This window comes from Cetorhinus maximus, chromosome 19 (genome assembly GCF_964194155.1).
Source record: "Cetorhinus maximus chromosome 19, sCetMax3.hap1.1, whole genome shotgun sequence".
NCBI lineage: Eukaryota > Metazoa > Chordata > Chondrichthyes > Lamniformes > Cetorhinidae > Cetorhinus > Cetorhinus maximus.
The window spans coordinates 67,288,006-67,360,094 of record NC_135897.1 but is presented as its reverse complement, the minus strand read 5'-3'; the positions used below and the strand labels follow the sequence as shown (position 1 = coordinate 67,360,094).

Below are 72,089 nucleotides of genomic sequence, written 5' to 3'. Positions count from 1 at the left end.
CAGAATGCTAATGGTATTGGCGGGGGGGGGGCAGATGTGTTTGGTGCTGGCATCATGCTGGAGTTGGCGGAATTGGTGGAGGATGATCCTTTGAAGGCAGAGGCTGGTGGGGTGAAAAGCGAGGACAAGGGGAACCCTATCATGGTTCTGGGAGGGAGGGGAAGGGGTGAGGGCAGAGGTGCAGGAGATGGGTCGGACATGGTTGAGGGCCCTGTCAACCTCAGTGGGGAGAAATCTCGGTTAAGGAAAAAGGAAGATATGTCAGAAGCGCCATTTTGGGAGTTCGCATCATCTGAACAGATGCGACAGAGGCGGAGGAGCCTAGAGAATGGGATGGAGGCCTACAGGAAGCGGGGTGTGAGGAGCTGTAGTCAAGGTAGCTGTGGGAACCGGTGGGCTTGGAATGAATATTGGTGGACAGTCTATCACCAGAAATGGAGACAGAGAGGTCAAGGAAGGGAAGGGTAGAGATGGTCCATGTGAAGGTGAGAGAGAGAGGAAATTGGAAACAAAATCTATAAATTTTTCCAGGTCCAGATGAGAGCAAAGGACTCCATTTCATCCCCTTACACACTCACCTCAATGAATTTCAGGCTCAGCACAATGCTGAACTCTTCTTCCATTGCCTTCATCTCTGTGCTCACTTCTTTGGGCAGGTGTCCTCCCCTTGTTCAATGGATCCTTTCACTCGCCTCCAGCATTCTCCCTCTAACTGGACCCCTCCCTTTGGCTTCTTACCTGCTCTTGATCTTTTCATGGAGAACTGTTGGCGTGACATCAGCCATCTTAATTTCTCTGCTCATCTCACCCACTCCCACCTGTCTCCTTCTGAACTTGCTGCCCTCCATTCTCTCAGGTCCAACCCTTTGTTATCAAACCTGCCGACAAGGATGGTGCTGCTGTTGTCTGGCGCACTGACCTCTACCTTGCAGAGGCTGAGTGCCAACTCTCAGACACTTCCTCCTACCTCCCCCTGGACCAGGACCCCACCTGCCGAACAGCAAGCCATTGCTTCCAGGGTAATCACTGACCTCATCTCCTCTGGAGGTCTTCCCTCCACAGCTTCCAACCTCAGTCTTCCAACCATGCATAGCCCGCTTCTACCTCCTTCCCAAAATCCACAAACAGGACTGTCCCAGTAGACCCATCATGTCAGCCTGTTCCTGCCCAACAGAACTCATTTCTTCCTATCTTGCCTACATTTTCTCCCCCCTTGTCCAGCCTCTTCCCACCTACATTCGTGATTCCTCTGATGTCCTATGTCATATCAACAATTTGCAGCTTCCTGGCCCTAACCACCTCCTCTTCACTATGGATGTCTAGCCCCTCCACACCTCCATCTCCCACTAGGTCGGTCTGAGGGCTCTCCACCTCTTCCTTGAACAGAGGCGTGAACAATCCCCATCCACCACTCTCCTCTCCCCACCTCCACGGTCCTAACAGACTCCTCCCTATTCTCCAGGGCCTGCCACCTTTCTTCCTCTAAAATATTTAACTATTTTTACCCCTCTCAGGGCAATTTCATTTTAAGGAGCCCTCGCGCTCTCAGGCCTATTTCTCCCATTATAGTTTATATTAGGAGAAATACCAGGGAGGCTATATTTGTCTCGGGTAACTTTTGGTATCCCAAATTGATAATATAAGCAACATTTATCAAAGAAGGAACTGGCAAAGGGGCACTTGAAACATGCAGAAATACTGTTACAAACAGGTGAGAAGGGATGGCTTGATTCCTTTATTCAGCCTCCTTGGTTGGTCACAACAAGGGCTTTGTCGATTTCTTTTCCCTATAGATGCCTTTTTGTAATTTATTTTCTAATAAGGAGCCGATCAAACCAGGTTTTCATAAGTTAAGTAAACAGCAAGTTTATTAGCTACTAAACCCATGGAAAAATAATAAAAGTAGTGATCACACACACACACACACACACAGTCCAGATAAAAGTTAGAAGAATATACAATTAAGTCCTTTGCTTGTCCTTCACGAGCAGATTGTTAAATGTTGCGGCCATTTGAAGTTAGCTGGTTCCCTTTAAAATTTTGGGGCTGAATTTCCTGCCTGGCCGGGAGTTGGGGGGGCGGGGGGTGGGGTGGGGGGAGGGGTGGGCGGAGTGGGAGCGGGCACGGGTGGGCCCGGACTCAAACGCCGCTCGTGATCGGGTCCACGTCGCCGTTTTACGCGGGCGGGCCAATTAAGTCCCGGCCAGCGTACTTCACGACTCCCGTGCATAACGGGAGTGGGCGGGCGCGCTCAGCCCGCCAGGTCCAATGGCGACCCGGTGGCCTGTACAAAGAAGGCCTGACAGCCTTGGAAAGGCTGCTCGCAATGGCTGGGTGAAGGACTCTGCAGAGGGTGACGCAAGTCCGGAGAGTAGGCCATCGGGGCAGGCCAGGGGCCAGTGCGCCCCTCATTTTACCGATGACTGACTTGCTGCCTTCCCTGAGGAGGTGGCAGCATGGCAGGAGGTGCTGGTTCCCCAGGATGGGAGGAGGAGGCCCCCCCACATGATAAAACGTGCCTGGGAGGAGGTGGCGGAGGTGGTGAGCTCCTGCAACGTGGTGCTGTGCACCTGGATCCAGTGCCACAAGCGCTTCAACGACTTGTTGCGCTCTGGAAGGGCGAGTACCATGTTGGCATTGGTCACTTAACCCAGCAGGTCGGCTTTCCCCCCCTGCTGCCCCTCCCCCTCCCCCCCCCCGGCCAAGTCTGAGTGCAGTGACTGCATTGAATCATAGACAACATGTGTCCTTCTCTGGATGGACCAGCAGATATTGCCCATGCCGAGGTCAGCCTGAGAGGATGGTGAAGAGATGGGTTCTGCACCTGCAGCATGTGGTACACTGAGACCCACATTACTGTTTTGGGGGCAACCTGGAAGAACTGCATCTAGGCGCAGTGCTGGAACTCCAGGACATGTCCAAGTCAGGGTGATGAGATGGTGGGAGGGGAGCTTCAAGGTGTCATGGCAACGAACCATCTGCTGCTCTCTGTGCTCTACGTGCTTGCGCCTCCTTGCTGTGGAAGGATATACCGTGTGGTGCCTATTGTGATGTAGGCAGCATGTATCCGGGGGGGGCGGGGATGGGGGGGGCGGGGACAAGCCCAGCATCTTTGTGTGAGTGTTCGGCAGCGGCAGGGTGAAGAGGCTCTGGAGCCCTGATATGTCCCACTCTGGTTGGGCTGGGCCATGCGTGAAGAGAATCCAGGTACAATTTACTCAAATCAATGCTCTTCTCTCATTTTCAGGATAAGAATGCTCAGAATACTGCAGAGCATACGAGGACTGGCGGCGGCCAGGTGCAGTTAGCCATTCTCAGCCGGTTTGAGCAGGAGGCCCTGGATAGACTCATAGGGGTCTACAGCACAAAAAAAGGCCCTTTGGCCCATTGAGTCTGCGCCAGTCAAACAAGTACCTAACTATTCTAATCCCATTTTCCAGCACTAGGCCCATAGCCTGTATGTCATGGCATTGCAAGTGCACGTCCAAATACTTCTTAAATGTTATGAGGGTTTCTGCTTCTACCACCCTTTCAGGCAGTGAGTTCCAGATTCCCACCACCATCTGGGTGAAAACATTCTTCCTCACATCCCCTCTAAACCTCCTGCCCTTTACCTTAAATCTAAGCCCCCTGGTTATTGATCCCTCTGCCAAGGGGAAAAGTTCCTTCCTGTCTACCCTATCTATGCCCCTCATATTTGGAGAGGTGCCGTGCGCCCAGGTCCACTGGTGTCGGTGAGGCTGGGGTGCCACGGCCAGGTATTTATGCCCAGCAGTGAGGTCAGTATTGTTCTCCCAACAGCCATAGCACTGCTGAAAGTGATTTCATTTTGCAATATGGCTTGACCATTGCTTATGGAAGGATGAGCGCATAATGATCCGGGGGACAGGAATGCACATTGACATTGTCTCCACGTTAACTGATCCAATGTCCTTGTTCTTCCTTTCAGCATCAGCGGAGCAGGGCCGGGAGGAGGAGCAGCAGAGGCCCCCTCTCACATCTGAGGGGCCTGAAGTCTCACCAGCGTCACACCATCTCTGCCAGGCAGGCACCAATGCAGATACTAGCACCTCGGTGGGAATTAGAACATCGGTTAGTGTCCCAGGGCACAGCAGTGAGGGCACCTCACATTCGCTGGAGGAGCTGGCAGAGACAGAGAGTGCCCAATGCACCAGCAGTCAGAGGACTGCAGGGGAACCAGGCACATGCTCAGTCGGTGCCTGATGATGTGCCTCTGGAGACGTCCGCGACGCAGCAAACGCAGGAAATGCAGCCGGGTGTGCGGGAGCATCTGGGGGAGATACATGAAGCTATGCTTGGCTTGGTCTCCATGGTGGAGGAGTCAATGCAGACGATCGCTGAAACAATGAGCCACATGTGCAAGCGCCATGCGTCCTCCATGGAGAGAGTGGCAACTCTCGTGGAGAGGCTCCTCCAGGAGACCCATCAGGGCTTCCTGGCGATGCGCTCGGACCAGCAAGCCCTGACATCAGCGTTGACCTCAGATGGTCAGTGCCAATGTGGGAGATAGTCTGGGCACCAAGTTTCCCAGCTCGGTGCCCATCCATCCACGGTGAGCAGGGAGGTCTGAAGCGACTTCACGTCGGTTCAGCAGGTGCTTGTTGTCTCTGCGGGCTCCTCTCAGGGTGCTCTGGATGAGGGCGGCAGTTCCTCCGCCCCTCTCCCAGTGACTGTAGCATCCAGTGAGGCTGTGATGACTGGGGAGATGCCAGCTAAGGAACTGGCAGATCCCTTCCAGGCAGGGCCAGCACAGGCTCCACAGGCCAGAGGACGGCCGCCAAGGTCATCGAGGCCAACAGGACAGCAGAGGCAGCAGGCTGTCTCAGATGCCACTCCCAGCGATGGGGCAGCGCTAAAAGGGCACAGCACCTGGAAACATAAACATAAGGCACCTTAGGCACACCATGGGCTTATCACTGATGCTTTTGTGTTGGCCCGAGATGAAGTCTTTATAAGTTGCTTTGAATTGGAACATCATTGTCATTTTTTTAGCTCAAGTATCTTTGCTTCTGATATTAAATTCAGACATGTGGCCATGGCTGAGGGTGCCTCTTTTCTTCTGCATGTGTATGGTTTCCAAAAATGTTATGAGTGCTTTGTGAGACATTCAGCTTTATTAACAAGGCCCTTAGTTACTGTTCCTAACCTGGCAGATTTTGCACTTAAGCATCAAGTATGGAGCCCACAGCCCAGGCTTGTCCTGGAGGTCCATCTGTGGTGTGCTAGCTGAAGGTTCATTGGATTAAAGCCTCCCGGGTGACCCTGCCTCCTTGCAGTATGCCCAGGTCAGCGTCTACTCCCTCAGCATTTCCCTGTGCATGCTCATCCTCGGACTCTCTGCTGGGCTCATTTCCAGCGCATGATTGTGGAGAGCGCAGCATGCAACCACTATCACCGACACATGATCTGGGGGTACTGGAGTGCGCCCCCTGAGCGGTCCGGGCATAGGAAGCGCATCTTGAGAAGACCAATGGCTCTCTTCACCACAGCCCTTGTGGAGGCGTGGCACCTATTGTATCGCTGCTCAGCTTCTGTCCTTGGATGGCGGAGAGGTGTCATGAGCTACCTTCTGAGGGGATAGCCCTTGTCACCCAGCAGCCATCCATCCAGCCGGGCTGGAGCACTGAAGAGCCCTGGCACCTGGGAGTGTCTGAGGATGTAGGTGTCATGGGAGCTGCATGGGTACCTTGCACAGACTCGTAGAATCAGCATCCTGTGGTCACACACGATCTGCACGTTCATGGAGTGGGAGCCCTTCCTGTTGACGAAGGCACCGGGCTCACCTGCTGGCGCCTTGATGGCCACATGTGTGCAGTCTATAGCACCCTGGACGCAGGGGAAGCCAGCAATGGCCGCAAAGCCTCTAGCTCGCTATGTCTGGCTTGCCTGGTCCCAGCGGAAGTGGATGAAGGTCAATGCACGCCTGAACAGAGCGTCTGTAACCTGCTTGACACAAGTGTGGACAGCTGATTGGGAGACACCGCAAAGATCACCCACCGAGCCCTGGAAGGAGCCAGAGGCATAGAAGTTGAGAGCAGCTGTGACCTTCAGAGCCGCTGGCATGGGGTGTCCACCCATACAGTTAGCGGAGATCTCAGGCCCAATCATCTGACAGATATAGTTGACTGTCTCCCTTGAGAGACAGAGCCTCCTTCAGCACTGCACCTCAGACATATTGAGGTAGCTGCTTTGCCATCTGTATACCCTGGCAGCAGGATAGTGGCGTCTTCTGTGGCCTCTTCCGCCTTGGTCTACCTCTTGGCCCTGCATCCCTTGTGCTTGAGCCTGTCCTCGCAAAGGTGACTCCCCTGGAGACTGAATGGGCACTCCTGGCCTCCTCCCCCTTCTAGCCCTCCCTTCCTCCTCAAAGCAGGTGCCTCCAGTGGAGAGTTCAGCTCCCATTCCCAGGCTAAGGGAAGGCTTCCTGAAGCCTGCAGCCCCAAATGCAGAGTGCTGACCTGAAAGTTAAGAGTCCAGACAAAGCAGCTGGTGTGCGTTTTGAAGTATTGCAGATCACACAGGGAAGTTTCAATAACTTTGAAAAATCAATAGAGAGAGCACACTCGCGACTCCAGTGAGCCCTCTTATCCCACCCGTGGATGAGGTTTATACAAATGTGTCCTACCCGCCTGCCTGTTGCGCCCGTGCACCGACCCGAAGATTGCACAGGCGCCGAAAAATCGCAGTCAATTGGAGCGTCAAGGGCCTTAAGTGGCCCGTTAATTAATGGCGGGCACACATCAGAGAGCATCGCACGCCCGCCCAACGAAATATCGCGATGGCGCGTGGTGACGTCGGGATGCTCGCCTAACATCACCGCGCGTCATTTTATGCGCATGCATGCAGGGCCCACCCCCACACGCCAACGGGAAAATTCTTCCCTTGGAGTTAAATTGAAGTCCAGGTAACTGCACTTTGCTGGAGATAATTTCCTTCCTTCTAATTCTGTGATTGGCCTCCCAGAAATCGATGGGTTTCTCCTGAGGCTTTTTCCAATGGATAGTCACTATCTCTTAGTTTGGATTTTTATACTGTAGAGATAGAGCTTTTCTTAACTTAAGTGAGACAAAGAGAGAGAGAAAGAGACTCACTGCTCCCTTCAGCTGTTTTTCCAGATGACATTGATGACTTCTCTCTGTGTCTGCCTTTGCAAAACCAGTTCTTAAAAACCTCCTATCTATGTATTCCAAAAAAGGAACAAGTAATCACATTTTGATCTTTCATCTCAGAAACTTTTGACACATTTCAAAATAGTAGCAACCAACAGGGGATGAGGTTATTTTCGCAGATGGGTTTTGAGTGTCTGTTGAGTGTACCTGGCTGATTAGCAGTTCCCATTCCCTTTACTGATGATTAGAATTCAGCACTTAGCATTTTTAATCTCACTCTTAATTAGAGTGTTGGGTTTTGATGTCTGTAGGTTTCCTTTGAAATGTTTCTCTCTTCACACTTCCTTTCGGAGGGAATTCTTGTCTGCTTTTCTGCCCTGAGTTCCTTAACCAGCAACTGCACCATGTCCACCTTTCGCAAGGGGATTCTACAACTTGCCCAGTCGGCCAATTGTTCTGCTTTTCTCACCTGCACCATGGAAGGTGACTGCACATTTTAAAGCAGTTTGCTGTCTCATTTTTTAAAGGCTCAAATTTCCAGTCGGTTGGAAGTTTTTTTATGAATAATTTTTCAAGAGTAAACAAGCATTTTCATGATAATACCAGTGAAAACCAAGTCAATAGTAAAACTAAATAATTTGTCCGAAATTATCCCATTCAGAAATCTACCGCTGTTGTCAAAGATATATTTTTTAATTCATTTATGGGGTGTGCGCATCGCTGGCTAGGCCAGCATTTATTGCCCATCCCTAATTGCCCTTGAGAAGGTGGTAGTGAGCTGTCTTCTTGAACCGCTGCAGTACATGTGGTGTAGGTACACCCATCGTACTGTTAGGGAGGGAGTACCAGGATCTTGACCCAGTGACAGTGAAGGAATGATGATATATTTCCACGTCATGATGGTGAGCGGCTTGGATGGGAACTGCCAGGTGGTGGTGTTCCCATGTGTCTGCTGCCCTTGTCCTTCTAGATGGTAGTGGTCATGGGTTTGGAAGGTGCTGTCTAAGGAGCCTTGGTGTGTGTTGCAGTGTATCTTGTAGATAGTATACACTGCTGCCACTGTGCGCCGGGGTGGAGGGAGTGAATGTTTGTGGAAGGGGTGCCAATCAAACGGGCTGCTTTGCCCTGGATGGTGTCAAGATTCTTGAGTGTTGTGGGAGCTGCACTCATCCAGGCAAGTGGAGAGTATTTCATCACACTCCTGACTTGTGCTTTGTAGATGGTGGACAGGCTTTGGGGGGTCAGAAGATGAATTAGTCACCACAGGGTATTTTCGGTTTTCGGATGTGATATACTGTATAACCTAAGCGTAGGCTGCTATAATCTGTTGCTTCTCCATTTGCCAACACTCTCATACCTTAATTCTTATCTGTTAATACTTATTACCCCTGTAATATAACATTATGGTGCTTTATTAACATACAAGTTAACTGCATAGCCGCTCAAAACAAGGTTCGGTTTTTGGATGTACAGATAAAGGACATTCGACTTGTGCAAAATGCGGTACAGTCGCCATTGCCTAAAGGGGGCAGGTCGGTGTCAACTTGGTTTGTCTGCTACACGTGGTGCCTAGTGTAACCAAAACATTTTTGAAAGAGCTCTTTACAGACATGTGGCTCAACAAGCAGGCAAAATCAGTTCACAGGAGCTTTAGAATCCACTGAGGTAGTAGAAAGCAGCAGAACTGCACTTCCTAACCGCTTCCCAAAGTTCTTAAAGGTGCAAGAAGCTAGTTAAAACTGTCTGAAGTCTTTATCAGCTGTTCACTGTTAACAGGGGGCAATGGTGACCTTGGGCAGCTTCAGTCAGTTAATATGTTTAACTCGAGGCCAGGTCAAATTCTGGGAAAACAGCTTAAAGCTTCTTCTGGCTCTGTGGTTCTGCTTATGGCTCTGTTGATTGGAATCAGCCATAAAAACATCAGTTCTTCAAAAAATTGCTAAGACTGAATCCGAAAGTCACCTTTGTAACTGATGCCTGTGGATAAGATTAGTGCTATTTTCTCGATAAAGGCTGTTTGAGATAACAAAGATCTATGTAAATAGTGAGGATTGTAATAAGAAATAAGCAGTAGAGACACTCCTTGAGAGTGCAGCTGAATCAATCTCCACTCTCGGGTATGTTGGTTTAGAGATGTTTTTAGCTATGCTCACTGGACTGCATTGCCTCCTGATCACACAACAGGCAGGCTTTTACAGGGGGCAAGGTGGCGTGGGCTGAAGTGAAGTCGGTATCAATCGCTCCCACCCAGTCCCTTCTTCCCACATTAGCCATGTGCTGGCTGCCCAACTAATGACCATCCGGTGGGAATCACAGTGAGAGGGGTGCAGATTGGGCTTGGAGGGAGCGACAGGGGTGGATTCACAGGCAGAAGCAATTGCCCATGGGAGTTTTAAAAGGGGCACTGTCAGTGAGCTTCTGCTCAAGAAGGGGCCTGGAGGAGAAGGACAGAGGGTAGAGCAGAGGCAGGCAGTGAAGGGCAGCTGAAAGCAGAGGGGCTGTCACCATCCTGCCAGCCCCATTGCACCTGATTCAATGTGAGCCATTGCGGACAGAAGTTCACACACCACAAGGGATTGCAGGGAGTCAACCAGAACCTTCATTGGTCAGAAATGGCACAGGAACATGTACAGGCGACCCTGTGGTTTAACGATGATTCCCTGCATACCTTCCTCTAGGTGAACAGCAGGAGATTCTCCTCTCACAGGATGGCAAGAAGTGATCTCCCCACCTGACAAGGAAAGCCTGGGTGGAGACAACAGAGGCGATCATGCATAGGATTCCTTCCATTTCGATTCCTTCACCCCACCCCACCCCCTCTAGGGCTATCTGTACCTTGCTTGTCCAGCTTTCTACCCTTAATTAGCACATTCCTTAGATAATATCACCACCTTCAACACCTCTTTGTCCTTTTGTCTATGACATCTTTTGATATCTCCACCTATCAGTGGCCCTCTATCCAGCTCTACCCTCCCCCTGCCCTTAAACCAGCTTATATTTCACCTCTTTTCTATTTTTACTTAGTTCTGTTGAAGAGTCATACAGACTCGAAACGTTAACTGTGTTCAGCTCTGCAGATGCTGTCAGACCTGCTGAGTTTTTCCAGGTATTTTTGTTTTTGTTTTGGATTTCCAGCATCCGCAGTTTTTTGCTTTTATGCAAAGGACCTGGCTGCTGTGCAGCAAAAGGGTGAATGTCTTTCTTCATCCTACACGGACGAGTGGCAATTGTAACTGTCAATGTGTTCGCACAACTATGGGAGGGTATGCATGTGGCGTGTGTCAGAGATACCCATTAGGGATGTGGATGTATGGTCTCCACATGCCCACAATGCCAACTGAAATCTTGACTCTCGGGCTGGGGCATGATGGTTGGGAAACTCAACTATGAGGGAGAAAACTGTGATGTGCAGTACGGAAGGACCAGAAATAACAGATACCTCCTGAAACGTTGATCTATTCAAATATGGAATTCAACATTCTGCCATTGGCATCACAGGAGAAGAAGGCCCACAATGCCCATGAAAGGTCGATGACACGTGCTGAAGTGCCATCTTGGCAGTGCTGACAAAGATGCAGAAGGGCATCCTGGGCCTGACCAGTCAGCAGGGGTGGGGCAGAGCGGTTCACAGAGGAGAGGCCGGAGTTAGTGCTGGGGGTGGTGGGTTTCATATGGACCCTCTCTTGACAGTGGGGCTGACAGATTCTGGTAGGTACGGGCTATGGAGGTGGCAGGCAGGGCAGGGGTGAGCAATGGAGCCCGCGTCTTGATGGGGATAGGGGGTTGGGGGGGTGGGGATGGGGGAACAATGTAGCCCCAGTTTTGGCAGGGTGGGGTAAGAGCAGTAGAGCCCGAATTTCAGTGGTGAGAGGGGCAGTGGAGCCCCAGTCTGAGTGGGGAGGGAGGAGCAGCATGGGGGGTGGGGGGTGGGGAAGAATGGAAGCCGACTCTCAGCAGGGGTTGGGTGGTGGCAATAGGTAGCAGTGGTGCCTGAGACTCGGTGGGGGTGAGGGTGTGCGGTGAAATTGGCGAGCATCATCACATCTGAGCCATGTGTCACATGTTGCATAACTGTGTTCGAGATAAAGCCACTTTAACTCAGTGTTCCTCCTCATTCACCTGTCTTATTCCTTTAGCAGGTCACTCAAAGCCTGGGCAGACATCAACCCCAAGGAACCGGCATTACCTCTGAGAAAGAAGGGAGAACCTCAGAGAGTGCATTGTTCCATTGCTCCACGCCTAGCACCAGCTCAGATACTCGCGCATCAACTGAGGGGGTTGCAGCTATTGGTTTGAGCACCACAAACACACCAGACTACTGTCAGAGGCAGTGACAACCCAGGCCTCTGGCTCTTGGAGTGTGGGAGACCAGGGAGATGCTGAGCCCCCGGCAGATGCTGAGCCCCTGAAGTCATCCGCGAGGCAGCAGATGCTGGATGTCCAAAGGGAGGTGCAGAACAGTGGTGTCCGAGGAGTGGAGAGGCAGGGTGGGCTGGGGTGTGTGCTGAGAGGTGTGGGGGGGAAGGGAGGAAGCAGTGGAGCCCGAGTCTCGGTGTGGGCAGAGCAGTGGAGCCCGAGTCTCGGTGTGGGCAGAGCAGTGGAGCCCGCGTCGCGGTGTGGGTAGAGCAGTGGAGCCTGAGTCTCGGTGTGGGTAGAGCAGTGGAGCCCGAGTCGCGGTGTGGGTAGAGCAGTGGAGCCCAAGTCTCGGTGTGGGTAGAGCAGTGGAGCCCTGAGTCTCGGTGCGGGCAGAGCAGTGGTGCCCGAGTCTCGGTGTGGGCGGAGCAATGGGGCCCGCGCCTCGGTGTGGGTAGAGCAGTGGAGCCCGAGTCTCGGTGTGGGTACAGCAGTGGAGCCCGAGTCTCGGTGTGGGTAGAGCAGTGGAGCCCGAGTCTCGGTGTGGGCGGAGCAATGGAGCCCGCGTCTCGGTGTGGGTAGAGCAGTGGAGCCCACGTCTCGGTGTGGGTAGAACAGTGGAGCCCGAGTCTCGGTGTGGGCAGAGCAGTGGAGCCCGAGTCTCGGTGTGGGTAGAGCAGTGGAGCCCGAGTCTCGGTGTGGGTAGAGCAGTGGAGCCCGAGTCTCGGTGTGGGTAGAGCAGTGGAGCCCGGGTCTCGGTGTGGGTAGAGCAGTGGAGCCCGAGTCTCGGTGTGGGCAGAGCAGTGGAGCCCGAGTCGCAGTGAGATTCGACAGGCCAGGGCTGGGAGAAGTTTTTGTCAAAAAGGGCTGCTGAGAGACTGAGTGAGTGGACAAAAGGGAGGCTGGGGAAAGGGGCGTATGTGTGTTGTGGGTTTGGTAAGATGGGCTGTTGAATGAATGAGTGGGAGGAAAAGTTTTGGAAGATGAGGAAGATCCATATAATGACGTTATACAACCAGCTGCTGGGACAATTTGTTCAGGGATGTTGATTAGAGTGATCGCAAAGGGCTTTCACATGAAGTGTTGCAGTTAATGCATTATGGATGAGACCAGTATTGTGTTGGATGAATCATATGTGATTTATAATAATATAAAATAAATAATAAGTTAATTAATAGGGGTCAAATGCAGATTCTAGTTTAAAAGTTATAAAGTAAGTGTTAAAGAACTAATATGAGTTTTGCAGTTTTCTTTGTTTTGGCCTTAATGCATCGCGGTGATCTTTCTTGGGTCCAAAGCAAGCACACATGTCAATCCCTCAGAAACATTACCTAACTAAAAGACGGCCACCTGACTTCTGATTTTAAAAATTGGACTTTAACATGAGTATGAGACTGTAAGATCACAAGAAATAAGAGGCCATTCATCTCCTTGAGCCCAATGCGCCATTCAAAAAGCTCATGGCTGATCTGATTGTGGCCTTGACGGCACTTTCCTCCCCGCACCCCATAACCCTTGTCTCCCTTTGAACTCAGCTTTGAACATATTCAATGTTTTTTTTTTGGTCTCTCAGAGATTCGAGGGATATGGGGAGCGGGCAGGAAAGTGGATTTGAAGCCCAAAACCTGTCACGATTGTATTGAACGGCAGAGCAAGCTTGACACACCATATGCTCTACTCCTGCCCCTATTTCTAATGCTCTCGTGTGATCTTGTGTGCCATCCTGGTGGGATGAGCGCTGGCAGCCGGGTCTGGGCTGGCACAAGGCTGGGCGGCAGCTTCACCCGGGTCCTAATCCCAGCCTTGTTCCCGGCGGAAATCTTCCATGCTCCTCCTAGCTTTGGCTGCATTGGAGGTTTGGCGGCAGCCCCTACTCCCCATAAAGAATTCCAAAGAAAAACAACGCCCCCAGAGAGAAGAAATTGCTCCTCATCTCATTCTTAAATGGGAGACCCCGGAGCAGGATTTTTAGGTCACTGTGCCGGCGCAATTGGCAGGACCGGGATAGACCGGGGGCTGCGATCGACCCTCCTACCACGATTTCACGCTGGCTGGCCAATTAACGGGAGGAGGGCAGGCGCTAATTTAAGCGCGGGCACGGGCGAGCACTGACAGAAAGCTCCCTGAAGGCAGAGAGCTGCCTCAGGGGACTGAAGACTTCAAAACAATTAAATAACGATTTTAAAATGTCCACACATCAGAATCAGTCACCTGAACATAGAGATGATCAAAATTCTGCCTGTACATTTTTATTTGTTTTTTATTTAATAACGGAAACCCCCTCCTGCCCTTGGATGAGGTTTCATCAAAAATGCCAAGTCCGACTGGCAGATTCGCTGGTCTGCCAACCATAAGGTTGGACGGATCACGAAAAACCAGGGGACAATTGTAACCTTAACGACCTTAATTGTCTTCTTGATTGTCGGCCGGCACGCTTTCAACTCTCACGCGCGCGCGCCGACTGACATATGGCACTGACCACCACTGCCACCTCCTCCCAAGCTGGAGTGGTAAGATTGCTGGACCTCCAGCAGCCAGAGCGGGGGAGGAGGACATCACGGCGGGCCTCCCGAAAGGCATTCCGGTGATGGGTCACTGAACTCTTCTTGGCTCTCAGGGTTATATCTTCACTGGAGCAGTCCTGGGCCACAAACATTGGGAACTGAGTGGGCAGCTGCAGTTTAGATACGGCACCTGGAGTGAGGAAACAGCGAGGTAACGGTGTGGTAGGGCAATTCAGAAGCCGCCCACCAGTGAGGTGGCTTGTTTCCTGTGGCTGCATAATTAATGCAGCGGGATTGGTACGATATGGCGTCAAAAGCTGTCATTGCAGCCGGTGGGTGAAACGTCCTTTCTCCCACCCGCAATCGCACTTAATGCAAACCTGATTCTGCCCTAAGTTTTCCACCTTTTAAAAATATTCTACTTTTCTATTCTTATGACCAAAGTGAATAGCTTCACAATTGCCCACATTAATCTCCAAATGCCATCTTGTTGTCTGCTCACTTAACCTGTCTATATCTTTATACTGCCCCTCTGTGTCCTCCCAACAGCTTACCATTCCACCTAGCTTTGCATCCGTAGGCCCAATGGGGCGAAGGGGGCACGGGGGTGGCTTTTTGTGTTCGGCCACTCTGAGCCCTGGAGATTATTTGCATTTTGACATTTTGAACAAGTGCTTTGGATGACAGCTGCGGTTTGTATTCACATTCTTCTGTTTAAATCCCCCATATATATGCCTGCCCTGAGCACCATAGGCTTTCAGCCCACTCTCACCTGCCCAGACTCTGCTGGCTGGAATTTCCTTGCAAGGCAACTTGCCTCGCCACTTCCCTCTCCTCTTACAAGACTATTTGCAAACGTAGATCTTCCCCTGACTCATGTCTCCGCTGCCTCTGTAAAGAGCCTTGTGATGATTTCCCCAATTGAAAGCAATGCCTAAACACAAGCTACCATTGTTGTGGATGATACCTTGTCACAATCTCAGGCTACTCATTCTACTACCACAATCTTAGGCATCACAACCTCTAATGGGCTCCGCTTAGTAGAAAAATTGTAGCTGATAGCTTATCTCTAACCTATCACTCGCTATAATCCTCTCCAATTTCATATTGTGTACCCTTGAGGGAGCACTGAGCCGTCCATCCACTCCCACTGAGAACCAGTCTCCACTGTTCCCACCCCGCCACGACTCGGGGTTCCACTGCTCCCCACCACACCCCCGCCCAGACTGCCGGGACCAGCAGCAGAGCATGGCCTCCCAGTGGCAGATTCCCGGAGCCTGCTCCTGGCCTCAGTATCGGCAGAAATTTTCCAGACTTCCTGAGATTCTCTCCTCCCAGATTTGGCTGCATTGGAGGTGGCAGCAGCCGAGGGGAGGAGAAGGGCAGAAAATAATTTAAAAGGACAGAATTCCATTATCCAAAAGTTGGAATGCTGCCACATGGCAGAGATTTCTCATCCCTGATGCATGTCATCTTGACTCAAATTGTTAACTTTGTTTCCGTCTCACTGATGCCGCCAGACCTGCTGACTTTTTCCAGCACTTTCAGTTTTTATTTCAGATCTCCACTATCCGCAGTATTTTGCTTTTATTTTCATGTTTGACAAACCTGTTGGAGCTTTTGAGGGTGTTACTACCAGTGTAGATAAGGGGGAACCAGCAGATGTGGTGTATTTGGATTTTCAGAAGGCTTTTGATAAGGTCCCACACAAGAGATTAGTAAACAAAATTACAGCACATGGCATAGAGTCATACTTGCATGTATTGAGGATTGGTTAAAGGACAGAAAACAGAGAGTAGGAATAAATGGGTCATTCTCAGGTTGGCAGACTAGTAGGATACCACAAGGATCAGTCCTTGGGTTCCAGCTGGTCATAATCTATATATATGATTTGGATGTGGGGACTAAATGTAATATTTCCAAGTTTGCAGGTGACACAAAACTAGGTGGGAATGTGTGTTGTGAGGAGGATGCAAAGAGTCTTCAAGGGGATATGGGCAGGCTTAGTGAGTGGGCAAGAACATGGCAGATGGAATATGATGTGAATAGTGCAAGGTTATCCGCTTTGTTAGGAGGAATGGAAGTGCAGAGTATTTCTTAAATGGTGAAAGATTGGGAAGTGTTGGTGTCCACTAGGACCCAGGTGTCCTTGTTCATAAGTCACTGAAAGCTAACATGCAGGTGCAGTAAGCAATTAGGAAGGCTAATGGTATGTTGGCCTTTATTGCAAGAGGATTTGAGAGGGGTATTTCTGCGAAAGTACACAAAATAATAAAACAATGAAAGATGTGCTGAATCTATAAATGCCCTAAAGCAGTGATGATAAGTATTGCTGCAGCTGTTTAGAGTTAATAAGTAACCTTTACAGCATCCAGAAGTGAAAACAGAATCAAACTTTGCAAATCTAACCAGAGCTACGATGTTCATGCCTTTCATAACATCAATAACAAACTTAACTCTTACAGTCATCTGAAAAACTTGATGAATTCATTGTTTATCTATTTGAAGTTAACGCTGCAAAAGATTTAAGTTCCGCATATGCAACTGCATTATCTGAGGTAAGTCAAATCTTTAAGTTAATGCTTCATTGGCTGTTTATTTAAAAAGAAATACTTGTATTCGTGAATGAAAGCCATTTTTCTGTAGGACTGTACATTTTAATGTAACAGAATTGTAGGGATACAGTTCATTAAACAATTATCTTTGTTTCTTTGGAGGAATCCTAACCTGTCCACCCTGTAAGAACAGAGTGGGCACATGGCTAAAATAGCTGTGCAAAGACTCATCCATGGTTGCCTCATCAGTATATGCTACTCAATGTCCAAAGATGGCGATAGCATTTTAATGGCTTACGTACGGCAGGGGTGGTAGGGTGGGGGAGGTGTGTGTGGAGGTTCTGGTGTGGAAGAGGACAAGGCCATCTGCGGTTTCAAAGGTTTACCTTAGTGGGGCCAAGGAGAGTGCGAATGCTTTTCCAGGACTCACAATGGTTGTATGGACCACTGTTGCCCTGGGATTCCCCCCCCACCCGACCTCACCCAACCATCACCACCTTCCCACCGACAAAACAGGCCTGATGCCCCACCACCCAATTTACCTTGGTGCTGGCAGGTAATGTCGAGGCCCCACATTCTTGACCTGCCATAAAGCCAACCAGCTACCTCTTTCCAAACTTACAAACAAGCATTCAACCATCAGATTGTAAATGGGAATAAAAATAAAAATACCTGGAAAAGCTCAGCAGGTCTGACAGCATCTGCGGAGAGGAACACAGTTAATGTTTCGAGTCCGTATGACTCTTCTGTTGTTTTCGTTTTGGATTTCCAGCATCCGCAGTTTGTTGTTTTTATCAGAATGTAAATGGGGCCATTCATTAAAATCGGTCAAAGTCTGTCATGAATGCTCCCAGGTGGGAACGCAATCATCTCTTCCTAACTTCCCACCTTGGTGTTAAAATCCACCCCATTGTGTTGGCCTTTCTTCAGGTTAATGACAGGAATATTATCATACAATCACAATCCCTACTTCTATTGATTACTTTTAGCTTGAGAGAGATAAGGACAGGTCAGTATAAAAAACATAACAGTTAATATAAATCTATATAATTTAAATTGTTTGCAGATTCACTCAGAGAAAGTGCAATGTTAGAAATATCGCATTTAACCAGTTACCAGAATAATCCTCTACAATCTTGATCAGAAGAGTAAGACAGAAAATTGAAGCATTGAGACCTACCGCCACATCGCTGCTCCAATTGGAACTCCCTTCTCTGTTAGGACCACTACTGACCATTTCTTCCCTGCCCACTATATACAAATAGCTCTGTGGGTCTAGGTTTGAGCCCCCAGAAGGATTTCTCTTCCATTCAATATTTCCCAGGCCCTGCTGCCATGGAAAATTGATAGTGGTAGACTTAGTCAGTGGTGCTAACAGCCCTCAATTTTCAAAGTGAGAAGAGCCTTGTAGCACCAGCCTCACCCCCCATTCCAACTCTCTCCCACCTTCTTCTGCAGGACTCAGTCTCTGTTGATCTCTTAATTTTCTGGGTAGTTCTGCCAATGTGACTGCCCATTCACCTCCTCTGGTACTACAGTGCCACTTGGATTTCATAACTGGCCAATGGTAAGCTCTGGTTTGACGGTGAGAATCCCACCAAAAACCCACCATAGTGCAAACTGAGCTGGGTTTCCAATAGTGTCACAAGGTGGGATGGAATTCCCGCGTCGCTGTAATATGCCACTAGGAGGATAATCTTCGCAGATGAGTCAAATTTGACTTTAGATGTCTCTGCTTTGTTTAGTGAAAGGCTGGCAATGAACTACAGTCATTATGTCCTGTAGGACCACCCTCAGCACAGCTTCAATGGCAGCAGGTCAGGAAATTGAGCACCCAATCGTGAAGAACCAATGCAAAGTGCACCTGATTTTTCAATGGAAATTTGAGCCTCATTTAAATAGAATTACTTAAATTAGGTCATTCACTAAATCTTCCAACTACAGGTTAGGCTCCACCCATAGATATTGGACACATTGCGATTCTTGAGTGTAGTCTTCTCAAATAAGTTTCCTGAAGGTATGTTCATGTTGCACACTTGCTGAAACAGTGATAACATTGGTAATTTTAAAGGAGAATTTGGCAAAATCAAGAGAAGGATATAGGTAGCTTTTGAACTTTAGGGCTGCCTCAATAGACCAAAATTCATCAGCTGAAGGGTCATATTGGATCCTAACCACTCGCTGCTGTGGAGGCAGATGCAATCATGTCTTTAAAAAGGCAATTGGAAAAGCATCTGAAGACAAAAAATTGCAGGACTACGGGGAAAGGATCGGCTGAATTGCTCTTGCAGAGAGTGAACTTGGACATGACAGGATGAAGGGCTGCTTTTTGTGCTGTATTCCTTCTATAATTCTATCATTTTATGAAAGAGTGCAGGGGGGCATTGCAGTATTGTTTAAGGGGGGTGTTATAGTTCTAAATGGAAAGAATTTACAAGATGGTTGCAGGGCTGAATGAAGCTATTTGGTTTGAGTTGAGAAGCAGAGGGGAAAGCTGCTATGTTGCTAGGAGTGAAACAGTGAGAAGGAAATAAATGAACAAACTTTTTGACAAATTTCAAAGGTTGATCCCCTTGACTTAGACCAACACCATATGCAAACTTTAAAAATAAAAACAGTATTATTTTAAAAACATAGAGCTTTTTTGTGGTAAAGAGACATTGGCCAGAATTTTCCGGTCCCCTTGGTGTTGGGCGTCTTAGCGGGTGGGGGGAGGGCTATATAGCGAGAAGGCCAAAAATCGGTTTCATGCCGGCGTGAAAGCACAGCGGGATCCTCCGATGGTCTCAGCCATGGCGGACCGTGAATCCTGCTGGAGGCCGGTGTGAACCCACTTTGTGTCCTGCTAATGGGATGCAAAGTAAGGCACGGCTGGAATCAACCCCACCCACCCACCCACCAGATTTACCATTACGCCGGCGGGAAAACACGCTGGCCCGGAACATGTCTGGACAAGTGCAGAAGTCAGGACTTACCGTTAGAGCCTTGCTCAGATTGTGCACATCCAAGGAGCAGAAGATGCTGGAGCCCTACAGCTACCAGACCCTGGAGCAATATGGACATCGCATGCTGGGATGCTGGGTAGATTCTCATGGACATGGCTCTGCCATGAAGCAGCTCACAGAAGGCAGAAGGTCTCCATTGATGCTTCAGGTCTGCCTCGGAACATCATGGCCTTGGCCAGGGGCTGCTATGGATGATTGGCGAGGGTGGGGAGAAGATGGTGTACCGTGGGCGGTGGGGGTGGTAGTGTGAGAGGAAGGTCTAGGTGTGTGTGGCGTACCGGGGTGGGTGAGATTGGGAGGGGGAGACAAAGGTGTCGGGGGCTAGAACTTTATAAATCACTGGTTAGGTCTCATCTGGAGTATTGAGACAATCTTGGACACCAGGAAAGATGTAAAGGCACTAGAGAGGCTACAGAAAAGTTTACCATGATGCTACCAGAGATGAGGGACTTCAATTGTGAGGAGAGGTTTGAAAAGTTAGGATTGTTCTCCGTGGAATAGAGAAGGTTAAAAGATTACTTTTCATGATGATGAGACGTTTTGATAGAGTAAATGGGGGAAAAAATCCCTCCAGCAAGTGGATTAATCACTAAAGGTCATCAATCTAAAATCATTGGAATAAGTTCTAAAGGGGAAATTGGGAGAATTTTTTTCACTCAGAGAGTTGTTGGGATCTGGAATGCTCTTTCTGAAAAGGTGATGGAATCTGATTTGTTGGTAATTTTAAAAGGAAATGGGATAGGTGCATGAGGATGAGGAACTTACAGGGTTACAGACAAAAATGTGTTCAAGAGTGAAGAACACGCACCCTCAATTTTCTCCTGATAACTGTACACCTGCCTCATTTGAAGCCAGGTAAAAGCCACTGACCTGTCTCCATGCTAATGACTCCTGTCATTTAATTGGAGGGGGTTATTCAACCCCAAGTGGGACCATTCTCCTTTGATGGACCTCCTGCAGCAAGACCTCAAAGTCTTCAGCGTTAAAGGCTTTCAGTATTAAAAATGGTGCTTCCAAGTGCCTTTTTGCCCACTTGTCTTATTAGTTACAACCATGAAGAGCCGATAAAAGCCTCTGTTTACTTTACAACTTGGCAAGTTAAACTAACTATTTTAAATGCCATAGGCTGAATTTTCCTCCAAATTGCTATCCATTTTAGAGCATTAAGCCGCTGCCTTGGAGGTGCCATTAAATATTCCACCTGAATTAGATGATTTCCAATGTGGGGAAGTGCAAAATTAGAAGCCATCAATGTAAGATAGTCACTAAAAAATCAAATAGGGAATTCGAAGGAAGCTCCTTTATACAGGGCGATAAAAGCAAAATACTGCCGATGCTGGAAATCTGAAATAACAACAGAAAATGCTGGAAAAACTCAGCAGGTCTAGCACCACCTGTGGAGAGAGAAACAGAGTTAACGTTTTGAGTCCATATGACTGTCATACGGACTCGAAACGTTAACTCTGTTTCTCTCTCCACAGATGCTGCTAGACCGGCTGAGTTTTTCCAGCATTTTCTGTAGTTGTTCCTTTATACAGGGATTGCCGAGAGTGTGCAACACACTACCAATATGGTATAGTTGAGGCAAATAGTAAAATTGCATTTAAGGGGAGGCTGGAAAAGCACATGAGGGAGAAGGGAATAGAGGATTATGCAGATGGAGTTAGATGAGGAAAGATGGGTGGTGATTCGAGCAGAGCACCAGCCCTGGCATGGGCTGATTGGGCCGAGTGGTCTCTTTGTGTACTATACATTTTATATAATTCAAATGTAATCCTTCAGATAAAATTCACCAGTTGACTTCAAAGAGTTGAGTTGCCAACTCTGAATGGGAGCATTGCTGGAGATTTAATCATGTGATATTATAAGCACTCGATGTCTAACCAAATGACACTTGTTATGTGATGTCTCATCACATGATCGCTGCAAATGCTGGTTAAGAATAGCTGAGAGCGCTTTCTGTTCATTATCTCAAGCCCATTAACTAGTAAGCCCAGTGAAGACACTCTGAAAGGCCATAAGACCATAAGACCATGAGACATAGGAGCAGAAATTAGGCCATTTGGCCCATCGAGTCTGCTCCGCCATTCAATCATGGCTGATAAGTTTCTCAACCCCATTCTCGTGCCTTCGCCCCGTAACCTTTGATCCCCTTACCAATCAAGAACCTATCTATCTCTGTCTTAAATACACTCAATGACCTGGCCTCCACAGCCTTCTGTGGCAATGAATTCCATAGATTCACCACTCTCTGGCTAAAGAAGTTTCTCCTCATCTCTGTTCTAAAAGGTCTTCCCTCTACTCTGAGGCTGTGCCCTCGGGTCCTAGTCTCTCCTACTAATGGAAACATCTTCCCCACGTCCACTCTAACCAGGCCTTTCAGTATTCTGTAAGTTTCAATCAAATCCCCCCTCATCCTTCTAAACTCCATCGAGTATATACCCAAAGTCCTCAAACGTTCCTCATATGTTAAGCCTTTCATTCCTGGGATTGTTCTCGTGAACCTCCTCTGGACCCTCTCCAGGGCCAGAACATCCTTCCTGAGGTACGGGGCCCAAAATTGCTCACAATATTCTTAATGTGGTCTGACCAGAGCCTTATAAAGCCTCAGCAGCACATCCCTGCTTTTATATTCTAGTCCTCTCGAAATAAATGCCAACATTGCATTTGCCTTCCTAACTACCAACTCAACCTGCAAGTTAACCTTAAGAGAATCCTGGACTAGAACTCCCAAGTCCCTTTGTACTCCAGATTTCTGAATTCTCTCCCCATTTAGAAAATAGTCTATGCCTCTATTCTTCCTACCAAAGTGCATGACCTCACACTTCCCCACGTTGTATTCCATCTACCACTTCTTTGCCCATTCTCCTAACCTGTCCAAATCCTTCTGCAGCCTCCCCACCTCCTCAATACTGCCTGTCCCTCCATCTATCTTTGTATCATCTGCAAACTTAGCCAGGATGCCCTCAGTTTCTTCATCTAGATCATTAATGTATAAAGTGAAAAGTTGTGGTCCCAACACTGACTCCTGCGGAACTTCACTAGTCACTGGCCGCCATCCTGAGAAGGATCCCCTTATCCCCACTCTCTGTCTCCTGCCAGACAGCCAATCTTCTATCCATGCTAGTACCTTGCATCTAACACCATGGGCTCTTATCTTACTGAGCAGCCTCCTGTGCGGCACCTTGTCAAAGGCCTTCTGGAAGTCCAAGTAGATAACATCTATTGGCTCTCCTTTGTCTAACCTACTCGTTACCTCCTCAAAGAATTCTAACAGATTTGTCAGGCATGACCTCCCCTAGATGAAACCATACTGACTTTGCCCTATTTTACCATGCACTTCCAAGTATTCTGAAATCTCATCTTTAATAATGGACTCTAAAATCTTACCAACGACCGAGGTCAGGCTAATCGGCCTATAATTTCCCATCTTTTGCCCCACTCCCTTCTTAAACAGGGGGGTTCATTAGCAATTTTCCAGTCCTCTAGGACCCTCCCTGACTCCAGTGATTCCTGAAAGATCACCACTAACGCCTCCACTATCTCTTCAGCTATCTCATTCAGAACTCTGGGGTGTAATCCATCTGGTCCAGGTGATTTATCCACCTTCAGACCTTTCAGTTTTCCTAGCACCTTCTCCTTGGTAATGGCCACCATACTCACCTCTGCCCCCCAACTCTCTTGAACATTGGGGATGTTACTTGTGTCTTCCACCGTGAAGACTGACGCAAAGTACCTACTCAGTTCCTCCGCCATTTCTTTGTTCCCCACTACTACTTCTCCAGCGTCATTTTCCAGCGGCCCAATGTCCACTTTTGCCTCTCTCTTACCCTTTATATATCTAAAAAAAACTCTTGCAATCTTCTTTTATATTACTGGCTAGTTTACCCTCATATTTAATCTTCTCCCTCCTTATTTCTTTTTTAGTTGTCCTTTGTTGGTCTTTGTAGGCTTCCCAAACCCCTGGTTTCCCACTGCTCTTCGCCGCATTGTATGCTTTCTCTTTAGCTTTTATGCTGTCCCTGACTTCCCTTGTCAGCCATGGTTGCCTCATCCTCCCTTTAGTATGCTTCTTCTTCCTAGGCATGAATTTTTGCTGTGTCTCCCAAATTACTCCCAGAAACTCCTGCCATTGCTGTTCCACTGTCTTTCCTGCTAGGCTCATCTCCCAGTCAATTCTGGCCAGCTCCTCCCTCATGCCTCTGTAGTTGTCTTTATTCAACTGTAATACCGTTACATCTGATTCCAGCTTTTTCCTCTCAAATTCTATCATATTATGGTCACTTCCTCCTAAGGGTTCCTTCACCTTAAGCTCCCTTATCAAATCTGCCTCATTACACATCACTAAATCTAGAATTGCCTGTTCCCTAGTGGGCTCCAACACAAGCTGCTCCAAAAAGCCATCTCGTAGACATTCTACAAATTCCATTTCTTGGGATCCACTACCAACCTGATTTTCTCAGTCTACCTGCATATTGAAATCCCCCATGATCACTGTAACCTTGCCTTTCTTACACACCTTTTCTATCTCCTGGTGTATCTTGTGCCCCACATCCTGACTACTGTTCGGAGGCCTGTACATAACTCCCATTATGGTTTTTTTACCTTTGCGGTTCCTCAACTCTACGCACACAGATTCTACATCATCTGACCCTACATCATTTCTTGCTATCGATTTAATTTCATTTCTTACTAACAAAACAACCCCACCCCCTCTGCCAACCTGCCTATCTTTTCGATAGGATGTATATCCTTGGATATTTAGCTCCCAGTCCTGATCCCCTTGCAGCCATGTCTCCATGATGCCCACCACATCATACCTGCCAATTTCAATCTGCGCCACAAGCTCATTTACCTTATTTCATATACTGCATGCATTCAGATACACCTTCCGTCCTGTATTTCCCGTCCCCTTTCTCATTGTTGTCCCTTTATCTGATGTGCTTGAAGTTAGATTCCTAGCCCTTTCCAAACACTCTGTCCTATTTTGTGTCCTGGAGACTTTAATAGCCTCTCCTGGGCTCTCCTTTCTTTTCAGTTTTTTCATAATTTTCCATGAAGTTGAATCCACCCCTCCACACGCTAACCTGCTGCTTTGTTTCCCATTAGTCATACTTCTTGGAGTTTTACCCTTCCCTCCCCCCCCCACTTTCTAGTTTAAAGTCCTATTGACCACCCTATTTACCCTTTTCGCTAGAACATTGGTGTCAGATCGGTTCAGGTGGAGACCATCCCAACGGTACAGATCCCTTCTGTTCCAATACTGATGCCAATGCCCCATGAAATGGAACCCCTCTTTCCCACACCACCCCTTTAGCCACGTGGTTACTTCCCTTATTCTCTCGTCCCTATGCCAATTTGCACGTGGCTCGGGTAGTAATCCGGAGATTATAACCCTTGAGGACCTGTTCTTTAATTTAGTTCCTAGTTCCTGATAATCCCCAAACAGGTCCTCTTTCCTAGTCTTACCTATGTTATTTGTCCCGACGTGGACCACAACAACTGGATCCTCCCCCTCCCTCTCCAATATTCTTTCAAGCCGGTCAGAGAGGTCCCTCACCCTGGCACCGGGCAGGCAACATACCATGCGGGACTCTCGATCCGGCTTACAAAGGATGCTATCAATTCCCCTAATTATAGAATCCCCTACAACCAACACTTGTCTTTTTGCTCTCCCCTCTTGAATGGCCTCCTGTGCCACGGTGCAGTGGTCAGCTGGCTCATCCTCCCTACAGCCCTGTTCCTCATCCACAAAGGGAGCAAGTACCTCGTACCTGTTGGACAAAGTCAAGAGCTGAGGCTCCTCTGTTCCTGAACACAGGATCCTTCTACCTGCCTCACTTGCAGTCACACCCTGCTGACCCTGACCACTGACCGAACTTGAGGTACTTAATCTACCGCCTCCTGAAACAAAGCGTCCAGGTAATTCTCCCCCTCCCGGATGTGCCGCAGCGTCCGGAGCTCGGACTCCAGCTCATCAATTCTGAGCCGGAGTTCCTCCAGAAACCAACACTTGCTGCAGATGTGGTCACTGCGGCTTGCAATGGGATCTGCCAGCTCCCACATCATACAGCTACAGCACATCACCTGCCCAGCCATCTCGACTTAGATAATTAGTTTATTAATTAGCTTTGCAGTGTTTTTTTTTTCAAATTTGGTGCAGATTTCCTACCAACCAATCAGGTCACAGCTTTCATGTGATGTCATTTTTTCAGTTTTGGCTTCAGTTACTCTGTGCCCCGAAGTCACCGCTCCGGTGCTCCTCCCTCCGAGTCTGCTCCCTGGAGACAAGGCCGCGAATCCCCAAGGTAAGCTAGATTTATACTCACCACTCCAGTGCTCCTCTCTCCGAGTCTGCTCCCTGGAGACAAGGCCGCGAATCCCCGAGGTAAGCTAGATTTATACTCACTGCTCCAGTGCCCCTCCCTCTGAGTCTGCTCCCAGGATTTGCTCACCAATCAACTGCTCTTTCTTTAAAATCCACTTTCAGAAGAGTGTCCTTCACAGGTCTGGTGCACTCCTGAAGGGACTGCCTCTTCCTCTCTCTCTTTTTTTAGGTTTGAGGAGGAGGGAGAGATGGAAACACTACAGCAATGTAATGTTTGGGGCTATTCTGTTCTTTGACAGTGGGTCCTCCTCGATTCCCTTCTGAGTCGTGGTGACTTCTCCCAGAATTTTTTTTTTTTTTTTTTGCAAAAATATACTTTATTCATAAAATATCTTCAATCACATTCAAAACCATTTCAAAAACAACATTACAAGGGTACAATCCAGGTTAAACTTTTACAAAATGTATCACCAGGTGCATCAGTACAAACAATATTACAATCATTTACAGCCTTTCATTTTGATCTGTACAGCCCGAGGGGCTCTAAACAGTTCCCAGTCTCTCGGTGCGCTGTGGTAGAAAGGTCTTAGACAGCGACCCTTCCCCATTGCGCCTTTGCGGCAGCTGCCCCAAGCTTTAGTGCGTCCCTCAGCACGTAGTCCTGGACTTTGGATTGTGCCAGTCCGCAACAATCGGTCGGGGACAACTCTTTGCGCTGGAAGACCAACAAGTTTCGGGCAGACCAAAACGCGTCTTTCACCGAGTTGATGATCCTCCAGCTGCAGTTGATGTTTGTCTCGGTGTGTGTCCCTGGGAACAGCCCGTAGAGCACAGAGTCCTGTGTCACAGAACTGCTCGGGATGAACCTCGACAGCAACCACTGCATCTCTCTCCAGACTTTCTTTGCAAAGGCACAATCCACAAGGAGGTGAACAACGGTCTCTTCCCCACCACAGCCACCTCGAGGGCAACGTGCAGAGGGGGTGAGCCTCCTGGCGTGTAGGAAGGATCTGACGGGGAGGGCCTTTCTCACCACCAGCCAAGCTACGTCTTGGTGCTTGTTGGAAAGTTCTGGCGATGAGGCATTCTGCCAAATGACTTTGACAGTCTGCTCGGGGAACCATCCCACAGGGTCCACCCTCTCCTTTTCCCTCAGGGCCTCTAGGACGTTACGTGCTGACCACTGCCTGATGGACTTGTGGTCAAAGGTGTTTTTCTGCATAAATTTTTCCACCAGGGACAGGTGGTACGGCACGGTCCAACTACTTGGAGCGTTCCGCGGCAGCGTGGCCAGACCCATCCTTCGCAACACCGAGGACAGGTAGAACCTCAGCACGTAGTGACACTTGGTGTTTGCGTACTGAGGGTCTACGCACCGCTTGATGCAGCCACACACAAAGGTGGCCATCAGTATGAGGGCGATGTTGGGCACGTTTTTTCCCCCTTTATCTAGAGGCTTGTACATCGCATCCCTGCGGACACGATCCATTTTCGACCTCCAGATAAAGCGGAAGATGGCTCGAGTGATCGCCATCGCGCAGGAGTCTGGAATGGGCCAGACCTGCGCCACGTACAGCAACAGCGAGAGTACCTCACACCTGATGACCAGGTTCTTTCCCGCAATGGAGAGGGAGCATCGCTCCCACATGCCCAGTATCCTTTTCACCATAGCCACTCGCTCCTTCCAGTTTCTAACGCATGCCCCGGTCCCTCCGAACCATATCCCCAGCACCTTCAGGCCGTCAGCCCTGACAGTGAAGGGGACAAAGGATCGGTCAGCCCAGTTCCCAAAGAACATGGCCTCGCTCTTCCCACGATTTACCTTGGCTCCCGAGGCCAGTTCGAACTGGTCGCAGATGTGCATCAGTCTGCGCACCGACAGCGGATCCGAGCAGAAGACGGCGACGTCGTCCATGTACAGGGAGGCTTTTACCTGAGTGCCTCCACTGCCTGGGATCGTCACTCCTCTTATGCCCGGATCCTTCCTGATGGACTTGGCAAAGGGTTCTATGCAACACACGAAAAGGACAGGCGAGAGAGGACAGCCCTGCCTGACTCCAGATTTAATCGGAAAGCTATCTGTTTCCCACCCATTGATTGAGACTGCGCTACTGATGTTAGTGTAGAGCAGTTGGATCCAATTTCGAATTCCCTCCCCAAACCCCATTTTGGAGAGCACATCCCCCATGTAGGTGTGCGATATTCTGTCAAAGGCCTTCTCCTGATCCAAGCTGATGAGGCAGGTATCCACACCCCTGTCCTGTACATAGGCAATCTTATCCCTGAGCAGCGCCAGGCTGTCAGAGATCTTCCTGCCTGGCACAGAGCAGGTCTGGTCAGGGTGAATCACCAATTCCAGAGCGGATTTGACCCGGTTGGCGATGACCTTGGACAGAATCTTATAGTCCACATTCAACAGTGAAATGGGTCGCCAATTTCTAATTTCCTCCCTTTCCCCCTTGTGCTTGTAGATGAGGGTGATGATGCCTTTCCTCATGGATTCTGACATACTACCGGCCAGGAGCATACTCTCGTACACTCCTAGCAGGTCTGGGCCGATCAAGTCCCACAGAGCCGAATACAACTCCGCCGGCAAGCCGTCGCTTCCGGGGGTTTTACTCTTCTCGAAGGACTCGAGGGCCTTAGTCAGTTCATCAGGAGTTAGCGGTTTGTCCAGGCTCTCCCGCGTACTGTGGTCTAAGACCTCCGTGATAGAGGACAGGAAGGACTGGGAGGCCGTGCTGTCCGTGGGCTTCACGTCATACAATCCGGCATAAAAGGATTTGCTGATCCTCAGAATGTCGGACCGTGATGACTTTACTGAGCCGTCTTCTTCCTTCAGGCTGCTGATCACAGAGCGCTCTCTGTGTACCTTTTGGAAGAAGAAACGTGAGCACGTCTCATCCTGCTCCACGGTGCGGACTCTGGAACGGAAGATGATCTTGGAGGCCTCCGAGGCAAAGTGCGAGGCTTGCTGGCCCTTCACCTCTTGGAGCTCCTCCTTGACATCGACCCCCATCGACCGCAGCCGGAGCAGGTTCTGCATCTTTTTCTGGAGTCGGGACATTTCCCTCTGTTCCTTTCTAGCTTTCTGGGTGCCTTTGAGGATGAAAAACCTCTTGATGCTTCCCTTGATCGCTTCCCACCAGTGTGTCAGGGACTCAAAGAGGGGTTTCACGGTTCTGCAACCTTTGTAATCCCTCTTGAGCTCCTCAATGTTCTCTGGGGTCAGCAGTTGCACATTTAGCTTCCATGCCCCCCTGCCCACCCTCAGGTCCTTCTCCAAGTGGCAGTCCGCCAGTAGGAGGCAGTGGTCTGAGAAGAACACCGGCTTGACCTCGGTGGATCTGACTGTGAATGCACGGGACACAAACAGGAAGTCTATCCTGGAACGAATGGACCCGTCTGGCCGCGACCAGGTGTATCTACGCTGCGCTCCGTCTGCAGGGTTGCTGAAGACGTCGTGCAGCTTGGCATCCTTAACTGTTTCCATCAGGGATCTGGACGTAGCGTCCAATCTGCTGCCGGCCCTGCCGGATCGTCCAGCCGCATCGATGATGCAGTTGAAGTCACCGCCCAGAATGACCGGCCTGGAGGTCGCCAGCAGCAGTGGGAGCTGCTGAAAAACCTCCAGCCGCTCAGCCCCTTGTGCCGGGCCATACACGTTAATTAACCGGAGTGGAGCGTTCTTGTACATTACGTCTGCTACGAGGAGTCGCCCGCCCACCACCTCCTTGACCTCGGAGACGGTGAAGTTGCCTCCCCGCAGCAGAATACCCAGGCCGGAGGAACGAGAGTCGTTTCCGCCCGACCAGATCGATGGCCCATGGGACCACCATCGTGACCATTGCCTGTAGGAGCTGAGGTGCGGTATCGCACACTCCTGCAGAAACAACAGGTCAGCTTTGACCTTGGCTAGGTAGTCCAAGGTCGCAACACATCGCGTAGTAGATTTAATGCTACGCACATTTATGGATACAATCTTTAAACCCATTTTAAAGCATTTATTCTCCTACCAAACCCACTGTCTCTGAGAGTCCCAGACCTTTAGTCTGCTCCTTCATACCCGTAGTGAGCTCAAATTCCTTCACTTTGGATGGGCTGAGGTAGATCTCCTTGGCCGTGTTCTGCTCCGGTGGCATCTGGAGGTTCACGTAGAGAGCGGGTTTTGAGATGACCTTTGCTGGAGAAGCTTCTCCAAAACTCACCCCCTCTGGGGTGTTGCTGTTCCCGGCTTCCTGGAGCTGGGGTGCGATGATTGCCTCACTGCTCCCAGATTCCAGGGGCTGTGGTGCACTGGCCTCCTCAGGTTGCAGGCAAAGTTGGGGTGCGCTGGTCTCCTTGTTGTCTCCAATTTTCTGGAGCTCGGGTGTCTCGTCCTCCAACGCCCTGGAGCTTTGCCGCCTCTTCTGTCGGTGCCGCCCTGGCACTTCATCATCCGAAGAGCTGCTGCCCTTGTCATCTGTGTCGGATGGGAGACGCCTCTTGCCGCTTCTCTGGGAAATGCCTTTGCTTCTTCTTTGCTCCTTCTTACTTTTCTTGTTCTTCACCGTCCGCCACTCCCCCTGCTGCTTTTCCACTGCTGCCTCCTCCTCCATTGATTCGCTGTCCTGAGGACTGGGAGGTTCAGGGGGTAGTGCTGTTGATTGGCTCTCTGTTGCCTCAATCTCTTTCTCCACCTTGTCTCTCTCTGTGTCCTCCTTTGTCCCATTGAGCTCCCTGGGGGCCTTGGTGGTTGGAGTGACACGAAACATTTCTTCTGCTTCCCCCTGGTCGGCTTTGGCTGCCTGTGCGTAAGTACGGCAGCGTTTGGGGCAGGTCCTGTAGAGGTGACCTGCCTCGCCACACAGGTTGCAGCACTTGGCCTGTTGGCAGTCTTTTGTCTGGTGCCCTTCCTGTTTGCAGATCTTGCAGAGGGAGGCGCTGCAGTTGGCCGCCACATGACCAGCCTTGCCGCATGAGCGACAATGCTTGGGTTGCCCAGCGTAGACCAGGTAGCCACGGTTTCCCCCGATAGCGAAACTGGAAGGAGGGTGGAAAATGGCTCCCTTACCATCGGTCTTTAGCGTGACCTTAAACAGGCGTTTGCCTGTCCAGATCCCCAAGTCGTCTCGAATCTCGGTGCCGCTCCCCACCTTATCGAAGTACCTGGTGAGGAAGGTGACCACGTCGGCGACAGGGACGAAGGGGTTGTACACATGCACCATCACCACACGTTCCCGTTGCAACGGCAGAGAAAAGTGCGGCTCCGCCGTCAGGATCTTCATCTCCGGCAGGTCTCTCTTCTCCTCGAACACCCTCAGGAGCTGGACGCAGTCTGCCACCCGCTTGAACGTCACGTCAAAATAACCACCTTTGCGGGAGTCATGCAGGGTGAAGATCTCCGTAGCTTCGAAGCCGCACGCCTTCAACAGGATCCTCCTGGTGAAGAAGCCCCGATCCATAGGTGATCCTCCCTCGCTGTGGTTCACCGTGACTCGGACGGTGATAGGTAACCCACGGTATGGATTTCGATTGGTTATAGCCCTTCCATCCCGACCTTGCCTTGGTAGGACCATGGTGTCGCCCCTGCAACACTTGATCTTAGCCAAAAGGCCAAGAAGCGATCGGTGACTTCTCCCAGAATTTTTTTTTTTTATTGTAAAAATATACTTTATTCATAAAAATCTTCAATCACATTCAAAACCATTTCAAAAACAACATTACAAGGGTACAATCCAGGTTAAACTTTTACAAAATGTATCACCAGGTGCATCAGTACAAACAATATTACAATCATTTACAGCCTTTCATTTTGATCTGTACAGCCCGAGGGGCTCTAAACAGTTCCCAGTCTCTCGGTGCGCTGTGGTAGAAAGGTCTTAGACAGCGACCCTTCCCCATTGCGCCTTTGCGGCAGCTGCCCCAAGCTTTAGTGCGTCCCTCAGCACGTAGTCCTGGACTTTGGATTGTGCCAGTCCGCAACAATCGGTCGGGGACAACTCTTTGTGCTGGAAGACCAACAAGTTTCGGGCAGACCAAAGCGCCTCTTTCACCGAGTTGATGATCCTCCAGCTGCAGTCGATGTTTGTCTCGGTGTGTGTCCCTGGGAACAGCCCGTAGAGCACAGAGTCCTGTGTCACAGAACTGCTCGGGATGAACCTCGACAGCAACCACTGCATCTCTCTCCAGACTTTCTTTGCAAAGGCACAATCCACAAGGAGGTGAACAACGGTCTCTTCCCCACCACAGCCACCTCGAGGGCATCGTGCAGAGGGGGTGAGACTCCTGGCGTGTAGGAAGGATCTGACGGGGAGGGCCTTTCTCACCACCAGCCAAGCTACGTCTTGGTGCTTGTTGGAAAGTTCTGGCGATGAGGCATTCTGCCAAATGACTTTGACAGTCTGCTCGGGGAACCATCCCACAGGGTCCACCCTCTCCTTATCCCTCAGGGCCTCTAGGACGTTACGTGCTGACCACTGCCTGATGGACTTGTGGTCAAAGGTGTTTTTCTGCATAAATTTTTCCACCAGGGACAGGTGGTACGGCACGGTCCAACTACTTGGAGCGTTCCGCGGCAGCGTGGCCAGACCCATCCTTCGCAACACCGGGGACAGGTAGAACCTCAGCACGTAGTGACACTTGGTGTTTGCGTACTGAGGGTCTATGCACCGCTTGATGCAGCCACACACAAAGGTGGCCATCAGTATGAGGGCGATGTTGGGCACGTTTTTTCCCCCTTTATCTAGAGGCTTGTACATCGCGTCCCTGCAGACACGATCCATTTTCGACCTCCAGATAAAGCGGAAGATGGCTCGAGTGATCGCCATCGCGCAGGAGTGTGGAATGGGCCAGACCTGCGCCACGTACAGCAACAGCGAGAGTACCTCACACCTGATGACCAGGTTCTTACCCGCAATGGAGAGGGAGCGTCGCTCCCACATGCCCAGTTTCCTTTTCACCATAGCCACTCGCTCCTTCCAGTTTCTAACGCATGCCCCGGTCCCTCCGAACCATATCCCCAGCACCTTCAGGCCGTCAGCCCTGACAGTGAAGGGGACAAAGGATCGGTCAGCCCACTTCCCAAAGAACATGGCCTCGCTCTTCCCACGATTTACCTTGGCTCCCGAGGCCAGTTCGAACTGGTCGCAGACGTGCATCAGTCTGCGCACCGACAGCGGATCCGAGCAGAAGACGGCGACGTCGTCCATGTACAGGGAGGCTTTTACCTGAGTGCCTCCACTGCCTGGGATCGTCACTCCTCTTATGCCCGGATCCTTCCTGATGGACTCGGCAAAGGGTTCTATGCAGCACACAAAAAGGACAGGCGAGAGAGGGCAGCCCTGCCTGACTCCAGATTTAATTGGAAAGCTATCTGTTTCCCACCCATTGATTGAGACTGCGCTACTGATGTTAGTGTAGAGCAGTTGGATCCAATTTCGAATTCCCTCCCCAAAGCCCATTTTGGAGAGCACATCCCCCATGTAGGTGTGCGATATTCTGTCAAAGGCCTTCTCCTGATCCAAGCTGATGAGGCAGGTATCCACACCCCTGTCCTGTACATAGGCAATCGTATCCCTGAGCAGCGCCAGGCTGTCAGAGATCTTCCTGCCTGGCACAGAGCAGGTCTGGTCAGGGTGAATCACCAATTCCAGAGCGGATTTGACCCGGTTGGCGATGACCTTGGACAGAATCTTATAGTCCATATTCAACAGTGAAATGGGTCGCCAATTTCTAATTTCCTCCCTTTCCCCCTTGTGCTTGTAGATGAGGGTGATGATGCCTTTCCTCATGGATTCTGACATGCTGCCGGCCAGGAGCATACTCTCGTACACTTCTAGCAGGTCTGGGCCGATCAAGTCCCACAGAGCCGAATACAACTCCGCCGGCAGGCCGTCGCTTCCGGGGGTTTTACTCTTCTCGAAGGACTCGAGGGCCTTAGTCAGTTCGTCAGGAGTTAGCGGTTTGTCTAGGCTCTCCCGCGTACTGTGGTCTAGGACCTCCGTGATAGAGGACAGGAAGGACTGGGAGGCCGTGCTGTCCGTGGGCTTCACGTCATACAGTCCGGCATAAAAGGATTTGCTGATCCTCAGAATGTCGGACCATGATGACTTTACTGAGCCGTCTTCTTCCTTCAGGCTGCTGATCACAGAGCGCTCTCTGTGTACCTTTTGGAAGAAGAAACGTGAGCACGTCTCATCCTGCTCCACGGAGCGGACCCTGGAACGGAAGATGATCTTGGAGGCCTCCGAGGCAAAGTGCGAGGCTTGCTGGCCCTTCACCTCTTGGAGCTCCTCCTTGACATCGACCCCCATCGACTGCAGCCGGAGCAGATTCTGCATCTTTTCCTGGAGTCGGGACATTTCCCTCTGTTCCTTTCTAGCTTTCTGGGTGCCTTTGAGGATGAAAAACCTCTTGATGCTTCCCTTGATCACTTCCCACCAGTGTGTCAGGGACTCAAAGAGGGGTTTCACGGTTCTCCAACCTTTGTAATCCCTCTTGAGCTCCTCAATGTTCTCTGGGGTCAGCAGTTGCACATTTAGCTTCCATGCCCCCCTGCCCACCCTCAGGTCTTCCTCCGAGTGGCAGTCCGCCAGTAGGAGGCAGTGGTCAGAGAAGAACACCGGCTTGACCTCGGTGGATCTGACTGTGAATGCACGGGACACAAACAGGAAGTCTATCCTGGAACGAATGGACCCGTCTGGCCGCGACCAGGTGTATCTACGCTGCGCTCCGTCTGCAGGGTTGCTGAAGACGTCGTGCAGCTTGGCATCCTTAACTGTTTCCATCAGGGATCTGGACGTAGCGTCCAATCTGCTTCCGGCCCTGCCGGATCGTCCAGCCGCATCGATGATGCAGTTGAAGTCCCCGCCCAGAATGACCGGCCTGGAGGTCGCCAGCAGCAGTGGGAGCTGCTGAAAAACCTCCAGCCGCTCAGCCCCTTGTGCCGGGCCATACACGTTAATTAACCGGAGTGGAGCGTTCTTGTACATTACGTCTGCTACCAGGAGTCGCCCGCCCACCACCTCCTTGACCTCGGAGACGGTGAAGTTGCCTCCCCGCAGCAGAATACCCAGGCCGGAGGAACGAGAGTCGTTTCCGCCCGACCAGATCGATGGCCCGTGGGACCACCATCGTGACCATTGCCTGTAGGAGCTGAGGTGCGGTATCGCACACTCCTGCAGAAACAACAGGTCAGCTTTGACCTTGGCTAGGTAGTCCAAGGTCGCAACACATCGCGTAGTAGATTTAATGCTACGCACATTTATGGATACAATCTTTAAACCCATATTAAAGCATTTATTCTCCTACCAAACCCACTGTCTCTGAGAGTCCCAGACCTTTAGTCTGCTCCTTCATACCCGTAGTGAGCTCAAATTCCTTCACTTTGGATGGGCTGAGGTAGATCTCCTTGGCCGTGTTCTGCTCCAGTGGCATCTGGAGGTTCACGTAGTGAGCGGATTTTGAGATGACCTTTGCTGGAGAAGCTTCTCCAAAACTCACCCCCTCTGGGGGGTTGCTGTTCCCGGCTTCCTGGAGCTGGGGTGCGATGATTGCCTCACTGCTCCCAGATTCCAGGGGCTGTGGTGCACTGGCCTCCTCAGGTTGCAGGCAAAGTTGGGGTGCGTTGGTCTCCTTGTTGTCTCCAATTTTCTGGAGCTCGGGTGTCTCGTCCTCCAACGCCCTGGAGCTTTGCCGCCTCTTCTGTCGGTGCCGCTCTGGCACTTCCTCATCCGAAGAGCTGCTGCCCTTGTCATCCGTGTCGGATGGGAGACGCCTCTTGCCGCTTCTCTGGGAAACGCCTTTGCTTCTTCTTCGCTCCCTCTTACTTTTCTTGTTCTTCACCGTCCGCCACTCCCCCTGCTGCTTTTCCACTGCTGCCTCCTCCTCCATTGATTCGCTGTCCTGAGGACTGGAAGGTTCAGGGGGTAGTGCTGTTGATTGGCTCTCTGTTGCCTCAATCTCTTTCTCCACCTTGTCTCTCTCTGTGTCCTCCTTTGTCCCGTTGAGCTCCCTGGGGGCCTTGGTGGTTGGAGTGACACGGAACCTTTCTTCTGCTTCCCCCTGGTCGGCTTTGGCTGCCTGTGCGTAAGTACGGCAGCGTTTGGGGCAGGTCCTGTAGAGGTGACTTGCCTCGCCACACAGGTTGCAGCACTTGGCCTGTTTGCAGTCTTTTGTCTGGTGCCCTTCCTGTTTGCAGATCTTGCAGAGGGAGGCGCTGCAGTTGGCCGCCACATGGCCAGCCTTGCCGCATGAGCGACAATGCTTGGGTTGCCCAGCGTAGACCAGGTAGCCACGGTTTCCCCCGATTGCGAAACTGGAAGGAGGGTGGAAAATGGCTCCCTTACCATCGGTCTTTAGCGTGACCTTAAACAGGCGTTTGCCTGTCCAGATCCCCAAGTCGTCTCGAATCTCGGTGCCGCTCCCCACCTTATCGAAGTACCTCGTGAGGAAGGTGACCACGTCGGCGACAGGGACGAAGGGGTTGTACACATGCACCATCACCTCACGTTCCCGTTGCAACGGCAGAGAGAAGTGCGGCTCCGCCGTCAGGATCTTCATCTCCGGCAGGTCTCTCTTCTCCTCGAACACCCTCAGGAGCCGGACGCAGTCTGCCACTTGCTTGAACGTGACGTCAAAATAACCACCTTTGCGGGAGTCGTGCAGGGTGAAGATCTCCGTAGCTTGGAAGCCGCACGCCTTCAACAGGATCCTCCTGGTGAAGAAGCCCCGATCCATAGGTGATCCTCCTTCATCGCTGTGGTTCACCGTGACTCGGACGGTGATAGGTAACCCACGGTATGAATTCGGATTGCGATTGGTTATCGCCCTTCCATCCCAACCTTGCCTTGGCAGGACCATGGTGTCGCCCCTGCAACACTTGATCTTAGCCAAAAGGTCGATCGCGACTTCTCCCAGAATACTTCAGTCACTTCTCACCAGCACCCTCTCTTGGATGCTCTTCCTCCTGTTGAGTGCAAGAGTCCTTCTCCTCAATTCTCTCCTGAGTCGCGCTGTCTGTGGTGACTTCTCCCAGAATGCTTCAGTCAATTCTCACCAGAAGGCCTGTTGGATGACCTGGGAAATTGGGACTCACGGGGAAAGTGATCTAACATCCAGGAGCCAAAGACCCTAAAGTAAAAATGGATAGAAGGAGCCAAAAATATAACAGGTACCCCATGTAAAAAGTAATTGTGGTTTCATGATAAGAGATTGTTACTTTTTCCTACTGTGATTGTGCAAGAGATGAAGATAAAATACAATCAAAAACAAAACTCTTCTTTTGTGGATGATTTTCCTTTCAGAGATTCCCATTCCAAGTTCTTAATTATATTGATCCACAGATCGGCACCATGGCAACAGGTAAGTCAAACAGTAGTAAAATAAATAGTTATACAAGTAAACTAACAATAAATTTACTTAGGAGCAACTTAATGTAAATATACATATAGAAGTAAATTTCCAGAATATAATTGGAAAATGTGCCTTCCGAGGCAGGCAATCGTAAACAAACAAAACTACTGAAAACTAGTTAAAATGTTTTTTTAAATATATTTTTAACAAGTTCAACAAAAGTTTGTTTCAGAATTAAGCAGATTTTTGTGCATTGACTTATTATCTTAAATTGTTTATATAATTAAGGTCACAAAATTGAAAATCATCAGTCAGTCACAAGCGGTGGGCAATTGTTTGCACCCAATATCCAAAGTGATCATTTCGCTGGACCTGTGACAGTCTCCATGGGCAACAAGACCGTTGTTAACCACTATGGCAGTAACCTCTTATTACTGCTTGTGTTTGTCTAAAAATTTGGATACTTTCAAATGTTGTTGGATATATTGTTCACGGTTTATTTTTAATTTTCAGGAGAATATGAAAAAGAATTTTCGGGTAGGTATTAAAAGGATCTAATCACACCTATGATTAATGAGTAAATATATATTACAAGTCAGAAAAATGTTGATTTCCCTTACTTTCCTAAAAAATCTTCTTCATATTTTATGTTCTAGATGTCACATGCTCAGCTCACCTTCATTGTAATATTTTAATTCTGATTTTCCCCAAGGCTAGCAAGTTGCTAGATGTCCAGCTCAACTTATATTTATGGTATTTTTACCCGGTTCATCCAATTGGAAACTTTACACATTAGTCCCAAACTCTTTTCCATATCCAGCCTGCATGCTCAGACTGAACATAAAACAATGTACATCCTCTGTGTCCTGTTTGATTTGAAGTGTCATCCCTCATATCAACCACTTCCGAGTTTGCCTGTGCCTGTTTCCATTAGCTGCTACCCCTGCTGCACAGCCATTGATACCAAAGTCTATATGCATGCTTCCATCGCCCTTTCCCAAACCTCACCCCACAAAAACTGCATCAAGTCCAGAATTCCACTTTCTGCATCCAACTTCACACTTTTACCAACTATTACTTTTCTACTGGCTTCCCATTCGCCAGTGTCTTAATTTCAAAATATTTGTACATGTATTTTATAAATCTCTTATCTTGTCCCACTCCTCTCAACCTCCTCCCTCAGCCCTGCATCCATTGAGCTCGTACCTTCACTAACTTCCTTCCAAACCTCCTCCTGATGTCCAAACACCTCTGGTGCCTCGGGGTGTCTTTTTTTTATATGAAAGCACCTGCATTGGTGCAAACTGTTGTGATCGAGATGAATCTGGCTTCTTGGTTGTCAAAACCAAATCTGGGAGTTGAAATGCCTCACAACTAAAAGACTCACCCGCACTGAGAGTGGTTTTTAACCTTTACCTTTACCTTTTACATCCATCATAGAGGCTGATTTGGCAAATCTCAAAATGACCCACAAAAATAAATCAAAAGAAGCGTTTGAATACATGGTAGAATCCGGAAAGAAGGGGAGGAAACGAGTTTTGCTGAGGGAGCGATTCGTTAATGTCAGCATTACCGAGGTGGACGAGGACAACCAGAGTGATGAGAATATCGAATTTATCGAATTTGACGATCTTTTCAAGCCACCGCCGGGACAGGTCCAAACGGCCCTGACAGTGGTTACAAAGGGAATAGCTGGTATTGGGAAATCAGTTCTTGTCCAAAAGCTCATTTGTGACTGGGCTACGGACGCTGCACTGACCGAGTATGATTTCATATTCACCTTCCCTTTCCGAGAGCTCAGCTTACTGTCCACAGTGAAGAAGGAGATCACTCTGCCTGAGCTTGTCAAGCAGTACTACCCACACATGGAGAGCTGTAAAAGCGTGCTGGCAAATGAAGCCATCCGGACACTCTTTGTCTTTGACGGGCTGTCGGACGGCGAGCTGGAAGTGAATTTTAACAGACACGTCGTGTGCCGAGATTTGAGCGGGGCGGTTACACTGGGAACCATCCTCGTCAACCTCATCAAGAGGGAACTTCTCCCTTGGGCTTCCATCTGGATCACTACCAGAGCCGGGACCAAGAACATCATCCCTCCTCAGTACGTGGACAGGGTGACTGAAATCAAAGGGTTCCAGGACCAGGAGAAGGAAGATTATTTCCGCAGGCGGTGCGAAAAGCCGCAATTGGCAGAAAAGATCATCCAGACGGTGAAGAAGCAGAGGAACCTGTTCTTCATGTGCTCGGTGCCTGCTTTCTGCTGCATTCTCTTCTCTGTTTTGGAAACGGTGCTGAAGAGGGAGGATGAAATACCTCAGACCTTAACACAAGTCTATTCCCACTTCCTGGTCCATCTGATTTTATTTCAAGAGGAGAAGGTCGAATTTGTAAAGGAAGAGCTGCAGGTGGAGTTGCTGCGCTCCAAGAGCGGTTCCATCTTCTCTCTGGGGAAACTGGCTTTTGAACGAAGCTTCGGCCGAGGTCCCCAGACAGTCTCGTTCACCGAGACACAGCTGAAAAGCCACAACATCGAGCTCCCCTTCGTTTGCGGCGGGCTTTGCAAAGAAAACGGCGAGCAGGAGAAAACCAGCTACTCCTTTGTCCATTTAGCGGTCCAGGAATACTTTGCGGCTCTCTATGTCTTTCTCACCTTCCACAACCAGAAGAGGAATGCTATGGGGAAAAGATTTAAACTCTTTGAAAAATGCAGCTACTCCCAGGTGTGTAAAGAAGCCTGCGAGTCTGCGTCCAGGGACGGAAAGGGCCATCAGGAGTTTTTCCTCAGGTTCCTTTGCGGATTGGGAACAGGGAAGAGCCAGCAGTTTTTGAAAGGGCTGTTGGAACGTGGCGGGGACATCAAGGGGAAAGACGACTCGGAGAAAATCGCTAAATTCTTAAAAAAGACCTTGCAGGCAAATGTTCCTCCCGAACAAACCATTAACATTTTACACTGCCTGAATGAATTAAGTGATACATCTGCCCTTCAAGAAATAAAAGATGCCTTCGAGAGTGGGACCTTCACTTCTGGGAGTCTCTCCCCTGCTCAGTGCGCGGCGCTCGCTTTTGTGCTGCAAATGTCAGAAGAGAATTACAGAGAGTTGGACCTGTCATTGTACAAACTGCCATGAATTGGTATACAAAGACTGCTGCTAATTGCTAACTACTTTACGGGGATAAAGTGAGTATTTGCTTCCCGGCAACTTGTAACATTATTCCCCACATTCAGAGTAGGATGGCTGTAGCCTTTTTTTATTTTTATTGCTGTGCCCAGTTCTTCGTTTATGCAACATGAAACCCATTCTGAAACAAAAATAAAAAACAGCTGGAAAAACTCAGCAGGTCTGACAGCATCTGCGGAGAGAGAAACAGAGTTAGCGTTTCGAGTCCGTCTGACTCTTCATCACAACTAAAGAAAAATGGAAATGAGGTGAAATATGAGCTGGTAGGGGGGGGGGGGGGGGGGTGGTGAAACAGGTAGAGCTTGTTAGAGGGCCAGTGATAGGTGGAGGCAAAAGAAGAGATTGCCAAAGATGTAGACAAAAGGAGGAAGGGCTGTTGACCTGGTGATATTAGCTCAGGAATGTGCTAATGCTGACATTAAGGATAGAAAGCAGGAGGCCATTCTGTGTGGCTTCCAGTCAACGCTTATCTGTTTTGATATGCTGTGAATGTTGGAACTTCAGCTCCCGGATTGGAACTTGTTCCATCAATATCTCTACCAAGCACTCTTAACATCACATACAAAGGGCTAAAAGACTATTTTGAAATGTATTATTTGCCAACTCTGGCAGAACATATTCATCATTGTGACAAGCACTGGAAAGGGCCTGTGGCTTAACCATTAGCATTCCTGTTTCTGGGTTAAAAGGTGTAGGGTTTGAAAACTGCTTCAGACTAGAGCCTGAAGCCCAGCTCTGGAATCAAGGTTGCTATCCAGCAAGGTACGAGTCCAGTGGGTGTGGGTGCCCCTCATTGTATGAATCATGAGAGCTCGTAAAGGACAAGCCATCCTATCAGCTTGTATAATTTAGTTATGACCATGGAAGGGGTGTTTACTACAAGCTTCAGACCAGCACCTGTCTAGAGCAGAATTATAGGACAAAGATGTCTCCAAGGTACCCATTAGAATTCCTTCTGCTGGTTACCCATTTGTCAGGCAAGAATAGCTAACAGAATTTTTTAATCTGCTTTCAAAACATTAAAAAAAAATACTGACTAGGAGGAATGCTCTGTAGACATCTTCATGCATATATTTGCAAGACTTCCTACCAATGGCCGGAGTACGGTTCACAGGGAAGAAATTTAACAGGGCATATTTCAGTGGAGAGTCACATTCTACACCCACGGTTTTCAGATCAGAAACCCAATGTAACTGCAGCCCAAATTGATTTAATGGACTGGAAAGCACTTAGATATATAAATGCAAGTCTTTCTTTAAATATCCCATATCAGCATGGGTAGTGTAATAAACAGAAACAATGAATAGTGATTTTATTTTGCTCACACTGCTGGTTTTATTTGAAATCTGTTCATATTTAGATTATCTGGGGCCAATATCAGAGACTCTGGACTGAAAATACTCACTGATGTGATGAAAAGGCGGGATTGCAAATTGCAAAACGTGAAGTAAGTTAGAACCTGATGTGTGTATAATATTAAGCAAAGGTCCATTAATTTATCTTTTATCCCACCCACTACCATATAGCACAAAGAAATGTGAAGCAATAATGTGGACACTGTCAGCATGATTAAATGCAAGCACATTTTAATGAAAGTGCAAGCCAAGATATTTTGGTTAGCATAGGTGAAGGTATCTTCATTTTTAAAAACAGTGCCCCTATTCAAAATAAAACACAAGCTCTCTTCTGAATGATATTTTCCCATGCATAATTGGCTTTTTCCTGCATTGTTTAGGTTAGATGGAAACAATCTTACTCATAAAAGTTGTGAACAACTTGTTGCTGCTCTGAATGAGAACCACAGCATAATACTTTTGAACTTGGCTGATAATAATATACAAGACAAAGGTGCTATTTTACTGTGCAGTGCCCTAAAAGCTGAGCAGTGTTCTCTACAAATGCTAAGGTAAGCACATTCTTTAAGGCTTTATTTGTGTTGAAAATGTGTTAAGTATAAAAATCCATGATTTTATCTTTGTTTACAATGTAGGTTTATCACTAATAAACCAAGTTTTGTTTTTAAGTTGAGATGATTATAAGTGAAAGTGTATTCAAATCAAAGCACTCAATGCTTTTCCTCTTCTTCTGCCTTTGTCTCTTTTTCATAGTCATCTGCTTCCTGGAGAAATCCTTAATTACAATGTAGCAGAGCTACATTGAAACCAGTAAATTGATTATGCAATTGGGGGATTCTTACTGATGTTCCAACTTCGACTATTATGGAGTTGGTCACTTCACAAAGTCATCAGAAGCAAGGCAGTATTTTAACTAAGTGCCTGCCAAGATGACTGGATGCGTAGGAAACTTCTGGGAGAACAGCATTAAAGTGAAATTTGTGCATGCAGTTAAGGTACTTTTGTGTCATTTGGTACTTCTGGCATTTTGTTCAGTAATTTATCTTTTTATCTCCATAGTTTGGGTGGCAATAAATTAACAGCCAGTTGTTGTAAGGACTTGGCTGAGGTGCTTGAGCAAAACAAGACCCTGGTGGAGCTGGACCTGAGTAATAATAGAATAGGTGAGGAGGGACTAGGCCGACTATCTGAAGCGCTGAAGAATGAGAATTGTACATTACAAAAGCTGGGGTATGTAATCACTGACAAGTTTGCCATCAGTGGTGCTTGCATCCTTGCTTCTCTTTTGTGAAATCTTTTGTGTTTATTTTATTTGTCTTAAGTATATTTGTGAGCAAACATAATGTTGCACATAATCCACTTCAAGTTATTTATCAGTAAATTTGTAGCAATAACCTGCCATTGATATGAACTTCTAACTGGCAGTTTGCCTTGCAACTGAATGAAAAGCAGTACTCAGGAGGAGTTGGCAGAACTCAGCATGTTAGAATTAGCAGACTATGGCCATAAGATTTGTTTTTGTAACTTTCCTTTTGTAGTTTCAGTTATTAATTTGAGTACATTTTAAAAGTGTCCTGATTTTATGTCTGCAAAGTCAATTTAGGGTGCTTTAACCAAACTAAATATTCTGCGATTGGATCCGATCTAATTTCCTAACTTGTTATAGACTTGAGTATTGCTGAAAAAAGAGACATGTCAAAGCTTTTCATCTTGCACACATCAGAACACCTTGCAAGAATACCAATATAAGGGGAAAACAACAAGTCATACTGTATGAGAAGGGAGTTTTGATTGGTTGGCAAGTGGACTCTGATTGGTAGAGGTGTTGGCATGGAGAATGCACCAATGTTGGTGACTGACAGTTAACTGTCAAGCATTGCTTGACTCTGTCTTGTTTAAATTTCAAACAATTCTTGACAGTTAACAGTCACCATCACTGGTGCACTCTCCATGGCAACCCCTCTACCAATCAGAGTCCACTTGCCAACCAATCAGCACTCTCTGCTCACACAGTATAAATTGTTGTTTTCCTCTTATATTGGTATTCTTGCAAAGTGTTCTGATGAATGCAAGACAAAAAGCTTCGATATGTCTCTGATTTCAGCAATACTCAAGTTTTGTACAGCCAAATGACTATTTGTTATAGACTGCGAAATCAATGACATTTGATAAGAAAGGGTAAAATAAACATTTGCTGTTGATTCCCCAGGTAACAAATATATCTTGGCTGATCTTAAAAGGTATGCCCGAACAATCGATAAAATATCAGAGAAAATTTTAACCCGATACAAAATTAGCTATTTCAAGGAAATAACCATGCTGCAAGACCACTATTGCTCCTCACCTCAGCTGATTGTTCAGAAAATATCCAGTCACGAGTTACAAGTGTCCAGTTTTAAAGACTACAAATGAATAAATGTTGAAGTCTAACACTGCAGAATACACTGGACTCCCAATAAGTTATTTCATTGGCTAGGGTTGCTACTTGACTCAGAGAGACCCAAAGAAGAACACAATGAGAAAAAAGAAAGAAACGTTTTTTCTTTAAAAGGGGTCAAGGACTGGATATATTTGATGAGAGTTAAGAAACATTATAAGTGTCATTTTAGTATTGCATGTATTCTATAGGGCACCAAATAGTGGGAAAGATATGGAGGAGTAATTTCACAGAGAAATTACAGAGAAGTGCATGAATTATAGAATAGTGACAAAGGGGTCATCAAACATCCTAATATAGGCTGGGATAGTAAAGGTGTAAAAAGTAGAGAGGCGGAAGAATTTCAGAAATGTGTTCATGAGAATTGTCTTGATCAGTACATTTTCAGCCCAACGAGGAAGGAAGGATTGCCTAATCTTGTTCTGGGGATTGAAGTGGGTCAAATGGATCAAGCGTCAGTAGGGAATATTTAGGGAACAGTGATCATAATATCATAGGGTTTAGATTAACTATGGAAAAGGACAAGCAGCAATCTAGCGTAAACATACATAAGGACGAGGGCCAACTTCAGTGGGGTGAGAGCAGATCTGTCCTGGGTAAATTGAAATCAAAGATTGGCGGGCAAAACCGTTACAGAACTTTAAAGATGAGATAGTTCAGGTACTGTCAAGGTCTATTCCCATGAGGCAGAAAGGAGCAGCAACCAAAGTCAGAGCTCCCTGGATGATGAAAGTTATAGAGAAGATGAAGATGAAGCAAAAAAGGGTGGTGATGACAGACATTAGATTGAAAATACAAGTGAGAACCAGCCTGATAGAGAAAATTCAGAGGGTAAGTGAAAACTGAAATATGAGGCAAAAAACGACCATGAGAAGAGATAGGCAGCCAACATGAAAGGGAATCCAAAAGTCTTCTATAGACATACGAAGAGTAAAATGATAGTAAGAGAATGGGTGAGGCTGATTAGGGGCTAAAAGGGGGATCTTCATATGGGGCGGAATATTGCCGTCGGCGTGCGAGGGCGGGCCCGACACGCTGACACGTAAAATGACGCGAGATGACGTCGAGCATGCGTCCCGATGTCACCACGCGTTATTTCGCTATTTCGTTCGGTGGGCACGCACCAGAGACAGCTGCACACCCACCGAACTGTCAACAGCCTATTAAGGCCATTTAAAAAGTAATTTACCTTATTAACAATGCTGCCCATCCAACCTTAAGGTTGACAGGCAGGCGAAGAGCCCAAGCGGCCTTCGCGCTTTCCGGGGAACCTCATCCACAGGCGGGATGCGGTTTCCTGAAGGCTTTATATAATTGAGAGGGGACATGTTTAAATAATTTTTTACTTTATTTTTAAAAAAGTTTCATTATCTACTTAATCTCCCTGAGGCACGGAGCTGCCTCAGAGAGATTGCTGTGCTCTTTCGCACAGTCCCTCCTCCCCCCCCCGCCCCCTCCACCCACACAGGTAGCGCTGAGCGCTACTGGCCGTGTATTACGCTGGGCGGGCCTTAACTGGCCCACCCGCGTAAAGTGGCAGCGCGCAGCCGATTGGGGGTGGCGATTGGCTCCACACCTGCCCACGACTGTTCCCGAACAGCCTGCATGCCATAGGAAAGATTCTACCCATGGAAGCAGAGGGAATGGCTGATGTACTAAGTGGGTACCTTGCATCTGTCTTTAACAAGAAAGAAGATGTTGCCAAAGCCATGGTGAAAGAGAAGATAGTTTAGATGCTGGAAGGGGTAGAAATTGATAAGGTGGAGGTATTAGAGTACTTAAAGTTGATAAGTCACCAAGACCAGATGGGATCCATTCCAGGGTGCTGAGAGAAGCAAGGATGGAAATTGCAGAGGTACTGGCCTGAATTTCCCAATCCTCCTTAGATATGGAGATGGCACCAGAGGACTGGAGAATTGCAAATGTTTTTTCAAAAAGAGGTGTAAAAATAAACACAACAATTACAGGCCAGTAGGCTTAACCTTGCTTGTGCAAAATCTTATAAAGTGATAATCCAGGAAGAAATTAACTTCGACAATTGTGGATTAATTAAGGAAGGCCAGCGTGAATTGTTCAAGGTAAATCATGTTTAACCAACTTGAGTTTTTTGTTGAAATAATGGAGAGGATTGATGAGGATAATGCAGTTGATGCAGTGTAAAATAACTTCCGAAAGCTATTTGATAATGCGCCATACAATAGGCTTGCCAGTGAAGTTGAAGCCCATGGACTAAAAGGGATAGTAGCAGTATGGATATAAAGCTGATTGAGTGACAGGATAAAGAAAGTGGTGATGAATGGTTGTTTTTTGGACTGAGGGAAGGTGTTCCCCATGGGTCTGTATTAGGGCCACTGCCTTTCTTGACATATATTAATGCCTTAGTCTTGGTTGCACAGGGCGTAATTTCAAAATTTGCAGAAAACCTGGAAGTTATATGAATTGTGAAGAGGTTAGTGATAGACTTCAAGATGACATAAGAAAGAGTGTTCGAATGGTTGGACATGTGAAAATGAATGCAGTGAAGTGTGAAATAATATATTCTGGTAGGAAGGATAAGGAGAGGCAACATAAACTAAATGGTACAATTCTAAGGGGAGTGCAGGAACAAAGAAACGTGGGGGTTGTGGGCAGGTGAACCTGCAACTTCCCTCTTAATTCTAAAGTCCAACCTAGCCCGCCTGGTTGGAGAAGATGTTCAAAGCTCACAACTCTGTACACCTTGGTATTCTTTTAACTGTTTATTGTTCCACTGATAACCTATACACAGCAGTACCCTGCTCCCTTCAAGTTAAATCAATACTTGCAAACACTGTTCCCATAACTTCTGAACTGTACCCACATTGTTGATCACTCAAAGAAGTATGTCTCACACTAAACACAGGCTAACCTGGCATTTCAGGCCACATTGGGAAGATTGTCAGTTGAAAATTGCCCCAGACATTTGCAAATAAGGTCAGGGGGAAACTAAACATCACACCAATATATGTTTAGTGTATGGATGCTCATAATTCATCCAAATTCATTGTTATTTTCTTCACAGCATTAAACAAATGTTGTGAATCAAAGTAGAAATCAAAATTATCTGTATTCTGTTTAGGTTAAATTCTATATTTGCATTTGAGTTTGGATTAATGGGCACTTATGAGGATGCTTCTGGAGCTGAAAAACTGTGCGATATACTGAAAAGCAAAAATTGTACATTACAAAGTCTAGGGTAAGTTTACTTTGTAACTGTCCACATTCTCCCGCTCAAACAAATGTGCATATATGTATATATGAGCAGGAATTTACATTCCCCCACCGGCAGGTTTGCAGGCAGGGCCGTAAAATTCTTCAGATAGCCTTCCACTTGGCTCTTGAATGCCCCGATCTGCCCTCAATTTTACAGTGGGATGGGTGAGGCCTAGGCTGGTTCCCCACCCTTGCCCCAATTGAGGCCCTTAAGTGGCCAATTAATGACCACTTAAGGGCCATTTCCTGCCCCGCCTCAGCTTTCAGGCTGGCAGGAAGTGTTGAGGGGCAGGGGGGATGCCCGAAAAGTGAACCTGCTCAGGCCTCGGGTGGAAGGGGGTTGGGGGGCACCACCATCAACCTTTCAACATTGAGCCTCCCCCCAAATGATCTGGCCCCTGCAGATGCTTGTCCCCTCTGGTCTGTCCACCAGCTCCCCTCCTTGCCACTGCCACTCCAACCACCCCCCTCCCACCCTTGGCCTCACCCCTCCTTGCCCTGAGACCCTTATGCTTACTTGGTCCTGGACTCCTGGGGTGGGGACTGATTATAATCCCAATCCTGTTCACTGCAGCTTCTGGCGCTGCTGGGACTAGAGAGCTGCCAGCCAATCAGATTGGTCAGCAGCTCTCTGAGGCAGGGCTTCCTCCCAAATGAGGGGTGGAAATCCCATCCCCTGTCAATTAACGCTCCTCGGAGTGGCCAGTATTGGCAGCCACCAGTGCCACTGTCTCCTCAGATGGTGGGAAGGGAAACCCTGCCATCCGAAAAATCCTGTCTCATGTGAGTCTCCGTGTAAGTCACCATTTGTGCACTCCGGCAATTCACACTTTGTTTAAATGCCTAAGTTTTAAAACTTGAGTTTTGAAATATTTTTAAATAACTTCTAATTTATTTCCTTCGTGTATATATTTCATGACAGACATTTCTTTTGCACCTTACAGGTTGGCAAAGAATTCATTCACGCAAAAAGGTTGCGCCAATCTTATTTCATCTCTGACAGGCAATCGTATACTGACGGAGTTAGACCTCAGCTCTAACAATTTACACAATGAGGGAATTACTGCATTGTGTGAAATTCTGAAAGGGCCAGACGGTAAAATTAAATCATTGAAGTAAGTACCCATAAATGCATCATGTTGTGAGGCTACTTTTTCTGCAATATACTGCCTGATATTGGGCATTCTTGTGGCAAAACTAAAGAAAATCCAGCCATGAGGGCTTCCGCATTGTAAGGGAGATGGCTGCCTGATCCAAGATCACTCCATTGCTTATAGCTGAAAAGTTCGGCAACCTTCATGATGACCTACCCTTCCACAACTACTGTGGATGAATGCAAGCACTGTCAGGAAAGGGGTGGCAGTATATGTTAGGGCAGCAGTGAAAGGCCCTCTGAAGTTCCTTTTTGAGTTAAAATTCCCTCTTGTAAGGCCCCAGCCATTCATCAGATGAAAGTACAGCTCTGTCTAAGGCCTATATAGAAAATCCTAGGTTAGCCACCACTGCAGCATTGTCACGTCAGTCCCTCCCCAGCAGGCTCCCCTTTCTGGCAGAAATGAAACTTTGCATTGTTAAACTCCAACCCAAGAAAATGAGTTGGGAGGCGTGGTGGGGTCGTGGTGTCTGCAGAAGTCACATCACCACTCTCCCCGCCCCTCAGTGAAAAATACCAGCCTAGACCTCCTGTTGATATTTTAGTAAAATTCCATCTTACATAAGAACCAGAATTTAGAGTTATCAGCAATAGGAATTTTGCCTAATTAGTGAAAAGTGGTGATAGTCATTTGCCAGAAAGTACAATGACCTGAGATTTTATATATCTTTTGACTATTTTCAAAATCTTATGTTTCTAACTCTTTATTTCCACAGGGTGGCAAATACGAAACTAACAAGTGATTGTTGTAAGACACTCGCGTCTCTGTTCAGCACTAACCAGGCACTGACAGAACTGGATGTGAACATGAACGAATTGGGCAATAATGGGGTGAACATACTGTTTCCTTCACTTAAGGATTCGCATTGTAAATTAGAAAAGCTAGGGTATGTAAATACAGAGGTTGATTACCTTTAACCCATCAGAACACCTTAATAATTCACACAGATCTGTGATGCTCATACATGTTGGTTCTTTTCCATTCAGGAAATTAACCTGGTGATGTACTGATCCCTATACCACATCCTGCATTCAATATTGACACCTGTTACTGTAAAATTTCACAGCAGTGCAAAGAAGAATAATATTACATCTGTTAAAATATTGCTCATTGTCCTAGTGGTCTGTATAATACACCTTAAAAAGCAGCAATACCAGAACAAAAGATGACCACTAGCATCATGTAAAATCACTGCAATTGTCATATCTTACATCAGCCACTCTCTGAGTGAAAATTCTAATTTGTTCTGGATTAAGGGTAGGTTTATGCTTTGCGACTATGCCCATTGGGACGTGGGTTATGACTGTCCAAATTAATTTCACATAACAGCCAATTAATGTAGGAGATTTTCATCTCATCAGCCTTGGTTGATTCTGAAGCTAAGTCCTAGATAAGAAAGCTCTGTGGTTTTCAGATAATTCTGTGTTAACAGCCAACCCTTGTTTATCTTCTGCTTTTTCTGCTTTCTGGGCACGAATGGGCCATATTCACATTGCACAATACTTGTAATGGGCATATTTAATGTGATCATATTAAATTTCCTTGGTCTAAAATTTTAAGACAATTTTAACCCATTTAAAATAAATGAGTTGACACTTTTGTTAAAAAGGTAGACAGAATAATTTCATATGAGAATGTAATATTTCACACACAATTTCAACCCCTAAATCTTATTCTGCCCATTAGTTCCCCTTTTCCAAGAGTAATTTGAACATTTCTGTCATTTTTGAAAACTCAATTTTTTAAAATCTTTGACAACCAAATTCTGAAATTTATTTTATGAATTCTCCTCTTTTTATATTTCTGTGTCTCTTAGACTATCAAAAACTGGTCTCACAGATGCTTGCTCCGAAGACCTCAAATCCGCATTTGAAACATCGCAGACATTGATGTATCTTGATTTAAGCCATAACAAATTTACAGACAAATCTGTCCCAAGCTTTTACAATTTCATTTCGGATTGTGCTAATCTAAAGACCATAAGGTAAGGTGTCGCTTCGTTATTAGTTCAAAGACATAATCAAAGGTTGCTGCTGCCAAATATTTTTCAATTGAGATGTATTTCTATAGACAGAATCTAGTTGTATTTGTGAACACCATTACATAAAGTGTCCACTTAGAGGAACACTGTCTCTTTTACTTTTGACATAATTAGATTATGCTATTTTTGGTCATCGAATCACCAATAGTCAAAATAACATGCAATATGAATCCAATGGTATTCAGTATGGAACAGCAAGGTGGACAAAAATATGGAATTTGCTTACCAAATTGCATTGTGAAAACTGGACATGCTTCTACTATTCTGGCTGACCTGGCAAGTCATTGAATTTCACTCTGCAGTGAATACAGGGATTGCTGGAAGTAGCACTCAGCCAAGTTCAGTTTTCAACCCAAATTATTGGGCCTGTACTATCCTTTTGGTTGGCTGCTTTCCCTCAGTGCCAAAGATTGCCTGCATCCAGCTTTATTTCAACCAACAAAATTTCAATAGGCAAGTTGAAAAATTTGGGAGCTCAGTTATTTGAAGTAGCAGTTGTAGATATCCTTCATTCCCTGATGATCTTCCAAATTTTGAGACCCAATTTTCCATTTTAAGCTACTGCGGCATTGCTGGACTCCCCCCTCCCCGCCAGCCCCCGAAGGTGAGCTTCCACTAAACATGCAAATTGTGCCGAGAAGCTCCTCCATATTGAAATTAAGTTGGTCCAGAGAGAAAAATAAGGTCACGTAGTGTCACATCAACAAACAGAAGTTCTAGTTGAGGTGCACTTCCTACATCAAACCTGCCACAGAGGAAAATCCAGCTCATAATCACCATCTCTATTCCAGGTGCCCTTGTCAAAGCACTTGGAGCACTGATTGTCACAACGAGACCCTACCCTGAAATTTCATCAGCCCTTCATCTGCCTCTTGCGCTATGACCAATGGAAGTTGTAGAAACACGGCATAAACTTAGCAGTGTACACCATTCCCTTAGAAATTCCACCAATCCCTTGTCAAAGTTGGTCACCACGCAAAATTTTAGAGCCCCTAGTTTTGAATGAGGTCATGTGACAAGTCCAAATACGTCAGTTAGGTATTAAATATAACCTTACCTATAATTTAAAGTTGCGAGATTCTATTTTCTTGCATTGTTATCACATAGAATCCAATAGGATTCTAGAAAAAAAATACTCAGGATATAAACTTCCATTTCATTTTGTAGTAATTGATTTAAACATAAACAGATTAACGGATAAAGATTATTATACAATGGGCTTTTCTGTTAGAAAATACCCTCCCGCATCAACCAAACACAGTTCTCAAAATTAGAAAAGAGGGAACTTTATTAACATGGATCACTTTGAGCTCTCATCCATCTTTGCCTGTTGAAAACTTCAGGGCCTGCCACCCCCACATCTCCTTCCCAGTTGTGTGGATCCTCTGTCCCACAAGCTATTAATAGCTGAGCAACTGAACCAATGTGTAGTATTTTTAAATGTAAAATTATTTGGGAATCCACGCTGCTTGCCTTTCATGATTCCACAGTTAGGGCTCATATACACCCTTTGTGAGGGGAAACTTGCTCCCTTTCACTTAGTATACTAGCACCATGCCTGCACCCAACCCCTTCCGCTTTAGCAGAGGGAGCTTCTGGTTTAGGGAGTCCCTACTTCTGATTTCAGCCCGTTCAGTCATTTTATTTGAAAATGAATGAAGAAACTACCAGAAATGAGAACATGGCCAAATTTTCATGAAAGAGGCAGGAAGCTCAAATCGGAAGGAAAATGTAAACCATAGAATCTATCAAAAATGAAAATCCAGAGAGCCTTTTTTTTCTCTAAGGTACACCAGATGTCCTGTCAATCAAAGCAGTCCAGGAACAGATGTTTTTTTTTCTCTAAGTGAAAGCTGCTTAAGATTTCTTTTTCATTTTAAAAGTTTTCTGGGCATTTAAATCACCTAAGATTATTACACTAGAGATCCCACACAGTTTTTTCTTCAGTTTTGAATGCTTAAGGCAAGGTGAGAGTGACAGCCCTTGACATCAATGCAGCATTTGACTAAGTGCGGCATTAAGGAGCCCTAGAAAAACTGGAGTCAATGGGAATCATAAAGCTCTCTTCTGGTTGGAGTCATACCTGGCACAAAGGAAAATGGTTGTGTTGTTGGCGGGTCAGTTTTCTCAGCTCTGGGACGTCACTGTAGGAGTTCCTCAGGATAGTATACTAGGCCTAACATCTTCAGCTACTTCATCAATGACCTTCCTTCCATCATAAGGTCAGAAGTGGGGATATTCGCTGATGATTGCATAATCTCCAGCATCATTAGAGACTGCTCAGATACTGAAGCAGTCCATGTCCAAATGCAGCAAGACCTGGACCAAGATCCAGGCTTGGGCTGACAAGTGGCAAGTAACATTCACCCCACTCATGTGCCAGAAAATGATCATCTCCAACAAGAGAGAATCTAACCATTGCCCCTTGACATTTAACGGCATTGCCATCACTGAATCCCCTACTGTCAACATCCTGGGGGTTACCATTGACCAAAAACTGAACTGGGCTAGCCATATAAATACTGTGGCTACAAGAGCAGGTCAGAGGCTAGGAATCCTGTGGCGAGTAACTCATCTCCTGACTCCTCAAAGCCTGTCCGCCATCTTCAAGGCACAAGTTAGGAGTGTGATGGAATACTTGCCTGATGAGTGCAGCTCCAAAAACACCCAAGAAACATCCATGACAAAGCAGCCTGCTTGATTGGCACCCCATTCACAAACATGCACTTCCCCCACCACCAATCCACAGTGGCAGTAGTATGTACCATCTACAAGATGCACCGCAGGAACTCACCAAGCCTCCTTAGACAGCACCTACCAAACCCGCGACCACTACCATCTAGAAAGACAAGGGCAGCAGACAGATGGGAACACCACCACCTGGAAGTTCCCCTCCAAGCGACTCACCATCCTGACTTGGAAATATATCGCTGTTCCTTCACTGTTGCTGGGTCAAAATCCTGGAACTCCTTCCCTAACAGCACTGTGGGTGTACCTACACCACATTGACTGCAGTTGTTCAAGAAGGTTGCTCACTACCACCTTCTCAAGGGCAATTAGGGATGGGCAATAAATGTTGGCCTAGCCAGCGATGCCCACATCCCATGAATTAATTTTTAAAATTAGCACTTTTCCCATCAGTACTCGAATGCATCCCAATGTAATGGCCAACTTTCCTTTGCAGGACAGAGCCCTATAATCAATCACTACAGTAAAAACATATCTAAATTACAATATGGCTTCCAACCATTGAAACTGGAAAAAGAAATATGTTTTCTTTGCATTTCAGAATCTGTCAATGAAAGATTTCCAGGAACAGATGATGGGGTCTTCTCTTTGTTCCCCACTTGGGACTGGGGTTGTGAACCAGGTCTGCTTACTAAAATGGTCTGTTTCCACTAAAATTGTGAGGGGAGGGAAGTTAAACTGCCTACCCCCCGCAATGGAGCCGGTAAGGGCGGGAATCCTCCATGCAGGCTGACTGTCCGCACCCTTATTCTGCATTGCCGGAAATGGAAATTGGGACAGGAATCCTGGAATCATGTCCCACCCACCATTTCAAAAGGGCTTCCGAGTCATCCTAACTCAACGAAATTCTGTGGCCATATCGCTACCATTTTGCTGACTTCCTCTTGGAGTTATGGTAGGAGATATACAGAACCATCATGGAATTTCTTCCCCAAGATGTTATAACTGTTGCATGGTGAAGCAGTCTATTTACATTTATGAGTAATAACTAACCATATTTCTCTTCTCTGGTGAAGGTTGGAGAAGAATCGGTTTTCTGCAAATGGATGCAGAACTCTAGAAGACCTGAATAAGAAAAAGAACGATCTCCAGATTGTGGTGTTGAAAGCTTAAAAGGCTCAATAATGCACATAAGGTTTTCTGTCCTCTATTATAATGATCTACATTTTCATAGGAGTTACAATGGAAGATGCATGTAAAAAAATTGTACTTTTAAAAATTGTGTCACCATTGCCACTGAAATCCATTTATTTTCTATGATAATTGTGTCAGCAAACCCATGGATACTTGAGTCATACAGTTCAGGAAAGACTAAAGTTTAATTCTTGGTATGCAGTGACATTTCTGATTTCAACATTTAGCCTCAGTGCCCTGGGTTAGAAAGGGAAAAATTGACTAGGGTTCCTACTCTTGTTATTACCAAATGGGATCTGCCGGGAGTATTTGGGCATTCTGTCATTAAAATAAGATTTGAGAATGCAGATCTCACAGAATAGTATCAAATACTGGTGAATTGGAAGGGTGTGGAAGAATATTGTGCTTTGAAGAACATATTTTCTCAACAACTTTCATTAGCAGTCTGAATGAAAAGGTGACGGTTTGATGTTTAAGTTTGATTACAAAGGTACCAAATCATTTGTGGTTAACTAAAAACAAAATGTAACCCTGCAATGTTTATATTGTTTTAAATTATATAAAATCTAAACAAATCAAAGTGAATCATGCTGGTACATTTTAAAAACAGACTTTTAATGATTTGTTGTGTAATTTGATCAGTGAATAATATGATTGAGTTAATGGACAAGTGTTCACTCTTTTGAAATATTTTCAATTTACAATTATATTAATTGATGATAGCTGTGTATTTTAAATTCTACTTTAAAATGTAATAAAAATTATACACGTGTTTTCATCTAATGTTGGCATTGCTGTGAAAAGAGATATGCTGTCAAGCTTTTTGTCTTGCACATCAAGACAGATGCAAGAATGCCAAATTTCGAATGAGCAACAATTTATACTGCATGAGAAAAAAATGCTGATTGGTTGGCAAATCAACTCTGATTGGTTGAGGTGTTGCCTTGGAGAATGCACAAGGGAACCATTTTCCCCATGCTTTTGAATTAAACTTTGTTGAAGTCTCAGAATTACATCAGTTTTTACATTGCTATAAGTCTGTGGTTCTCCCAAATCAATCGGAAAACTTAGGCTTCCCCTATCTGGAGTGAGAATGAGCATAAGAGCGTAAGAAAGAGGAGCAGCTGTAGGTCAAATAGCCCCTCTAGACTGCTGCATCCTTCAATTAAGAGCATGCTTGATATTCTACCCCAACTCCACTTTCTAACCCTATACCCATAACCCTTAATTCCCTTAGTGTACAAAATGCTATCAATCTCCGTCTTGAACATATTCTGTGGCTGAGCATCCACTGCTCTCTGAGGTAGAAAATTCCGCAGATTTACAACGCTTTGTGAACAAATTTCTCCTCATCTCAGTCTTCAATAGTAAACCTCTTACCCTGAAACTATGGTCCCTAGTTCTAGACCCCAGTCAGGGGAAACATTCTCTCAGCATCTACCCAGTTCTAAAAGCTTTATACGTTTCAATGAGATCACCTCTCATTCTTCTAAACTCTAGAGAACATGGTTCCACCCTACTCAATCTCTCCACATAGGACAATGCTCTTTTCTCAGGGATCAATCTAGTGAACTTTCATTTTACCCTTCTGAGATAAGTGTACCATTCCTTAGTTGAGGAAACTAAAACTATACACAGTACCCCAGGAATAGACTCATCAAAGCCCTATATAATCGCTGCAAGATTTCCCCGGTCTTATACTCCAACCACTTTGCAAGAAAGGCTAACATATCATTTGCCTTCCTAATTACATGTTGTACCTACATTTTCTTATTTTCCAGTCCACGTGGATTGTTCTAGAATCTTCATAAAATCATAGATTTATCAAAATTTAATGCAGACAAGGATGTCATTCAGCTCACCTTACCTGTACTGACATAAATAGACCTTTCCAGTCTAATCCTGCTTTCCAGCTCTCAGTCCATTGCCCTGTAGGTTATGGCATTTTAAGCGCATAGCCATGGATTTTTTAAAATGCCATGAGGGTTTTTTTCCCTTACTATTCTTTCAGACAATGTGTTTCAAACCCTCATCACCTTGTGGGTGAAAAAATGTCTTTTCAGCTCTCCTCTAATCCCCTACCAGCTACTTTAAATCTATGTCCCCTGGTTATTGTAAGGGAACTAGGTCCCTCCTTTCCAGTCTATCTAGGTCCCTCATAATGTTATACACCTCAATTAAATGTCACCTCAGTCTCTTTTGTTCCAAAGAAAACAGCTAGAGCCTAGACAACTTTTTCTCATAGCTAAAATCCTCCATTCCTGGCAACATCCACACAAATCTCTTCTGTACTATCTCTCATATAATTGCACCTTTCAGGTAATGGGGTGACCAGAATTGCATGCAGTACTCTAGCTGCAGCCTTTTATGTAGCTTTTAGCCTAACCTCCATCCCCTTATATTCAATGTCTTGGCTAATGAAGGAAAGCATCCTGTACACCTTATCTACCTGTTACCCTCAGGGATCTGTAGACATGTACCTCAATGTTCCTCTATTCCTCTACGCTTCTCAGTGTACTACCATTTATTGTGTATTCCTTTGCTGTGTTTGCCCTCTCTAAATGCATTACCTCACACTTAGCCAGACTGAATTACATTTGCCAATGTTTTGCCCACCTGTTAGCATATTATGATCACTCTTCCCCACAGGATCCTTTAATATAAGATTACTAATTAACCCCAAGTGAAATTTTCCCAGGGAAGGGGAGGCATGTTTAGGTGAATGTGTGGAATTAAATCCCTTAAAAGTGACTTTGGGTCAGGATTCCAATGTCATCCTGTGTCTTCTGACTTTCCCTGAGTGGGTTCCAAGTCCAGTAGGGAACCCATTTGGACCTGTTGGAAACCAATTAAGACACTTAAAAAGCTAATTTACATATTCATTAATGCTGCATTCTTTCCTTGCCAGTACACAGGTTCCACACTGTTTCAACATTTCACCAGGGTGGTTCAGTACAGTAGGAATAGATGTCTGAAATTGACCTTACAAAGACTGAAACCTACAAGCTTGTAGTAAGCCACAATGAAAAGCTAGTCCTGACGGGGATAATTCTTCCAGCCTGAACTCATTACCTTCTTTAGGAAGAGGAGTTCTGTCCAGTACCTTTCAAATGCATTGGAGTCTACTGAGTTCAATCTCAATTTCTTAACTGTGACTTCTCAGCAACATGGGATCTACTATGCTGCAGTAGTTTGGACCCTGAAAAGGGGTAGCAACTTGATCCTGCCCAACAACCACAGCAATAGCAGCAGCAACTCCAGCAGCAGTAGCAGCAACCTTCTCCATAGCTACATACAGCTCCACAGGGCAGTGGGAATGGAAACAGAGTTGCTTCTTAATGGACGCAATACCCAAGGGTGAGCCTCCTTGAAGTGTCCATGAAAAAAGTGCTTCAAAAGGCTTGTAGCAGGTTGTCACAGGAATCTGTAGCCTTTTGGAAACAAGCCTCCACCCAAGGGGAGCAGGTGACATTTATAGGATGCACAACCTGCTACCCACAACTGCATCAACTAATGCTTTATGCGGAGGTCTCCAATGACATCCACTTTGACACAGTTGAAGTGAGTCAAACCCAGAGGGCTTTTGGCTTTGCTTCACTCATAGGATTGCCAGAGGTCCAGGGGGTGATGGACTGCACTCATGTGGCAATCATCTTTGTTAATCAGAAGGGCTTCCATTGGCTTAATGTGCAGCTAGCCTGTCACCACGGCAAGAAGCACATGCAAGTGTGTACTAGGTTTCGAAGAGCTGTCATGATTCTTTCTTCCCTTAGCAGTCTCCTGTACCGCAGGTGTTCTATCCACCAAATACCATCAGCTACTAGCTCCTGGAAGACAAGCAATACCTGGCTGATTACCCCTTGAGGAATTCTACTACAGGCCCACAGGAGAGGTAAAACAAGAGCCACATCAGCACCATGGTGACAATAAAACAAGCCATTGGCTTATTTGAGATAAGATTCCAGAGCATTAACAGATCTGAAAGAGACAATCAATATGCCCAACAAGAGTCTCCAGGTTTGTGTGCTCTGCTTCACACTTTATATATGGTTCTACAGGGCGGACTGAGTTGGCGCAAAAGGAAGGTGAAAAGTACGGCATCCTCAGAAGAGGAGGAGGAGCCTGATGTGCTATCGGTGCCTGCAGCCACACACATGGCTGCCAGAGAAACCCACAATGGACTCATCCAGATGCGCTTCATTTGAAAAATGTGCTTGCAGCCATCTGTGCTTTTCAAAAAGAGCCTTGTGCAAACCCTGCACCCCAAAACACTCCTTCCTACAACCACCCAGCCAACCGTCACGTTCAAACTCTTTACTCCTCATCAAGGTTGTTCATTCAATTCAAGGCACGGAAATTGAGCAGGGTGAATCAGGAATGTAACAAATTAGAGGCCAAGAGGAGTTCACAAAACTTCATTCTTTCATTGAAATAAAGAGAATTAATGAAATGCAAATGCTGTTCTAAGCATCCAAGCTTTTCCTTTGTGCCTCGATAATATCTTATGTTTTCTATTGTTTGGATATGGTGCTACTCCTGGGTCTAAGTGACCTGGAGACAGGCTGTTCTTTCCCCTGCTCTGACATGAGAAGTCCTTGGTGGAAGCCCTCTGGTTCTTGGAGACCAAGAGGCCTCCACCAAAAAATGCTCCACCTGCATCTGTGCGGGGACAGACTCCATCATCGGGGCAGGAGGCAGAATGTGCCACTCTGTCTGAGAGGGCAACAGTAAGGAGTGAGAAGATGGAGCTCCTTGAGACAAGCATCCATTGCCCTTTCTCCATCTTCCCTCTCAGAGCCCACCTACACTGGTCTGCCAGCGAAGAGAGGGAGAGCACTTTGCTGCATGTTAGTGAGCCACCATGGTGAGGCTTTGCTTGACCTATGTAAAGTGATAGACAGAATGTGAAGGCCATTGGTGAGGGCCAGTACTGAGGTGGCCTGCTGTGTCTGATTCTCCATGCAGGTGGCCACTGTATCCATGGAGGTGCTTATCGGCACAAATGCCTGAGACACCATGGTACTTATGCTAGAGATGGATTCCTCCAATCTCTCCAAGGGTGTGCACTGCCTCTGGAAATGCCAACAAAAGCACACGTATTTTGCGTTGCTGCTTCAAAGGTTCCCTTTTTGTGTTAGCTCCCTAGGCTTAGCATCTGTGCCCAGCTAAGCAGGGGTTGGTGTGTCCTGTGGCCTTCCATGGGGTGTCTTCATTGCAGTCCTTTCTCCAGCATCTGCTCCCATGTGATGTGCTCCTGATCGTGCACCAACCTGTCCACCTGAGAAAATGGACCCACTGAGGTGCGTCTATTGGTGCTGGTAGAGGATACACAGAAGTCACTTGATGGTACATCCTCAGAGCGCTGGGCCTCCTCTGATGATGCCTAAGTCTCCTGTCTGAACTGTGATTCACCTGTAGTAGATCAAAGACATGAATTGTGCTGAAGTAGGTGAAGTAAGGTACAAACATCATAATGCAGATTGTGATGTTTCATGTATTGGTGGCATCAATTCAACATGAGTGAAAGTTAAGCTTCAAGTGGTAGTGCTTCATTTAATTTTGCCACCAGGTTTCTGCACTCCCCATCCTGCCCCATCACTCCCCTCCCCCGCCTTCCTCTCCATCACCAGCATCCAATCCCTGTCAATCTCAAAGGTGTCCTCCTCCATCATGATCAAGGTGGAACTGGTTGCAGGTGTACCTTGGTTCTCTGCCGCTCCATGGAGTTATGGTCTCTCTTTCCCTGCAAAAAAGCAGAGGGTTAGGGATGTGAGCAATGAAATGCTTACTGAGGATGGAAGGAGAATGGCTTAAGAGGGTGACTGTGAGGAATGTGTGTGAGAGGGCAATAGGATGAGAGTGAATGTATGTTGGCTGTTGAGATGGGGATTTGAAGGGAAGACCGGAGAGGAAGGATTCTGGATGACAAGCAAAGTGTGCCAGTCAGAAGAGTGATGTGCAGGAGAATGCTAAGGAGGTGAGAGTACAATGGCTGCCAGGTGAGCCACCATTAAACCATTCTCAATACTGAATCAAGGTCCTGGAGCTCCACACTCCTGCTGCTCACTGCCTGCCCGTCCAGCAAAGCCTCCTTGGTCAGGCTGGCTGGCTTCCTCTTCCCATCCCTGATTCATCCATCATGATCTCACATGACCTCTGAGAACCGTGGGGACAGCCTTCCCGAATTTTGCTTCTAGCTTGCAGCAGTTTCTTCCTTTCCATTGGTATATACAATACTTCACTCACTGCTGCCTTTGTGAATCCTGCCTGGGTCCCTTTAAACAGAGATCACCCATTGGATGGTTGGGTGGATCATCCCGCCCACGCTCTCTAATTGGTCGGGCAATCTGAAGGTGGGATGATAATGCTGTGACTCAGTGAAAGAGCCTAGGCAAAGACCAGCAATTAGTCAAATGGATTCCTGACTCACAAATGGGCCCGTCGTTTCAGCAAGGACTGAATCCAGAAAATTCCACCCACTGGGCGGAATCGTCCCAGATTTGCACTAAGCACAGTAGCGGGCAGGTAAAATTACGTTTTCCCTGCAGGCTGCAATAGCGGGTTTTCACACCATATCGTCCCAAACCTGCCGCATTACTTATCCCGGGAAACATGCCGTTTCCATGGCGGGTGGGCTCTCGTTCGCCCGCCAAGCCATCATCTCACTGCTTCATCACGCCAGGCGCATTATTTAAAGTCCAGCCGCGTGCACACATCTCAGTGCTTCCAAACCACGACTGCTGCAGGGAAGATGTCCATGAGAGGCAAAAGAACTGCAGCCCCCAGTTTTAGTGATGCATCACTGGAATGCCATTTAGACACCGTGGAGGCCTGCTGTGATGCCCTCTACCCCCACTCTGGCCACTTGATGGGCAGCGGCATCACTAATCCAGCATTGGCGATGGCAGTGGTGATCAGTGTCAATGCTGCACGGAAGAGGTTGGCCATCCAATGTAGATAGGGGATGAATGATGAATGATCTCATCCATGCAGCCAGGGTATGGCAACCATCTCTAAACTCACACACTCAAGCCCAATACACATTCACTGGCATCTCACTCACTGCCAGCTCAAGGGACATCAACACTCACTCTCTCACACGCATCTCCATCTGGCTGCATCTCCTCTGGAGACTGCTTCCTCAACCCTCATCATATTGAGGCCACTTGCACAGATCAACATGTGCCCCCACACACACACCCTCCTTCCCCAATAGAGCCCTCGTCCTGCAGCCTTTTCCCTTGCCTGAGGCCACCTCCCCTTTGCCCAATAAAGACCTTGCCCTGCAGCCATTGAAAAGCCGCCAACATATGGCTGACCTGGTAGGTAGAGACCTGCCCGTGAGCCCCCCCCTAAAAGTGATGTGGTGCTGAGCTAGGCCTCCCTACCCAACCCGACCTCCCCACACCCGCAGGCCTGACCCAACGACCCGCCCAACCAGTATAGACCACACCCAGCCTCCCCCCCCACTCCAGGGGGCCTAACACCCACCCACCAGAACCAACCCACCCCCGACCCGACCCAACCCGATCCCCGCCCCTGCAGACCCAACACCACTCTTACCCAACCCAAACCCCCGCCATCAAGGGCTGGCACCCCCCACCCCTCCACCGAGGACAGACTCGCCCCTGACCCAACCCAACCGCCCCTGAAAAAGCCCAACATCTCCCGAACCAACCCGTTCCCCCCACAACCTCCAACCCCGCCCCATCCTGACCCTGAAGTCTGCCCCTCCAGCCCCCTCAAGGTCAGACACCCCACCACCCCACCCACCGAGGTCCGACCCCTCCGCCATGCCTTCTCCTGACCGCCCCCTCCACTGCGCCTCCCCCCCACAATGAACTAAACCCCCCGAGGTCTGACGCCCCCCACCCACCCCACCCACCTACCCCCCCCACCCCCCGAGGTCTGACTCATCCCCCTAACCCCCATCCTGAGGTCTGACACCCCCACCAAGGTCTGATTCCCATACACCCCCACCCCCCCACCGAGGTCCAACTTCCCCACCCCTCCGAGGTCTGATCCCCACCAACCCCGACCTCCGATCCCCCCTCACCAAATCTTATCCACCTACCTTCTCTCTGGCCTGTCAACTTCAATGGGACCTTTAGCTTACCTAGTGCGGCATAAAAAAAGGGGGCTTCTCCTTCTTCAGTCAGACTTTGCTGGACTGTGATGCTGGACTTCGAGCACAGCTGTCGTGCCTGGATCTTTCCCGGCCTGAGTCGGAATGTCAGGCAAGACAGGCACAAATGAACTTTGGTGTGAGTAATTGGGCACGGAGGGGCAATCCAATGCTGATTGCCACTCTGGGGAACTTACAGCCCATGCTTGCCTAGCTTCCCTTTAATTGCATCCTTGCTATTCACTTTAACCATTTCCTGCAGGAGCAACTCCCATATTCTCACCACTCTTTCAGTAAAGAAGTTACTTCTGAATTCCTATTGGTTTTCGTGGTGACTAGCCTAAGTTGATGATCTGTAGTTAGGCTCTTCCCCACAAGAGGAAACAATCTCTCTGAACCCACTCTATTGAAACTTTTCATAATTTTAACAACCTCAAGGACACTCCTCAGCCTTCCTTTTTCAAGTGAAAAGAGATCCAGCCTGTTTATTCTTTCTTGATATGCATACTCATGTATTTCTGGTATCATCCTTATAAGTCTCCTCAGCATCCTCTCCAGTGGCACTATATCCTTTTCATAATATGGCAATCAGAACTGCATACAGTGGTCCAAGTGTGGTCCAACCAAGGTTCAATACCAGTTTAGCGTAACTACCCTAGCTAATGTACCGCTTTTTAATTTGGACCCTAGCACCTCAAACTCCCTCAGCAGTACTTCATTTCCAGCTTACCTATATCAGTGATTCCTATGTCAATGATATCTTCCAATCTCTAAATTGCTGTGCAAAGAAATAATGTTGATAAATGTGAAGATCTGCACATTGGGAGGAATAACTTCGAGAGGCAGTATAACCTAAATCAGGGCTTCTCTACCAGGCTCCAGTGACCCACAGAATTCCCTGAAGAGGTTTCAAATGTCCACTAAGAATGAGATCCTAACTGGCACTGTTCTCAACCAGCACCATCTCTTATCACTGACTGGCAGCAATACCCTTTACACCCTTACTTACAGCTTATTTATAATCGACCCGGTGACTGGAAAGTAATAATACAGATGGGGTAGGGATAATTGGATCGTAAGCACGAATATTGAGAACAAGAACAAGGAGTTCATTCTAGACATTTACAAATCACTAGTTAAGTCCCAGCTTGAGTATTGTGTACAATTCTGTGCACCATAATTTAGTAAGGATGTCAAGGACTTGAGTTTGATGAGAATGACACAAGGAATGAGTAATTTTAGTTATGTGGAGAGATTGGAGCAGCTGAGCTTGTTCTCCTCAGGGTAAAGGAAGTTAAGGAGAGACTAATTCTAAATTATGAGAGGTTTTGTTGGAGCAAGTAGGGATAATATGTTCCCTTGAGCAAATCGGTCGGTAACGCTAGGTCATAGATTTAAAATAATTGGCAAAAGAACTAGAGGCAAAATTTTGGAGAACTTTATCTTCCACAGATACATAGAAACGTAGAAACTAGGAGCAGGAGTAGGCCATTCGGCCCTTCGAGCCTGCTCCGCCATTCAATATGATCATGGCTGATCATCCAACTCAATAGCCTACTCCCACTTTCTCCCCATATCCTTTGATCCCTTTCGCCCCAAGAACTATATCTAACTCCTTCTTGAAAACATACAATGTTTTGGCCTCAACTACTTTCTGTGGTAGCGAATTCCACAGGCTCACCACTCTCTGGGTGAAGAAATTTCTCCTGATCTCAGTCCTCAGACTGTGACCCCTGGTTCTGGACTCCCCCACCTTCAGGAACATCCTTCCTGCATCTACCCTGTCTAGTCCTTTTAGAATTTTATAGGTTTCTATGAGATACCCCCTCATTCTTCGAACTCCAGCGAATATAATCCTAATCGACTCAATCTCTCCTCATATGTCAGTCCCGCCATCCCAGGAATCAGTCTGGTAAACCTTTGCTGCACTCCCTGTATAGCAAGAACATCCTTCCTCAGATAAGGAAACCAAAACTGCACACAATATTCCAGGTGTGGTCTCACCAAGGCCCTGTACAATTGTAGCAAGACATTGCTGCTCATGAACTCGAATCCTCTCGCTATGAAGGCCAAAATACCATTCGCCTTCTGCACCTGAATGCTTACCTTCAGCGACTGGTGTACAAGGACACCCAGGTCTTGTTGTACATTCCCCTCTCTCAATTTATAGCCATTCAGATAATAATCTGCCTTCCTCTTTTTGCTACCAAAGTGGATAACCTCACATTTATCCACATTATACTGCATCTGCCATGCATTTGCCCACTCACTCAGCTTATCCAAATCACACTGAAGCATCTCTGCATCCTCCTCACAGCTCACCCTCCCACCCAGCTTTGTGTCATCTGCAAATTTGGAGATATTACATTTAATTCCCTCATCTAAATCATTAATATATATTGTGAATAGCTGGGGTCCCAGCACAGATCCTTGCGGTACCCCACCAGTCACTGCCTGCCATTCAGAAAAAGACCCATTTATTCCTGCTCTTTGTTTCCTGTCTGCCAACCAGTTTTCTATCCATCTCAATGCACTACCCCCAATCCCATGCTCTTTAATTTTACACGCCAATCTCTTATGTGGGACTTCGTCAAAAGCCTTCTGAAAGTCCAAAGAAACCACATCCACTGGCTCCCCCTCATCAATTCTACAAGTTACATCCTCAAAAAATTCCAGTAGATTTATCAAGCATGATTTCCCTTTCATAAATCCATGCTGGCTCTGTCTGATTCTGCCACTGTTTTCCACGTGCTCGGCTATTAAATCTTTTATAATGGACTCTAGAATTTTCCCCACTACCATCGTCAGGCTGACTGGTCTATAATTCCCTGTTTTCTCTCTACCTCCCTTTTTAAATAGTGGGGTTACATTAGCTACCCTCCAATCTGTAGGACCTGTTCCAGAGTCTATATAATCTCGGAAGATGACCACCAATGCAGCCACTATTTCTAGGGCCACTTCCTTAAGTACTCTGGGATGTAGATTATCAGGCCCCAGGGATTTATCAGCCTTCAATCCCATAAATTTCCCCAACACCATTTCTCTATTAATACTGATTTCTTTCAGTTCCTTCCTCTCACTAAACTCTGTGTTCCCCAACATTTCTGGTATGCTATTGTGTCCTCCTTTGTGAAGACAGAACCAAAGTATGTATTTAGTTGGTCAGCCATTTCTTTGTTCCCCATTATAAATTCCCCTGTTTCTGACTGTAAGGGACCTACATTTGTCTTCACCAACCTTTTTCTCTTCACATACCTATAGAAACTTTTACAGTCATTTTTTATGTTTCCCGCAAGCTTACTCTCATACTCTATTTTCCCTTCTTAATCAATCCCTTGGTCCTCCTTTGCTGAATTCTAAACTGCTCCCAATCCTCAGGTCTGTTGTTTATTCTGGCCAATTTCTATGCCTCTTCCTTGCATCTAATACAGTCTCTAATTTCCTTTGTAAGCCATGGTTTGGCCACCTTTCCTGTTTTACTTTTGCGCCAGACAGGAATAAACAATTGTTGCAGTTCACCCATGCACTATTTGAATGTTTGCCATTGCCTATCCACCTTTAATAACATTTCCCAATCCATCATAGCCAACTCGTGCCTCATACCATCGTAGTTTCCTTTGTTAAGATTCAGGACCCTGGTCTCAGAATCAACTATGTCACTCTCCATCTTGACGGTTGTTAACATTCGGAATGCACCATTTAAAAGAAGAAGGGAGTCAGATTCCAAAGGAACTTTCAAAAAGCAATGCACTTGTACTTGCAGAGGATGAATTTGCAGGGCTTTGGGGGAAAAAAACTGGGTTGTGTGACTAAATCGGACAGCTCTTTCAAAGAGCTAAACAGGTACATGGGCTGAATAGCCTCCTTCCATACTGTAAGATTCAATGATTCTATGCATCTTTCCCCCCTCCCCCTAGCCAAAGGGCCAATTTTCCTTTAAGGATCCCCCTGCCATATTGTTGAACTCACATCTTCTCTAGTTTCGCTGCTATCTTCATTCATGCCCTTTGTCAGCTCATCTTGTCCATGGGACCTACCTTCTGCTCCCTCAACCCTATTTCCACTAAATTGTTGATCAACCAACTTCCCCTTCCCATCCTCATGTTAGCTAACATTATTAATGGTACTCAGGTTCTGTCCTCTCATTCAAACCTGCTGCCATCACCTGTCCTCAGAAAAAACAACTCTTGATTCCCACTGTCCTTAAACTACTGCCCCATGTCCAACCTTCCTTCCTTTCTCCAAAGTCCTTGAGCATATTACATCCCCTGAAATCCATGTCAACTTTCTCATAACTCCATGTTTGAATCTATCCAGTCCTGGTTTCCGCCCTGCCGTAGCATCAAAACAACTCCTATCAAAGTTGCAAATAACATCTATGTGACTGGCAAAGATAAACTTTCCTTCCTCATCCTTCTCGACCAGTATGCAGCCTTTGGCCCCATTCTACTCCATTTAAAAAATCTCGTCCCTGCTTTCGAATCCCTCAATGGCCTCACCATTCCCTATCTCTGTAATTTCCTCCAGCCCTACAATCCTCTGAGATATCTGAATTCCTCCAGTTCTGGATTCTTGAGGATCCCGGATTTTAATTGCTCTACCATTGGTGATCATGCCTTCAGCTTCAAGACCCTAAGCTCTGGAATTCCTCCCTAAACTTCACTTTCTCTCTTTCCTACTTTTAAGATGTTCTTTAAAACCTACCTCATTAGCCAAGCTTTTGGTCACCTGTCCTGAGCTCCCTTTATGTAGCTTGGTGTCAAATTTTGTTTCATGAAATGACTTGGGACATTTTACCATGGCAATAAAATTGGTGGTTTTGATAAGAAAAGTTTCAGTACTATAGCAGGGGCAGAAACCCAATATTTATACATGAAAGAAATGGTTTGGAGTTTCCCTTTTAGGCCCAGAATTTAATATCTGATGCTTAAATTAGCTGGATTCAAGCTGTTCTACATAAGTCAGTTTGAAAGTTACTGGTTGTTAACAAAGTCAGCTCTTTACATGGGAGGATTACAGTAATACAGTGAGTAAAGCACAACATAACTTGTATTAGATATAAAAAGGACTGTGTGAAACATGGAGGTGCATTATTAATGGTTCTTTATTTAACAATCCACAGAGTAATACAATCCCATCACAAGTAAAAACAACTTTATTCATAATATGAATATCCAAAAACTAAATCTTTGTGAGTAAAAATATAATTATATTACAATTTCTCTAAAGTAATCACATTTCCTTTGTTAATAATGTAACGGAGCTATGGTCAAACTTATAGGCTTTATGTATGGACATACCAAGACTAAGCTTATAGCCTTCACTGATTCATTCGCATCTTCAAGACGCTTCCTTGGTGATGCAAGTCTCGGACCAGGTGCTGGAAAGTGGCATTAAAATGAGCAGCTAGTTTCTTTTTTCTCTTTTTGGCTGGTGCAGACACGATGGGCTGAATGGCCTCTTTCTGCACCATAACTTTTCTATGGTTCTATGGTTCTAAAAGCATGGAAGCACGCTGTTAAGTAGAAAACGAAGGTTGCCAGCTCTGTTTGAATGTACACCTGGAGGTTTCATCATGTTGCCTCCTTACCTCCAACCACCCTGCCTCATGCTCCACAGCTTTGGATCCCTGATTTGTCCATTTTCATCACAGTCTACCTCCCCATGCTGGTTGAAAATATTTTTATAACTAATAAATAGAAATTTAAAACATGAATATTTTCTTAATAGCCTGACGATTTTGCCCTAGGGTTGCTCATAGCAGTGTCCTGGAGATTAATCTTCAATTCCTGATATCGCCAGGCCAATCCTGGAGGATTTCCAGCCCTATATTAGGCTGATGGTAACATTGCAGTGGTTTACTGCTCTCTCAGATGCTCTGGCTTCGGTTGCAAGAGTCACCAAAATAAACTCAAAATATGATTCGACAGAACTGGTTCCTGTTCTAACTTTTTATGCTGGCCTTTCACTTTAACACCAGTGGTGTCAAAGATGTGGCGATTCACTTACCTAGCAGTCACAATAAGGGAAGATAAAATTACAACAGGGACCCTGAGAAGGCAATTGCAAGAGAGTACTTACAAGATATACAACATGCCCCTTACTGTAATATCGGGCAGAATCTTGACCTCGGATGGCGTGCGGGCCCCACCGGCTCGGCGGCCGGCGGACAGCCAACACCCGCCACTGAAACGGGGCCTGCCACCATTTTGAGTGGGCGGGCCAATTAAGGCCCGCCCAGCAGCATCCCCGACGGGAAGTGCTATACACTTCCTGTGCGTGGGCCGTGGGTGGGGGGGGATTTCCCATCTGCCACAGTGTGCTCTTTCGCGTATGCGTATGAAAGAGCGCACTTCTCCCTGAGGCAAAGTCCTGTCTCAGGGAGAATACTGACAGTGGAAAAAACTTTAAAAATAGAAACAATAAAAAATTATTAACATGTCCCCCTCAAGTGACAATGTCACATGAGATGGGACATGTTAAAAAGAACACATAAAGTTTATTATTTTTGTTCAAAATGGACATGAAACTTCATCCCGCCAGTGGATGAAGTTTCATGAATAATCTGGAGCCCGCTGGGGCTCCTGGCCTGCCCGCCAGCCTTAAGCTTGGCCGGGCAGGTCTTTAATTATCTTAATTAACCTGTCAATGGCCTCAATTGGCCGTTGGCGGGCGGACAGCCCATTTCGCTGTCCGCCCGCCTTCCTAAAAATTTAAATGGCCCAGGATGACATCGGGGATTCCTCTCGACATCATCCCACTTCATTTTCCCCTCAGCGAGCGGGCCCCGCCCCCAAATCGCTGAGGGGAAAATCCTGGCCATCCAAAAGTTACAGCTTTCACACAATTGTTGCCTGTTAATTGTCTCTAATGATAAGACGGCTCATTGAAATGTTGGACCTTTTGTTGTGTTTGAATATTTTCAGTGGTTGCTTCATCCTTCTTCGAAATTCTTGCATATTCATTAAGCACAGCAGGAAAATAAAAACACCCTGAAAATACAAATCATATCAAGATATTAGTATTGTACGAACTGAGGATAGAAGGTTCTTATTATTAATAAATTAAGAAATTAATATTCTCTTCCATTGCAATAACAAATGACTATTTAAAGAAATGTAAGTTCTAATATCTATATCTAGGTACCACATCGGGTCTAAGCAAGGTAATTCACATTTGCTACAAGTATGCAGTGTAATCAATGGCAGAAAGTGTTTTTTTTCTCCTTTTTGACATACCTTCAGTCATGAGCCTGGGACATTGTAGAAGCAGATTATTTTTCTTTAAAGGTTTTCTTAATGAAAAAAAGGTTAGCATTGAGTCTAGAAGCTGCACTGGCCCTAAATTTACCCACTGCTTTTGACATATCCTTGGTGATGAAAAAGCATAATATTTTCAGGTCTTAACCTCGGAGCAGGAAACTAGTCTGTCAAGTTTCTGTCACAAGGTCAATGCATGGGAGATTATAATGATTGTTGGGGTTTCTTCATTATCCACCCGCCGAATCCTATACACTTAATTTAAACAAATTCGAATGAGGGCCGGAGATTTTATGTTCATATTGCACCAGGGCTAACTTGGAGTGGAAGGAGTAAAACATATTTCTTGCCAGTAAAGGATAAGACCAGAAGAAATTAGGCACTTTTGAGCCTAAAGCTTGAAGAAACTTTGACAACTAAATTAACAATACAAAAAATGCTGTCAATCTGAAATGAAAAAAATATGAAATGCTGGAAATGCTCAGCAGCTTTTGTGGAAAGAAAAGAAATGATGACCCTTCGTCAGGACAACTAATTGTTGGAGCTGGGAAAGAGTTTTTAAGAATTTTTTTTTGCTTTTAATTCCTCTTACTATAGCATTGGCATTTTACAACACAGCGCATACTCTATCATTATTTAGTCCTTTCCCTTACCTGTAGAGAATTTAGTATACAAAAAAGGGTGCTGAATACTTCATATGATGCGTCGATAAGCATCAAATAACCAATAACCCAGCACATGCCCAACGTCACTGTGTTAGCAAAGATTATAGCAAAATGCTTCTGAAGAGTTTTCTTAAAGTCCCTATAATAGAAATTAAATATAAATAACTTCCATTTTACAATTTATAATTATATATGAAATGCAAACAGAAAGATGTGCATTCGTTTAAGTTCATGTTATTATAATATCATGCCTCTTAAAACGTCCAATGTGCAATTATTTACTTTGAATTGTAGGAGTTTTTGTTTGCAGCTTGTATAGTTATATTCCAAAAACAAACATGGATATAATCATACAGGAACATTTGTTCCAGTTTTTGGCTTAAGTATCACAGCAGGTTGCGGGGAAAGAAACATAGAGCTTCTCTGAAGGTTTCCAGCTCTTATTAAATTCAACTTTCAAAACTTGAATCAGATCATTTGCGGATATGAATAAGTTGTTATTTTATAAGGGGTGTTTTTGCTCGTAAATATTAAATTTATTTTCTGATGTTGAACAAAGAAAATTAGAACAATGCACTCCTTAAATAATATGTGTATCACTTCCTATATAGCGTAAAAATAAGTGTTCTTAAACACTAGGCCGTATTTTCACAGAATTGGGAAGACTCTGGAGCCTTTTAAAAATGACAGCAAATGCGGAAGCCCCCATTTTTGACAGATCCAATTTTTGCTGGCAGGGGTAAGGGGGTGGGGTGTGATTCACACAGGAGAGAAACACAAACTCAGTGGGGCCATTTGAACTTAGTGCTGAGATCAAACAGATCCCATTTTGGCTGTTCCGAGGGCTTTATCCTGCAGTGTGGGAGTCATGAATTGATGGTGTAAAGTAAATGTTGTTGAAAGGTGGGTAAGTTCTGTTTAAGTGCCATGGTTTTTAAATCCCATGGCTCTTTAAACCTAAAAAACAGGCTGAGAATTAAAATAAAATACCTGTGCTGGGCTGCCTTGACTGACAAGCCATCTGGTGTAGGTTAGAAAACAAAGTACCATCTGTTTGTGCAGTTTCAATAGAGATGTGATAAGGGCTATTATTATGTTATTCTGAATGCTTAGCTGAGTTTCAAAATCTACAATTATCTCAGCAGGGGATTCTGAGTTCACTGGTTGATTGACATTTTAAAGAGGCTATTGCAGGATTACCTATCTTTGATGGAACTACTGAATAGAAGTTTGTTTTTTAATATAAGATATTGAACACTTGAGGAGATTTATAAAGTTTGAACAGGTTTCATGAATGGGATTTTTTCACTATCAAGCATGTACGAATGAGAGCTGCATTAGGTTATTACAAGTGTAATCATTTTTCATCTTCACAGGTTCCTGATATTAATTTGGATGGATGCTGGGTGAGTGGCTATAGGGGAGCAAGGGGATGGGTGGGTGGCATGGATTGACATGGAGGGACCATGGGGTGGCATGGGCAGTGAGAAGCTGTAAGAGGTAAGAGATAAAGGACCTAACAGCTTCTAAAACAACTGGGATGAAATCCCAG

At 46.6% G+C, this 72,089-nt stretch overlaps 1 protein-coding gene across 1 annotated transcript; it reads left to right on the top strand.

The window, feature by feature from the left end:
* Window positions 1-37,212: 37,212 nt before the first annotated feature.
* Window positions 37,213-55,501, top strand: LOC144693880 (NACHT, LRR and PYD domains-containing protein 3-like). The gene is given in 9 exon segments (XM_078564019.1): window positions 37,213-40,387; window positions 41,749-41,835; window positions 42,124-42,294; window positions 42,803-42,973; window positions 47,278-47,394; window positions 48,356-48,526; window positions 49,281-49,451; window positions 50,382-50,549; window positions 54,371-55,501. Coding segments are annotated over 9 exon segments (2,868 nt in total). The 5' UTR covers window positions 37,213-38,672; the 3' UTR covers window positions 54,468-55,501.
* The last annotated feature ends 16,588 nt before the right edge of the window (window positions 55,502-72,089 follow it).